Below are 72,089 nucleotides of genomic sequence, written 5' to 3' on the forward strand. Positions count from 1 at the left end.
GATGCCATCCCCCTTTTATTCGAATAATTTTGAAGCTCTTACACAACATTCTGGTGCTGACCAACACCCTACGCGAGGTGGTTCTTTGCGCCCTGGGTGGAGCAGCTGTGGTGTTCACCCAGGAGCCAAACCTTCTCACATTTCTCTGCACCTAGCCATGGGGAGGACCCTGGTCCCATTCTAGTGAGTCACTGTCTACTTCAAAGGGGGAGGGGGGGATCAGTTCCCTGCAATGCACTGTACCTGTAGGACGGCCCCGCAGCTTACCTGCAGCTGACGGGTTTGCTCGGCCAGACAGAGCAGGGTAAAGCAACAATAACAACAGAAACAACAACCTTATTATTCATAAGTCGTTATATGATTTTTTTTTTTACAAAATTTTTTTTTTTTTTTTTTTTTTTTTTTTTTTTACTATGCTGTTCCTTGAAGACAGTGATAAGGAACAGGTAAGTGAGCATGGAAGTGAAAAAGTTATTACATGACAGTATTGTGATACCAACTCTGACGTATGAAAGTGAAGCTTGGACATTGTTGGAAGGACACAAGTCAAGTGTGAGAGCAGTGGAAATGAGTTATTTGAGAGGAGCCTGTGGAGTCACATGGAGAGACAGGCTGACAAATGAGGATGTGAAGAAGCATTGTGGTGTGGATGTGGATGTGAAAGGAAGCATTAGAAGAAACGCATCGAGGTGGTTTGGCCATGTGGAGATGATGGAGAGTGAAAGACTGACGAGGAGAGTGTATGTGAGTGAGGTGGAGGGGGAGAGAGGGAGGGGTAGGCCAAGGATGAGATGGAAGGACGGATTGGAGATATATAAGAGAGAGGGGTGTGTGAATTGGGAGCAGGGCAGTGAAATGGCGGGGGACAGGGTGACATGGAGGCGATTTGTTTGTGGCCACCCCGTATAAGGGATTAAGGCGTCTAGCAATAGACTGATAGATAGTTTTATATAGCCAGCAATAATCGTTTCTCTATGTTGCTTTCACTTAAATTTGGCCAAAAATTACGTATCCTTTGTCAGTCTTGAGTTGTAATGAGAGATTATCAGAGAATAGGATGCCAGTCACGAAGAAGTGCAATGAAAAGGACCAAGGACTGTAGCACTAGTTTTGCCAATTAACAACGTGATATAAGCTGCAAAAGGACGAAAATCTAGATCAACGTAAATAAAGAAGTCTGGTAGCTGCAGCAATAAAGCAACTGAGTATATAACTGTATGAGAGAGAGAGAGAGAGAGAGAGAGAGAGAGAGAGAGAGATTAAAGACGTCTGGTAGCTGCAGTAATAAAGCAATAAAGGACATAACCGTACGAAAGAGAGAGAGAGAGAGAGAGAGAGAGAGAGAGAGAGAGACTCTTCAACAGTAACCCGGGTCGAGTTACGAGGTGCTGTCTTTTTTTTTTTTTTTTTTTGGTTACTCTGACTTGGCCTAAAAATGCCATCTCTCCATCGTGACTGCAGAGTCGTAGGAGATGACGCTAGAATATTATGCTAGTCACGAATAAGTGTTATGGAAAAGCTTCAGAGCCATTGTGTTTGAGCTGGGAGAAACAAGCTGCTACAGAACAAAATTTGGGTCAAGTCGATGTGAAGGAACTATAGTAATGATAATGGTAATGAGGGCTTATATTTTTTTTCTGTTAAGTTGTTCAGTATTTACTCCATGTATCGTCGTAATTAGTCTCTCTCTCTCTCTCTCTCTCTCTCTCTCTCTCTCTCTCTCTCTCTCTCTCTCTCTCTCTCTCTCTCGTTCTACTGGCACTAAATTAGGTTTCTCTCAAAAGAACAGTACTATTATGTATTTTTCTCTCATCCAATAAAGGTGAATTGAAGTTTGATGGGTCGGACGTGATGAATGATATAATACCGGTAAGTTTCCCTCCTTTTCTGATAGTACAAGGCCGTCCCCACACTAGGCCACTCCCACACTAGGCCACTCCCACACTAGGACGCTCCAACCCTAGGCCACTCCCACACTAGGCCACTCCCCCACTACGACACTCCCTCACTAGGCCACTCCCTTACTAGGCTTCTCCCCCACTAGGCTCCTCCCACCCTAGGCCACTCCCACACTACGACACTCCCTCACTAGGCCACTCCCTTACTAGGCTACTTCCCCACTAGGCTACTCCCCCACTAGCCTACTCCCCCACTAGGCCACTCCCCCACTAGCCCACTCCCCCACTAGACCACTCCCTTACTAGGCTATTCACACACTAGGCTACTCTTACACTAGGCCACTTCCACACTATGCAGCCCCCACATTAGGCCGCTCCCACACTAGGCCACTCCCACCCTAGGCCACTCCCACACTAGGCCGCTCCCACACTAAGCCGCTCCCACATTAGGCCACTCCCCCACTAGGCCACTCCCCCACTAGGCCACTCTTAAACTAATATTAAATAGAAGGAACACATCTTCAGTACCGAGCTATGGCAAGAGATGAACACTAGAGTATGGTACCAGCCACGGCGAAGTGCTAGGAAGGGATGTAGATGCGAAGTATTGCCGTATTTTGACACTGAGTTAGGTGAAATAGGCTGTAAAAGGACGATAATCTGTGCCAACTTTAGGTGAAAATAGTATCGTCATGAAGGAGTGCTATGGAAAGGGGTGTAGAGCCTTAGTATTGTCTTTTCCTGACCCTGAACTACGTGAAATATGCTGAAAAGGGACGAAAATCTGGGCCAATTTAACGTGAAAGGAGTAGAGCAACAGGTAAAGAGATTTTTTTTTCCCCCCTAACCACCTCGTATACTGTTGTTAAGTACCAGTGGTCGGAGAGGAGGACATCAAGTACCCTATTTTACCTTCTCTCTCTCTCTCTCTCTCTCTCTCTCTCTCTCTCTCTCTCTCGTCACTAAGAGGCTCGGCTCAAGAGAAGTGGCCAAGGACGCTTTTTCCTTCACTCTGTTACCCCATCTGTCGCTATCTTTCCTCTCTCTCTCTCTCTCTCTCTCTCTCTCTCTCTCTCTCTCTGTAACTGTCTGTCTTTCTGTCTCCATCTATATTGTGTGTCTGTCTGTCTGTTTGTCTTTTTCTCTCTTACCAAATACTGTCACTTAAGGGCAGAGGAGAAAGCTTGGATCTCTGCTTTCATTCACTCTGTGTTTTTATCTCAGTATCCATTTTCTGTCTCCCTGTCTATCTATCTATGTGCTTATATCTATTTATGCTAATCTGCGTCTGTGTGTGTCCATGCTTGTCTGCCTCTTTCCATCTTTATATCAGTTAATCAGTCAGTTTGTTAATCTATCTAGCTAACTATCTATTTGTCTGTCTATCTGTTTACTGTTTCTGATTGTCTCTGTCTATATATCTATCTGACTGTCTCCCCGTCTCTCTGTATCGGTCTGTCTATCTGTCTCAGTCCGTCTGCCAGTCTGTCTCTGTCTGTCTGCCTATATAACTCTGTCTGTCAGCTTATCTGTCTCTGTCTGTCTGCCTATATATTTCTGTTTGTCTGCCAGTCTGTTTCTCTTGTGTCTGTCTATTTCTTTATCTGTCCGTCTGTCTGTCTGCTTGTCTTTCTTATCTCACGTGGTCAAAAAATAGCTGAGGAGGAGAGACCAGGTACAGGACTGGGCAATCGGAGGACCTAGGAAGAGATGTGTGTGTGTGTGTGTGTGTGTGTGTGTGTGTGTGTGTGTGTGTGTGTGTGGTTTATTGCTCAGTGAGTTAAGAGAGAGAGAGAGAGAGAGAGAGAGAGAGAGAGACAGAGACAGACAGACAGACAGACAGAGACAGAGACAGACAGAGACAGACAGACAGACAGAGACAGAGACAGACAGAGACAGACAGAGACAGAGACAGACAGAGACGGACAGACAGACAGACAGACAGACAGAGAGGGGTAAATAGATAGTTTTTATATGCAGATATAGATATAGATATTAAGATATATAAACACATGGATAAATTGACAGATAAATAGATAGACAGACTAATAGAGAGAGAGAGAGAGAGAGAGAGAGAGAGTGGGAGGGAGAACAAGAGAGAGGTGACCGAGGGAGGAGAATGAGAGAAGGGGGGTGAGGGTACTTGATGTCTCTGATCACCAGTGACCCAGTCTGAGTTACGAGGAATTGGCAATAAAAGAAGCCTAAACCTCTTCCTATAGAATCCTGTGTTGATCATTTATGAGTTTTGGCCTACAAGGAAGTTAGAAATATCGATTATGATAATATTCGTGGCATTAACACAAATCATGGGTAGTTGAGAAAATTACTGTGTGAAAATAGTTTTGACATTGCATCCCTCTTTGTCTGTCTGTGTGTCTGCCTCTCAAAGTATCTGCCTGTCTGTGTGTGTGTATGTCTGTGTGTGTGTGGTATGTGTGTTTGTGTGTGTGTGTGTGTGTGTGTGTGTGTGTGTGTGTGTGTGTGTGTCTCCCATGGTGGTCACTAAATGGCCAAGGACAAGACACTAGTACTCTCTTTTCCTCTCCCTCTATTACCTCGCCTCCTCGTGAAAGAAAGGCGGAACCGACAGGGGCCCTAGGAAAAGACGTGTGTGTGTGTGTGTGTGTGTGTGTGTGTGTGTGTGTGTGTGTGTGTGTGTGTGTGTGTGTGTGTGTGTGTGTGTGTGTCCGACTCTGGGTATGGGTTTCACAGGACGTTCCCTGAGGCCCAGCATTCCTCCCACGCACCATACTCTTCCACAGGGTCACCACTTCGGCTCTAACACCCACCGTCCATATTGAATACATGCTAAGGTTCTCTCATACAGGACTGATGCACTGGTATTACTACGAAACGAACTACCGGGTATTTCATTATAAGTGAATGTTATAAACACTCACTTCACGAAAAATTAGTCACAATCTTTTACGAATTATTCCCGTCAATACTTTTTACGAACTCCTCCCGTCAATATCATTTACGAACTCCTCCCATCAATGTATTTTCCGTACTCTTCCCGACACCTCCCCACCCACACAGTGGAAGAGATATGCAGCCGCAAACCTTGACAGAATGGAAGGCTGCGAATAGGAGTGTTTCATGACAGAATGGTGCAAATAAAGACTAGCGTTTGAATCTTCAATTCTTTGGCGTTTATTTTTATGTTTTCAGACGGCGTTATTCAGCTTAGGAGAGGCTTTGCACTGGAGGATTTAGATATATCCTTGAATGATTCCTTCATAAACACAGATCTTTCCTAAATTTAGCAAAAATCACCAAGTTGTTGTTGCTGTTCTTGTTACTTAACCCAGGTCTGACTGGCCGAACACAGTCGTCAACCACAGACATGCATCTGCTTCTTCGGGACCATTCTGCAGGTGCGGTACAGTACATACACCGTGCAAGGAAACGGGGCTCCTTTGTGGCAGACAGCTCCTCACCAATGTCTGACCAGGATCCTTCTCATGGCAAGATGCAGAGAAATGCTCCAGCCAGGGAACGCAGCTCTGACACGTGTGGGCTCCTTGTCAATGCCTTGTCTCGTGGTACCAATTATAAACTTAGAAATGCGTCACCGGGTGGAAGGGGTTAGGTCATTGCACCCCGCCAGGGATCTGTTTTCGCGTCTATTTTGCCGGAGTTTGGCGATACCCCTTGGGGCCATCCTGCGTCATTGCATCCCCACTGACTCAAGGACAGAGGCGAAGTTAACACGACACAACACCTGCTGGCACTTCAAACGACTCCCAATAATAACACCAAGAGACAGGCAGGCAAGGACGTAAACAGACAGGCAGAAAAGAAGGGAAACAGATCAGCAGGTGTACGCAGGCAGAGGGATAGACAAGCAGGCAGACAGGAAGGTAGGGAGACAAATTAAGTAGACATACAACTCAGGCAGGGAGGCAGGCAGGCAAGCAGACAGGCAGATAGATAAGCAAACAACAAGGCATTCAAACAGGTAGGTAGGCAAGCAAGGCGGCAGACAGGCAGGCAGACAAGTAAGCAGACATATAGGAAGGTAAATCAGGTAGGCACGCAAAGCAGGTAAGCAAATCGGATAGGCAGGCAGGCAATCAGGCAGGTAGGCAGAAGGGTCCAGGTGTAAAGCTATACCCGTGTGCTTGCTTGGACTTTAATCGACACCCAACAACAACAGCAACAGGCAGAAAGGCCGGCAGGCAGGCAGGAAGTTGTAGAAGAGGACACTAAAGTATATCCAATCTTACACACAAGTTAGATTAGAAGAGTTTTCAAATACTGGCCCAGAGGTGCGGGAGAAGCACATCATACCTGCTTAGACTATAGATGACCACCAAGAGGCAGAAGAAGGAGGAGGAGGAGGAGGACGAGGAGGAGACAACAACAATAGGCAGGCAAGCACAGTCGTCGAGGCAAACACCATCAAAGCAATGCGAGTGACACTTGAAGCAAAGCCTGAAGCAAGCACAGACGAGGTTTTGAAGTGTGAAGTGCAGACCTGTTAAGTTGTTGGCTGTTGGTAGTGACGGTGCTAAATATCGATGATCTGCAGATGAGTGACGTACACAGTTATACATAATAACTTACACCAATCTTTCGGTATTTACTAGAATAGTAGCATACATACTAAAACACAGTAGATACACAAATAACATATACTTATTTAGTGAAGGGGGGAACTTAATGATGTATCTAGAGCTGCAGAGTTACATAGACTGCACGGTCCTTCCGATATTAAATAGTAGGGTAGCCTACTGAAGCCAACATAGACGAGAGTTTGGAATCTACATTGCCGCCCTGTTAAGTTGGAACCTTGACTGGTGATAGTGGCAAAGATAATATTATTAACATAGAGTGTGTATGGGGCTGCACAGTTAAACAGACTACACAGACTTACGGTCGTTCTTCTTCCTGTAGTCCCAAACTCATATGGAGATTAACCCAGTGGACTGCAGACTGAAGATTTCTCCTGCAGTCCACCATCATTTTTTTTTTTTTTTCGGGGAATAGAGGGAGCTGAAAGACGTTTGTACAACCAGATACGTTCGCCGCTTAGTTTTATCAGTGCAACTGCTAGAAGGTGTCCCTCTTCAGCACCCTGTATGGGATACTCGAATATACTGAGGCTCGATTCCCTGTCGTAACTTATAAATGTTTCTGCAGGGTGAACTAGGGACAAGGGGATATTACGTACTCTCCTTTCCTAATTCTTTCAGCACAATACATATATAACCTACTATAATTTTTCGAGTCCAACCTCAGGCTTACTGTCTTAGGTTCCCTGTAGTTCTTTTCCCTAACTTAGCAAAGATTTTTGTCTTTTGGGAGCTTATTACTCATAGCTCTAAACCAAACTGAGACAGTACTATGGTTCTACGTGTTTCATAGCACTTCTTCGTGACTTGAATCATATTCTAATGTTAATCTATGGTTGCAATTTACTATTCAAGGCGAAGAGATAGCGATTTCAGGCCATGTTCCAGTAAAAATGATACAGGTATTCCGACTCTACTGTACCTGATGTTTGGAAACATGCAGAGCCACACCCAGGTATATTTTTATGATCGGCAGCTGGTTGGTACACAGAGCCGCATGCGATTAAACAGACTTTTCGAATTTAACATACAGATAAATGTTAAATTCTGTCCCTCCCTCCTGCCTCTCTTCCAGTGTTGGATTCATAGACCCTTGAGTATGTCGTACTGGACAGAGGTACTTAAAATCGTACATCTGTTGATGATAATACGCACTTTTGTCCAGGTCGCTACATTCATGGATCAATCAGTCCACCAAGAAGGATATGCAAGGGGAAATGATTTCTGCATTTGACTGTACTTAGTTGTCCGGCGATACCGTGGGTAAGGTTTTATATATATATATATATATATATATATATATATATATATATATATATATATATATATATATATATATATATATATATATACTGTATATATAGATAGATAGATATATATATATATGGGTCTGGTTAGTACTTGGATGGGTGACTGCCTGGGAACACCAGATGCTGTTGGCATCCCTACGTGTCAAGTGGGGTTGGTGGAGGATTAGTGCCCCTCCCTGTAAAACAATTAACTCTAAGCCCTTGGCCACCCCGTCTGGGATACATGGCGTCTGGCAATGAATGAATGAATGAATGAATATATATAGATAGATAGATAGATAGATATACACGAGTATTATCTTTCCCTAGAACGGTCAGTGCCCCATCAGCATTTTTCATCCCATCACCACACCCTCCCTGGAACAATGTAATACATAAAACTCGCTGAACTCTGAAAATAATACTCTTTCTTCTACTCTATCCCCCCATTCCATTCTTCTATCTCTAAAACTGTTAGTCTACCTCATTAAGCTATTGCAGTCTATTCGATGCCTCATTTTGTTGAAGTTCAGTCATATTTTTTCTCCATCCCCAATTCCCAAAATTCTCTGCTTGAAATTTACCAGCTCTGCCAAGTTTATTCTCTCTGATAGTTCCCTCCTGCCGGTATACTAAAATCATACCACTTTCATTTTATATTTCCATCCCCCAAATTCGTTTAGTCTGTTTCGTCCCTTCCATCCTGAAAATGCGACATTCTGTTCCATCAGCTTATACCATCCCATCCCCACACACTCCCCGTTATAACATAATACACCAACTCAATTAAGCGCCACTTTTAGTCAAATATTTTGGGCTCCGACAGAAGGTCACCTCCCCTACCCGATTCTGTCAACTCTGTCAATTTATCTATTCAGCTCTTTCTATCTCGTCATTTCTATCAGTCTGTCTCATAAACTTTCTTATAACTCTCTCTTTATGTCTCTTTAATTTTGTCAGTCAGTTCTGTTAACGTTTTTTTTTTTAAGTATTATTTTCTGTCTCGTCAGGCCTGTCATTCTGTCTCCTCAACTGTTTCATTCTATCCTATCATCCCATCCCATCCTCACACACTCCCATCACACACCAAACTCACCTCTGAATTTCTCTATCCCTTCATTTCTGTCCACCTATTCCATCTTTCCTTTCGATAATACTCATTTTATCCTTCACATTCTTCAACCCGTGTCATTCTATCCCATCATCCCATCCCATCCCCACACACTTTCTCCATTACGACATAATTCACCCAACTCACTTAACCGCGACTTTTAATCTAACATTTTGGCCCCCGCAGAGAAGGTCACATGCCCGGCCCGGGGATATAAGATGAGTCCATTTTCCGCTCCAAGATTGGATGACGCTTGGTCTGAGTCTGGGAGGTGAGGTGAGGTTATTGGTAGTGTTATTACCAGCCACGATAGCCAAGCTGGTATTGTTTTCAATTTGTCTGTGTGTCTGTTAGCATGATAACTTCGCAACGACTCAAGACATTATCACAAAATTTTACTATGTGTAGTAGGGGAAAAAATCGATCACGAGTTCGTAATAGGTGTAAGTAGGGCAAGGTCTGTGTGTCTGTTATCACGGTAACTTTGCAACCTCTCAAGATATCATTACAAAATTTTACGGGTTTGTATTAGGGATGAAAATCTACGAGTTCGAAATTGGTGAAAGTAGGTCAGGGTCATAATCCGAGCCACGCTAGATATGTATCGGCTCGAGGCTGGTGTGATTGCTCCCCTTGGGGGGTCTCAAACTATTATTATTATTATTATTATTATTATCATTATTATTGTTAGTGCTGACTTAAACATATGGATGTGAGCATGGAAATGAAAAGTAAAGAGTAAGAGCAATGGAGATGGGACTGCTGGGGAATGTATGTAGGGTACAGAGGGTGGATAGGATACGAAATAATGTGATTCGTGAAAGATGTGGAGTGGGGAAATCGGTGGACACCAGAATCGAAGAGAGTGTACTGAGATGGTATGGTCATATGAAGAGAATGTATAACAATTAAGTGATGAAAAAGATATATCTGAGCGAATTTGAAAGAGGGAGGAGGCGAGGTAGGCCAAGGAGAAGGTGGAGAGATATGGTGGATGAGTGTATGAGGAAGAGAGGTTTGAAAGTAGGTAAGGCTAGGAAACTGACAAAAGAACGAGCTGGCTGGATGAATGTTGTGAGGAGAAGTGCATGATCAGGGATTTCGCACCCCTTTTTAACGTGGCAGCGTCCGGACTGACTCCATTGGATACGTTTAGGTGAAGCTACAGAACGTGGCGAATGTTTTTGGCGTATCCGATGGAGCCAGGATTCCGGGAGCTTGAATGATGAGTGAATGGAGGCGTGGCCCATTGGACTGGGCAAATCTGGGCTGTCTGGACATTGCTACTCCTCACCCTGCCCTAGCGTGGGAAAGGAGGTCCGGATGATGATGATGATGATGATGATTGCTATTGTTGTTGTTGTTATTGTTGATGATGTAGTTGTTGTTGTTGATGATGTAGTTGTTTGTTGTTGATGATGTAGTTGTTGTTGTTGATGATGTAGTTGTTGTTGTTGATGATGTAGTTGTCGTAGTTGTAGTTGTTGTAGTTGTAGTTGTAGTTGTTGTAGTTGTAGTTGTTGTAGTTGTAGTTGTTGTTGTAGTTGTTGTTGTTTTTGTTGTACTAGGAAAGACTGTTATTATAATTATTATCAACGTCATTATTGTTATTATTATTATTATTATTGTTGTTGTTGTTGTTGTTGTTGTTATTATTATTGTTATTACTATTATTACTATAATAATAATAATAATAATAATAATAATTATTATGATTATTATTATTATTATTATTATTAATATTTCTGTTGCTGTTGTTGATACCATTAATCTTTGCTGCTGCTACTACTACTACTAATACTACTACTACTGCAGCTGTTACTGCTGCTGCTACTGCTGCCGCTACTTCTGCTTTTATTGTTATGGTGATAATGATAATGTCAGTGGTTAACAATAATAATTATACTACTACTACTACTACTACTACTTAAGGATTTATTTATTGTAAATATTTTATTAAATTCAGTTGTAAAGGAGTATCTATAGTATTTATGATGATGAAATGTATTATATTTTATGTATCGCGAGCTACGAAATAAACGATTGATTGATTGATTGATTGACTACTACTACTACTCCCGCTACTACTACTACTACTACTACTACGACTTATGCTACTACTACTACTACTACGACTTATACTACTACTACTACTACTACGACTTATACTACTACTACTACTACTACGACTTATACTACTACTACTACTACTACTACGACTTATACTACTACTACTACTACTACTACGACTTATACTACTACTACTACTACTACTACGACGACTTATACTACTACTACTACTACTACTACTACTACGACTTATACTACTACTACTACTACTACGACTTATACTACTACTACTACTACTACGACTTATACTACTACTACTACTACTACTACTACTACTACGACTTATACTACTACTACTACTACTACTACGACTTATACTACTACTACTACTACTACTACGACGACTTATACTACTACTACTACTACTACTACTACTACTACTACGACTTATACTACTACTACTACTACGACTTATACTACTACTACTACTACTACTACGACTTATACTACTACTACTACTACTACTACTACTACTACTACTACTACTACTACGACTTATACTACTACTACTACTACTACTACGACTTATACTACTACTACTACTACGACTTATACTACTACTACTACTACGACTTATACTACTACTACTACTACGACTTATACTACTACTACTACTACTACTACGACTTATACTACTACTACTACTACTACTACTACTACTCCTGCTACTACTACTACTACTACGACTTATACTACTACTACTACTACGACTTATACTACTACTACTACTACTCCTGCTACTACTACTACTACTACGACTTATACTACTACTACTACTACGACTTATACTACCACTACTACTACTACTACTACTACTACGACTTATACTACTACTACTACTACTACTACTACGACTTATACTACTACTACTACTACTACTACGACTTATACTACTACTACTACTACTACGACTTATACTACTACTACTACTACGACTTATACTACTACTACTACTATTAGTCTCCATCTACTTCTTAGTACATCTACTACTTAGGTGGAGACTACTGTTTTCACTGGTATTATTAGTCTCCACCGACGTAGTCGGTGGAGATTGTTGTTTTCGCTGGTATTATCATTATTGTCGCCTCAGAGCCTCGCACGACTTCAGAAGAACAGGAGACTGGGCAAGGAATCTGCAGGACCTAAGTTATGTGTCCTGGTATGGGCCCTTGCTGATTCAGAAATCCAAATCTCCTCAACGGGACCAGGGTCATTGTAAGAAACAGCAGCAGACACATGCGTTCCTCAACATATTTGTCAGATTCCTTGTTGATGTTACACTAGATGTTACCTTAGGGTCCTTTGATCCTGTTTATAATAAACATAACTTACCACATCACGGAGCTTCCTTATTGTGGCTACACAATAAAACTGCATAGCTGATTACACTGTGTAACAGACTTAATCCAGTTTTTTGTTTATGTTGATTTTTACGCTATTTCTAATCAATGTCAATGCGTAGTTTCCGAATATGCTATTTGTTTTTGTGTAAATCTAGAGTTAAAGGAACTATGTAAGAACATAGTATCGTACAAGGACAGGAACACTAACTTGTTACTATTTCGAGAATGTCAAAGAATTTATATATTTCCGGATGTATTTAATGAATATAACTAGAAATAAACAGTAATATCACAAGGAATGCAGGGCACATAGTATCTAGAAATGCACTTTTGATCATGAATTTCTTCTGTGGCTGTGATGACAATCGTGCAACAATCCCCAAACGTAATCGCCCATCATCGCCTTGTTCCACCTGCCCTAATATCTGGTTTCCATCAGTAGAGTGTCCTGGTGGCACCGTTTGCCATGCTTCCCACTGACTGCACCCAAGTTGCCTTTGAAGAAATCAAGGTGGGAATGCAGATAGTGCAATTTGACTGACATTCTGCATCCATGCTGGTTGAATGTGCCGATCAGGTCATTGACGAGCTGTACATATCTGATCTCTGGTTTCCAAGAAAACCTTCCTTAACCCCTTTGAAAGCATTCCAAGTGCACTCTATATCATTGGTTATTTTACCCTGGAGTTCACGACTTGCAAGCATTCTTCGAACTTGAGGCCCGGTGAATATGCCAGCCGTCACCTTTGCCACGCTCAGTTTGGGACACATTGATCGGATATGCAGAAACGCATCGCCATCCTTGTCAATGGCTTTCACGAATTGTTTCACAAGACAAAGTTTTATGTGTAGCGGCGGTAACAATACCTTCTCTTTGGAGATCAGTGGAGCTCTCAGAAAGTTGCACGAGCCTGGTGTGAGACTCTCTCTGAGAGGCCAGTCGTTCTTCACGAAATGTTCTTCATAGCTCCCGCTGTCCCACAAGCTTAAAAAACATGAGTACTTCGTATAACTGCCTTGCATTCCAAGTAGGAAAGAAATCATTCTGAAATCCCCACAAACCTCCCATTTGTAATCTGAGTACTTGATCTTTGTCAGACAAATCTTCACATTCTCATAGCCTTCTTTCATTTCCACAGAATGTGCTACTGGAATTGATGGAAGTTCTTTGCTGTTATGCAGAAGTACAGCTTTTAGGCTCTTAATGGAACTGTCTATGAATAGTCGCCATTCTGAGGCCTTGTAATCCACTCCCATGGCTTGGAACAACACAATGAGGTTTCTTCAAAAAATTTGAAGAAGGATGCAAACTTGCTGTGGCGATTCCTATAACTCAACTTGCAAATGGGATCCAATAAGTTCCATTCACTTATAGATGACATCAGCAGCTCAGCACTGGACTAGGTGAGTCCTAAATCTCAGACAAAATCATCCAGTTTTTGCTGTTTGGGAAAGTTTGGAGTGTTCTGGAACATTCTTCAACATACGATTCATCACCACTTTCCACTCCATCATCGACGGTGTCCTCATGGTCAGAGACAATTTCCGTGTCCGCAAGAAGGACAGGAATCGCCATCTCATTGTTGTGAGGCACCGAAGAGGTCGAAGAAGGCCAATTTGGATATACAGTGTTCTTGCTGCCCGTAATGCTCTTCACACCACTTGTATCAAGCATGCAAAATAACGATCGTCGTGGTGACTCGAAGGCTCTCGCCGCACTCTCGGAACTGTGAAAACCATCTTCTCTCTCGCTCCTGTTAGCTAAGCTTCATGCGCAGGGTGACAGCTACCACAAGTGTAGTGCGCAGCCTAATCCTTATTTTGATCGCCCATTGCCACACCAAAATATGCTTTGTATCCACGAGCAAATTTGGTATCAACGTGGAAGTTGTGTTTGATCATCTTCGGTCCAATATATTCTCCATATACATAACAAAATGTATCGGCTGACAGCATGCAAGAACATCTACTGGTCATTCTCATCAATAGTAACATCTTTAGGAACAGCTCAAAAACATGTAGACCAGCCAAACTATCAACGTGAAAGTAGTTCATCGAATGAACTGACTCGATCTGCATTGTATGATGCAATAATGGTCATATCAGCGACATCTGCATGGTCACAGATGGTGTGTGTGTGTGTGTGTGTGTGTGTGTGTGTGTGTGTGTGTGTGTGTGTGTGTGTGTGTGTGTGTGGTAAGCAATGAGTCAGCTAATACATTGACGCGTGCTAACAAGACTGGAAATAAACAATTGCCAATTTTTGACCTAGTGATAGACAAACAAAACATACACCATTGGAATCAGCATGGAAACTGCGTCTAACAAGACCAAAAAATATATATATATATAGTGAAAAACAAATTCTTTGTTACAGTGTTATTATTATTTCGGTTTCAGTGTCTCCTGATGATTCCAGGAGAACCAGAGACTGCACAAGAAATCTGAAGAGCCCAGGTTATATGTCCTGCCATGAACCATGCTGATAGAAAAAAAATCCAAATCTCACCAATGGGATCAAGGTCACTAAAAAACAGTAATGGAGGCTAGTGACTGTCCATAGGACAGTTACATATTTCTAGTTATTATTATTCTCGCCTCAGAGTCTCGCAACGATTCCATAAGAACTGAAGCCTGCACAAGAAATCTGAAAGGTTCAGGTTATGTGTCCTGGAATGGGCCATTGATGACCTCCCTAATGGAGCCAAGGTCATTATAAGAAGCAGTAGCAGACACATGCATGCATCAACATCTTTTGTCTCTCTTGTTTATGTTATACAAGAAGTTACCTTAGGGTCTCCAGATCTTGTTTACATTACACATACCTTACCCCATGGAAAAGCATCGTTATTGTAGCTGCACAGTAAGAATTCGTAACTAATTAATATTATTCCGGCTTGAGTCTCATGACAATTCCAGGAGAACCGGAGACTACACAAGGAGTCTGAAGGGCCCAGGTTGTGTGTCCTGGCTTGGACCGTTGCTGATAAAAAAAAAATCCAAATCTCCCCAGTTAGATCAAGGTTAATATGAAACAGTAGATGGAGATTGGTGACTGACTGTAGGACAGTTGCAGAGTTCTAGTTATTATTATTATTATCATCATTATCATTATTATTATTATTATTATTATTATTATTATTATTATTATCATTATTGATGTTGTTATTATTCTTATGATTATTGTGGTTAGTACTTATCATCATTATTGTTTCCTGTTGTTACTACTATTTCCGGTTTTATAATTATTTATTATTTATTCGTATTTTTCCTGAAAATACGTTCAGTGTGTCTTATTTTCAAATTGCACCCATTAACCTTCTAACAGTAATGATTGATTTTCTTATTCTGTTTATACTAGATAGGAAAAATAAAGAAAAAATATGTAATAGTAATATTATTATTATTATTATTATTATTATTGTTGTTGTTGTTGTTCTTGTTATTATTATTCTTTTTCTTCTTATTATTATTATTATTATTATTATCAATGATAATAATAATAATAATAATAATAATAATAATAATAACAATAGTAATACAATAATAATAAATAATAATAATAATAATAATAATAATAATAATAATATTATTATTATTATTATTATTATTATTATTATTATTGCCTCCGCCAACGAAGTTGGAGGAAGTAATATATATTCTCCTTGAGTATGTTTGTCTATTTATTTGTCCACACAGTATCTCCAAAAGTTCTCAATTAATTTCAATGAAATTATGTCAAACGGTGCGCCATGAAGAAAGAAAGAATTGATTAAATTTGGGGGCGGATTCGAATCCGGATCATATGTATACCGTTTCCAAAAGTTCTCGACAAAATTCAATGAAATTTTGTGGAAGGATGGGCCATGGGCGCGAATCCTATGTAGTCCTCACAAAATCTCAGAAAGTTCCCAATGAATAAAAAAAAAAAAAATGTGGAAGAGTGGGCCTTTGGACAAAGAACAAATGATTAAATTTTCGGGCGGATCTGGATCCTAGGTAGGTTACTCCACACAATATCTCCGCGGCTCCGGATCCGGATCCATTCTTATATCAAAGGCATTGGCTGATGTACGCGCTCTCTGAGTTCTTTTTAGTTATTGTTAGTCTCCACCTAATACATAGGGGGAGACTATTATTTTTGCTGGAATTATTATTATTTTGGTCTCACAGTCTCGCAACGATTCCAAGAGAACCTGAGACTGCAGAAGGAATCTGAAGGGCCCAGGTTATGTGACCTGGCACGGGCCATCGCTAAATGAAAAAAAAAAAAAAAAAAATCTTTAAGCACAGTGGAAGGGCATGTCAGAAAGTCAAATCAGTAATATGAAACAACGAGATAAGTTGGTCATGTCCACTGGAGGTTTCAGTGTGACCTGCATAAGGAATATGAAGAGTGAACTTGGACCAATTTCCACTAAATTATTACAGAATGTACCCTACCATGACCTATGAACACCACTGAGTGTCCTGTTCATGTCTTAGTGACCGTTAGTCAAGGACTTCCATCCGGAACAGTAGGTGGAGGTTAGTGACTGTCCACAGGACAGTTACAGAGTTCTAGGTATCATTATTACTACCTTCGGCAACGACGTTCAAGAAGGTTATGTATTCACCTATGATAGTCTGTTTGTTTATCTACACGATATCTCCAAAAGTTCTCAATGAATTTCAATGAAATTTTCTGGAAAGGTGGGCCATGGACCAAGAAAGAATTAATGAAATTTTCGGGCGGATCCAGATCCAGATCCGAAGTATCCCACACATCTCCTAAAGTCCTCAATGAACTTCAATTAAAAGCTGTTCGCTGTTCGCTGTTCGCAAAGCTGTTCGCAAAGCTGTTCGCTGTTCGCTGTTCGCAAAGCTGTTCGCAAAGCTGTTTGCTGTTCGCTGTTCGCTGTTAGCAAAGCTGTTCATTGTGAAAGAATGGGCAACCCGTCAAGGAACAATTGATTAGATTTGGGGGCGGATCCGGATCCTATATATTCCACACACTATTCCCACGGATCCGGATCCGGATCCTTTTTAATGGCAATGACATTGGCGGAGGTATGCGCTCTTTGAGTGCTTTTCAGTTGCTATTGTTGTTATTATTATTATTATTATTATTATTAGTAGTAGTAGTAGTAGTAGTAGTAGTAGTAGTAAAAGCAGTAGTAGTATTGTTATTATTATTATAGTTGTTGTGCTGGGTGGGACTACCAGACATATATCCGATCAATCCCTTGTCTTGTCCATGATTTGTGTTTGCAGGAATAACTAGAGACAGGGATAATTTCTCCTCTTTTCTTGCTTTGTCCTTCCATCCAGAACAGACAACGGCTATGACAGTATTCCCTGTGGTAACCAGGAATTGTTTTTGAGGAAAGAAAGCAACACAAGGAAGGTTTCTAGTGTCGTTGACCATCCTGGAAAAAGTACTTTGGGATACGATAGGAAATCCAGTGCATATGCCTTGGATAATCCCACCCTGAATTGGTCACGTAATTTCAACATTAATTCTTCAGTGTTAGGTAAATGTCCACCATCCCTATCACTTTCATTAATACCTCTTATTTTTCTCCATGCTTTTTCATCATTATTAACATCACTATCATGACCATTACTTACATCACCACAGCTACTTCTATTCACTGTTACTCTCCATACTTATTATCATCACCACTATCACAGTCATAACTAATATCACCATCGTTAATACCATCTTCACTATCATCACTACTATGCACTTCACTACCTTTACCTGTCTCCATTACCAGTCATCATGCTTCTCACCTGCAGCATTACCACAGTCATAACTAATATCATCATCACTGTCACATTCATTCTTACCATTTATCAGGGCCAGAACACATTCATACTTTACAACTTACTGGAATGACAATGCATATTCCTCCTTCACCCTTGACTTTTCTTAAGTTCATTCATTTTAAGTAAGCATGGATTGTATTTTTGTAGAATAAACCAGAATAAACCAATGCCATGGCTTACAGTTCTTTCCATAACACTTCTTCGTGACTCGCACCATATTCTAGTGTTAATCTCTTTTTGTAGCTCAGGGTTGAAGATGGAAAGGTGGTATTTTCACGTCCAATTAAAAGTCAACAGAGTTTAGTGCCTGAGTACAAGTCATCTATGAGCTAGATAATTTCTTTGGGAACATCAGCAGGTCAAAATAATATCTTTCGTGCCTCACAGTTTGCTGAATCAAACGCCTTTTTGAGACCAACACAGGCTGCTATTAGACCCTAGCAAAACTCACACAAGCATTCCACAAGAACATGAAGTGCTAATTAGGGTCGCGTGTGGACTACATGAACGTGAATCACTATTGCAACTGGTCCTAGAGTCGAATCAAAAGCACCTACGAATCTTCTCTGGTATACTAAACTATGGAACAACATGGTAGTAACTGCAGTCATGTTGGTCACCTTTCCTTTTCCATCCGTCTAGCAGTACATTCACCCATTTTTCTGTCCACCTCTCTAATGCACGAGTTCACTGACACTCAGTCATTTATGTATGCAAAAGTCAACTCTGGATCTGTCTTCCTCAGTCAGTACATTCTTCTACCAATGACTCAGTATTTTCAACTCAACGTGTCCTGACATCTCGAAATGAATGGATCTTTGATTTGGTTTTCCTTTGTTTTATTTTTCTTGGAAAGAGCAACAATACTGGGTTTTAGCCTTTGCGTTTTCTCTTTTACATAAAAAAGACGGAGATGACCAAACCCCAAGACCAGTTGGGTGGAATGATACCGGACAGTCAAGCAGTTTCTACCATTTCAGGTAACCCCTGGATCATGGCTTTGTTTCCACCTTTATCAGGTTCCACAGGGATGTTACAAACACAAGCCTCCTTATACCACTTTTAACTTACTGTAGTCCTAATTTTGAGTACGGAACGTGTTGTCGATTAGTGGGTTAGGAATTTCTTGCTGATATAGAAAGTAAGGAGTCAGTTATGCACACCTGAGAAGGGGATTTTGCACTAGAGGTAACGTAATCTTTTCCTGATATACTGAAATGTTCCGTGAGGAAAAAAAAAAAATCTAGTGATCTTGACAGTAGGACTGAGGTATGTTACTGAAGATTAAGGAACATATATGCGGTAGTCAGTGGAGAAAAACTTATAAACCAAGAGCAAAATGATGCAACGGAACTTCAGCTCATAGTACAAATATGCCCTCGCGAGGCCTTTCTCTCCGGCACTGGCTCAAGATGCATCCTGATTTAACGTCAGGCATTAGATCCCAGTTTTAAACCAACATAAGTGAGTAGTGCTACGTTTATGTGACTCTACACTGAGTAACAAGACAAATGGGTTCCTGTAATACAGACCGGTACAGCCAGCCTTCCAGTACGTTCGGGAGCAACAATATATCCAACTAATGGACCCCTGGTGGCCTGGTGGGTTAAGACACTCCAACCAAACGAAGCCTATTACAGTTAAAACCCCTGGGATGGTTCAGGCTATTGATCATATTATGCCACTCAAAGACGAGCGACCGACGACTCATTCCAGAAATATCTGTACTGAATAACCTAGCCTCGGGCCCCTGTGATACTGACAGGGCTGTGAGAGATGAGGTAACAGAACTGAGAGACTTCCTAAAACTTAGATCTGAAACCCTTTGTATTAGTAAAACCATTAACAAAGGTACGTGTGTGTACATACATAAATACACACACACACACACACACACACACACACACACACACACACACACACACACACACACACACATTTATAGGTGGTCTTTTTGTCTCTGTCTCTGTCTGTCTCTCTGTCTGTCCATCTCTGTCTGTGTCTGTCTGTCTCTCTGTTCGTCTCTGTCTGTGTCTATCTGTCTGTCTGTCTGTGTCTGACTGTCTGTCTGTCTGTCACACACACACACACACACACACACACACACACCTTGGGATGAGCCTTCGCAGCCCGACAGCGGAAAATATTCAGACAAAGATAAAGTTTTCCGAGAAATATTGTCACCAAAATATTTTTAGAGTCAAGAGGAAAAGTTGGGGAAAATGGAGGAAAGTGAGGGACGCTGGTAATCCTGAATATTTGGCGAGAGAGAGAGAGAGAGAGAGAGAGAGAGAAGTTGACTGACAGACAGATACATAGACAGACAGACTGATAGATGTCATAATTAGCATCGTCTTACACTGGATCAGTAACATGCAAAAATTAAGCTGAAATTTGCAGAGTAAGTCACATAGGAAGTGGTGTTAATGGAGAGAGAGAGAGAGAGAGAGAGAGAGAGAGAGAGAGAGAGAGAGAGAGAGAGAGAGATTTAGGAATAACGTATTGTAAGCAACAAGGAAGACTTCGCAACACCTCTTCCTTTGTGACTTATTCTGCAGATTAGAACTTACTATTTTTTTTTTATGTTATTGATCCCGTGTAAGATGATAATAATTAACAGACCGATCTGTCTATCAGTCAGTCTATCTGTCTATCAGTCAGTCAGCTCGTCTGTCTGTCTACAGTATCTATTTGTCTATCTATCTACCTATGTGTTTATCCATATAGCAGAAGAGAATGATGAGATGGATTGTGTGTTTTAAAATGCTTTCGTTAATTTGTAATGCCTTTGTCTTTTTATCCTACACACTAGTAATTCCTAGTAACTACCAATGCAAACTTCTCTTCCTCTTCCTTCTCCTTCTCCCCCTCCCCCTCCTCCTCCTCCTCTTTCTCTTCCTCTTCCTTCTCAGTCCTATCACATGTCATATATTTTTCTTGCTCACAACAGATCATTACGAGTATTTGTAACCCTGAATAGACCCCTAGCACTGAAGAGGTAATAGTGACCCCGGTGGACTGCAAGCCTATGTTGCCCTTCCCCCTCAGTCCACCATCTTCCTTACGGGGAATAAGGAAGTGGCTGAGGAACGTGTGTATAACCCGGCCTTTGAGTCAGCCAGGTGTATCAGTGCCACCACGTGAAGGCAACCCACTTCATCACGAATAAATAGGACATTTTAAACTGTAAAGCCTTCATCCACTCAGCCATCAGCCAGTCCTTTTTGCCCCATCAAGAGTGTAAGGGCTGGGGGCTATGTCAGTCAGTCCCGACATTTAAGACAACAATGACCAGCCTCATTCTTCCCTGAGCGGCATTAAGTGCACAGTCCCTCGGATGTAACCGTTACAAGTTCAGTCTGGTTGGAGCGCCTTAAATGTCATTTACTAAATGGGTATCACCCAGCTTAGTAATGGTTCCTGATTTACTGGAGACTGTTTGGCTTGTTATTCAGCGCTCGGTAACTTGAAGGCAGCTTTACGTCGAATGGGGGAATGATGGGCACCCCCAACCCTCTCCTAGATATAATAGAAACTGAAATATGTTAATGTACTCATACAGAAAGGTAACTTTATCCCTCCAGTCCGGTGGCGCCTTTCATTAATTTATTCTTGGTACATCCACACGATTTGATTCAGCGCTGGAAGACATCTTGTAGTGAAGGACTACGGGAATGGTAAATCTTACCCTTACAGTTTGAGTAATGCCTGGTTCTTGTTGCTGTTGTTGCTAAACCTCGGCCAATCTGGTCAAGCAGACCCGTCGACCTCAGGTAAGAAACTGCTTCTGTGAGGTCGTCCTACAGGTACTATGGGTCACAAAAGTATCGGTGTACAATATGCGTAAAACATTTGGGACCACAGAACGAAGGTCTCAGAAATATTAGGGTCCGACCTACCACACGCTGGTTGCCCCGATGTCGGGAGGTGTCATATATCGCCAACTAGCAATATCCTCTTGCAAACATAGAGCAAATGTTATGTTTATATCAACGTTGTTCATACACAATGAGGCGTTGGTAATCATCAGCAGTTGTTCGAAAGTTTTCGGTAGGCATCGGACCCGCTGTGCACCGATACTTCTGTGACCCACAGTACAGTCCTGTACATACACGCAGCAGGGAACCAGCATCCCATGTGGTAGACAGTACCTCACCAGTGTCGAACCAGGGTCATTTTCACGGCGAGATGCTGGGAAATAAAAAGGAGGTTTGGCTCCCGAGTGAACGCCGCAGCTGTTTAGCTCCATGCATGGTACGCAGCAGCACCACGAATTGGCTTCTCGTCAGCGCCTGGTGAGCTCATTGAAATCGTCTGAATGTACAGAAAATAGACCAAGGAAAATCGCTAGGAACTGAAGGGGTTAATCCTACTCGTCCCCCAAAGTGTAGCTTGGCATTAGAAAAAAAAAATAATTATTGGGAAAAGGAAGAGGTGCGTAGATGCATTAATAACCTTGGAGAATGAGGGCAAAGATTCTCTCTCTCTCTCTCTCTCTCTCTCTCACACACACACACACACATTTTCACGCCTCACTCCCGCACCCCATCTCCCCGCAGGGTATTCTCCAAGCACAGATTAGGAGTTCAATTCCAGAAAGTGCGGCTCATATACCACGTCAGTGCCAACTGTGGGTGGAGAGGGGGAGAGGAGGAGAGGGGAAGGGGGAGGGGAGGGGAGGGGGAGAGAGAGGGGAGGGGGAGGGGAGGGAAGGATTAGGGGGAAAGATGGGAAAAGGGAGGGGAGGGGAAGGTGTGAGAGATGGGGGAGGGTAGGAAAGGGGAGCGTAAGAGAGGGGAGGGGGAGGGGAAGAGAGGGGGAAGGGAGGGGAGGGGGAGAGAGAGAGGAAGGGGAGTGCAGGGAAGGTGGTGGGTTGAGAAAGAGAGGAAAGGAAGGGGGACGAGAGGGAGGGGTGGGGGGAAGGATGTGAGGGGGGAGAGGGGAGGGAGGGGAAGGGGAGGAGAGGTGGGGGAGGGGGAGGGATAGGAGGAGGGGGGCGATAGAATAGAACACAATACAGCAGAATGAAACAGAACAGAGTAGACTAAAATACAATAAAAATGTATTAAAAAGCAATAAAGGAAAAAAAAAACAATAAAATAAAACATACTAAAATAAAAAAAATATGTAATAGAAAAATAGACTAAAGGAGAATAGAAAAAAAAATAGAATAGTAAAACGGAGTAAAAGAGAACAGAATAGGGTAAGTAAAGGAGCTGGGAAAATAGAATAGTATAAAGTAGACTAAAACAGAACACCCTGACCTGTGACTAGGCCATAATAGATCGAGTAAGGTTAGGTCAGGTGAAGTTGGGTTGTGGGAAAATAGAGGAAAATAGAATAGCATACGATAGAATAGAATATAACAGTATTGGACAGAATAGGATAGAATAGGATAGGATAGGATGGAATAGAATTGGACAGAATAGAAGACAACAGGATAGGAGAGAATAGAAGAGAAGAGAATAGGATAGAACTGAATAGAACTGGATAGAAAAGAGAGGATAGGATAGGATAGGATAGAATTAAACAGAATGGGATAGAATAGGATAAAATAGAAAAGGATAGAAGAGAATGGGACAGACTAGAACTAAATGGAATAGAATAATATAGAATATGACAGAATAGGAGAGAATAGAATAACATAGGATAAGAGAGAATAGAATGGAATAGAATAGGACAGAACAGGATAGAACAGAACAGAATAGGAAAGAATGGAATAGAATAGGATAGAATAGAAGAGGATAGGATAGAGCAGGATAGAATAGAATGGAATGGAAGAGAATAAGATGGAATAGGATAGAATAGAGTAGGATAGTATATAATATGATAGAACAGAACAGAATATGACAGGAGGTGTATGGAGGGAAGGGAAGAGAAGGGAGGTGTATAGAAGGAGGGAAAGGGAAGGGAAGGAAGGTATATGGAGGGAAGGGAAGAGAAGGGGAGGTGTTTGGAGGGGGGGGGAGTGAAGGGAGATTTATGGAGAAAAAGGAAGGGAAAGAAAGGGAAGGGAAGGGAAAGGAAGGGAAGTGCATTGAGGGAGGGAAAGGAAGTGTATGGAGAGAAGGGAAAGGAAGGGAATGGAAGGGAAGTGTATGGAGAGAAGGGAAGGGAAGGGAAAGGAAGGAAAGTGTATGGAGGGAAGGGAAGGGAAGTGAAGGGAAGGGAGAGATGGTCGTGACATTAAAATAAAATAGAACATGTGGTGTCAGGCACAAGAAACCTCTTCCAACAGCAGTTATTTTATTGCTTTAAATACTGACTCGTTTCTGCCATTTTATGTCAGTGCACAATTAAACCATTTGGTCCCAGCGTCCTCAATATAGGACGGAACTACTCCTTTTCAAAAGTTAATAAAGGATGGAACCCCAGGGTTGGGGCCTATGAGTTCTGAGACTATGAACTGATAGGCGGAGGGTAGTACGCTTAGTACACTTCCAGCAAAGTCTATCACACAGGAACCCTGGGAGTTAATGGGTTGAAGTCTAAGGTACTCGTAATGACGCAAATGTTTTCGAGTTATTCCCTCTAAAAATTCATGATCGTGCGTTTGACCTTTCAAGGTCACTCAAGGTCAAAGCTCATGCTGCCAAATGAAAGCCCGTATGAGACTTCATATGTCTTAGTAATAGTATATATGCCTATCTTCAATGAGTTTCGAGTTGTAAGCCCCTGAATATCCGTGACCTTGGGTTTGACCCTTCAAGGTCAAAGGTCATGGTACCAATTAAAAACCAACATGGGATTCCTCTATATCGATAACAGTAAATATCTCTCTCTCTTCAACCAGTTTCGAGTTTTAGCCCCCTGAATAACCGTGACCTTGAGTTTGACCTTTCTAGGTCATTTGAGGACAAAGTCCTCGGTGCCAAATAAAAGATGACATTACCAGTTCCTGTATGTTCCTAATAGTAAATACATCTTCAACCGGTTTCAAGTAATAGCCTTCTGAAAGTCCGTGACCTTGATTTTAACCTTTCAGATTCACTTGATTACCTCCAAATTTTAATCACTTTCTTTTGGGACCATTGCTTACATATTCTGAAAATTTCATGTAATTGCAATTAGCCGTCCTTTCGTAATGTTGCTAACAAACAAACATATACTCAAACTCTACCAAAAACAATACCTCGTCGGACTCCGTCCGGGCGAGGTAATGATAAAAAACACAAAAAGACAAAATGGAAAAATGGAGTGGAGAGATATATAAGACAGTGGTGTGTAAGCTGGAGGAAGGATGGACGAATGGCAGAGGATAGGGAGGCCTGGAGGAGATTTTTCAGTGACCACTCCTTACGGGATTAAGGCGTGTGGCAATAGATAGAGATTTGGTGAAATATATGGATAGATCGATGGATAGATAGATGGATAGATAATTCGATCGACAAATAATTAGATGGATAGATAGTTAGATGGATACATAGACAGATGAATAAACAGATAAATAAACAAAAATGGATAAAACAGAAGAGAATACAGCATCACTTTTGCTCAGGCTATAACAGCAGCATGGAGCACTTAAGCCTTACATGATTTTAAAAAATGTGAAAAGGATATAAGGGAGAAGGTGTTTGAGGAGAAGGGAGATGAAAGGAGAAGTGAAAGGGGAAGGGAAGGGTGGAAGGAAAGGCAAGGTGGTGGAAGGGGGGGAGGTGTGGGAAGGTGAAGTGGGGAGAGACGAAGTGGGGAGGAGGGAGAAGGAGAGGAGTGAAGGAAGGAAGGTGGTTTGTGGAGGTGAAGGGGGAAGCGAGGTGGAAGGCAAAAAGTGGTGATTGGAAGGGAATATGAAGATGGGAGGTGATGGGCAGGGGATGTGAGGAGAGGAGGGCTGGGGAGGAAGGAGAAGTGGGAGGTGAGGAGGATAGAAGGTGGAAGAAAGGAGGTGGAGGGCGAGAAGGCTGGGAGGAGGGGAGAGTGAAGCAATATTCCCGGCCTTCATGATGGAACACAGCATTGCACGGATGGCGCTGATGATGGTGCCTTTCCTCCGGTTTAAGCTGCAGAGGGAAGGTCGCTATCTTTACATCACTTTTATATTAACGAAAGATTTTCCTAGCTGGAGAGGTTAGCTATAGACTTTTTCACTGCTGGATGTTAAAGACGAACGCCTTCCCATAGCGGCACTGATTAATCCAGGCGGCTCCACTGTCCAGTTATATAATTGTCCTGCATCTCCCTCCCTATGTTCTGAAAGGAGGATGGTGAACTGCAGGAGAAAAGACACATCAATCAGTTGTCTAAACTTTCATCCCTTTTCAGTTTATATTGCATAGCTTTGTTGCAGAATCAGATAATGCTACGGCTCTGCATTCATCCCATAGCAATTTTCATAACTAGCGTCATATCCTAGTGCTAATTCATTGTTACTTCATTATTCAAGACGGAGCGATGTCGGTTTTAGGCCAAGTTAAAACAAAAAGAGCAGAGTAATGCATGATCCTCTAGCTAACCGGCTGAGAACAGCTAACTTCCTTATGACCATTGTCGCATGAAGTTAACCGGAGTTAAATACTGCTGACCAGAACGTACAGAGTTAACAGGTACCTTTTCTGGACCGTGCGTCACTTTGCTTGAAACCAACAATTTATACGTCGATGCAGGAACCTCCACGGATATTCCCTGACACATTCCGTGTAATGGAAAGCGAATGGGAACACTTAGAAGTCAAAACACTCTTTTAAAAATTTCAATGGACATGAATCTGAAACTGGTCGATCCGTGACCCAATTGCAACCATCCTGCCAAGATTTTCGCGGTTCTTTTCCCACTTTCGGTTACACACACACACACACACACACACGCACACACACACACAGAATTATGGTCTATTAAACAGTGATGGTATAAACACTCTCAGGCTCTTAAGATTCCCTCTCAAATAAATGAAATAATCCTCCATTAGCTAAGAGGGGAAACAATAGAGCTGTTCCACTTATGAGAAGTTAAATGGTACCAGTATTTACACCCTGTCCTAGCTTATCTTTGTTTCTGCAGGGTGAACTAGGGACGTGGGGATATTATGCACTCTCCTTCCCTTATACATCCTGGACAATACAGCCATAGCCTACGATAATTTATCTCTCGTAGCTATGAACTGGTTTTTGTATGAAGAACAGGAGACATGGGAAGAGTTGACCCTCTCTTTTCCCTGTTGCTCCTGCAAAAACAAGTCCAAACCAGAGGGACACTCAGTGGTGCGCATCTCTGCGACAAGGGCAACATAATTTCCAAAACACTCTTCATAATGGGTTAGGTTTTCATATCAATGATTAAGGTTTCGCAAAAATTGTTCTCCGGATCCCGAATCTGTAATACGATCCGGATCGGTCCCAAAAGTTAATCGTTAGTTCCCTGGGACATGGGCTATCTACTCACCAAATTTGGATCAAATGTCTCTTTTAGTTTTTGTATAATCCTGCCAACAACCAAATAATGAATAAACAAACAGAGGTGAAAATATGCTCTCCTTGTCGGATAGAATTACGACAGAGAATCGATAGTAACTACGTTCAAGTATTCCACCCCTGGTTCCTAAGCTCACACTCTCACCTCAGTGTAATCAGTCGGACTACCTGGAATATAAGAGAAGTAGGGGGTTGTGTGGGGTTGATTGCTCACATAATACTCAGGGGTTGACGTCTGGTCAAACTCGCCTGAAATATCTGACAGCCTAGCCCAGGGCCCCTACGTTCTATGCTCGTGATGGTACCATAGAAAACAGGATGACAGAACAGCAATAGGAGCTTATCTATTATTATTATTATTATTATTATTATTATTGTTGTTGTTGTTATTATTAGTAGTACTATTATTATTATTATTATTATTATTATTATTATTATTATTATTATTATTGTTATTATTATTATTATTATTATTATTATTTATTATTATCATTATTATTATCATTATTATTATTATTATTATTATCATCATCATCATCATCGTCATCCGGACCTCAGTTCCCACCCTACGGTAGGGTGAGGAGTAGCAATGTCCAGACAGCACAGATTTGCCTAATCCAATGGGCCACGGCTCCATTCGCTCACCATTCAAGCCCCCGGAATCCTGGCTCTATCTGATACGCCAAAAACATTCACCATGTTCTGTAGCTTCACATAAACGTATCCGATGGAGTCAGTCCGGACGCTGTCACGTTAAAATGGGGTGTCAAAACCCTGATCATGCACTTCTCCTCACAACATTCATCCAGCCAACTCGATCTCTTGTCTGTCCCCTAACCTTATCGACTTCCAAACCTCTCTTTCTCACCATATCCCTCCACCATCTCCTTGGTCTACCTCGTCTCCTCCCTCCTTCAAATTAGCTCAGACATATCCTTTTCACCATTCAATTGTTATCCATTCTCTCCACATGACCATACCATCTCAGTAAACTCTCTTCGATTCTGGTGTCCACCGACTTCCTCGCTCCACATCTTTCATGAATTATTTCGTATCCTATATTTCGTATCCTATCCACTCTGTACTCCACATACATGCCTCAGCAGTCCCATCTCCACTGCTCTCACTCTTGACTTTTCTTTTGCATGCCACACCATAGTCTCACATCCTTCATGTAAGCCTCATGCAGCTGCACCACTCAAGCCTCTGTTTCTTATCAAGGTCTTTATTGCACCAGCTACTTTTCTTCCTTGTGTCACTCTTCTTTCAACTTCTGCATATTTTCCTCTTTTTTTCTGTCACTGTAACCAGGTATTTGAACTCTCTCACCAATACCAGTCTCTCTCCTTTCACTGTAACATCACACTGGGAGTCACCTTCATTCTCAATAACCATCACTTATTTTTGCATTTTTCTCAAGGCACGACGCTCACCGACATCAGCTAAACTCTGCACTGGTCTATCAAGTTCTTGTCCGGTATTTGCAAGTTGTACTGTATCATCAGCATACAACAAATTTGAGATTTCCATCCATCACCATTCACTACCAACGCCATCCTCCTCTCCATTACTCGTGTTTACTTCTCTCATCACTCCACCCATACATATATTGAACAACCATGGGGACATCACACAATCTTGTCGCACGCCCCCACCGGTCGTGAACCATTCACTTAGATGTCCATTAACCCTTTCACATGCTTCACTATCATCGTAAAAATTCTTGACGGCACCTAGCAGCTTCCCACCTACACCGCACATGCTCAAAACCTTCTGCAATCCTTCTCTGTCTGCTTTTGTCATATGCTTTTTCCAGATCCAAGAATACCATAAACACCTTATAGTCCTTCTCACAAGCCTTCTCCACTATCTGTCTTACTGCAAATATTTGATCTACACATCCTCTGCCACTCCTAAAGCCATTATTATTATTATTATTATTATTGTTATTATTATTATTATTATTATTATTCCTGTAGGAAGACACTCTAGATTGGTACTTCACTCCTGTAATGTAATATATTGTTCTTGTTGTATTTAGATAATTTAATTTGAGCTTGGAAAACATTATACGAACTTAGAGAGTTAGATATAGCCTTCATTAGCAGTTTAGGTCCTAGGATGCTTTTCTTTGCTTAATAAAATCATGCGGTTACAACAAAAACAATATAAATTACTCTAAATTCTGTGGGATACGTTAGAACCGACATTTGTGATGTATCACTACTTCAAAAGGTGGATGTGTAACAAATTTAGGCCGAGTTTCTTATGACATTTAATCTCTCTCTCTCTCTCTCTCTCTCTCTCTCTCTCTCTCTCTCTCTCTCTCTCCCTCTCTCTTAATAGATTCAGGACGAGTTATGTAAGACAAATTAATATTTGTATTCTAGGATATTAAGAACCCCACATTCTGTGGAATTCTTAGTTAAACTGAAGATATTTCATGTGTAATCATTTATTTGTTATTATTATTATTATTATTTTTTTTTTTTTTTTGGGGGGGGAAGATCTAGAAGGCAGGCATTCCAAGACTGTTCGAGACAGAGATTTGAAATTTTCAGGAATGATGTATCTTGGTTGCAGGTTTCTTTTGGCACTTTTTTTTTTTCCCTAGCATTAGCGCGCGCTAGCGCCCTTTTTTTTTTTTTTTTTTTTTTTCGTCTCTTGCGAAGCCAAAACCATTGAATCGAACATAATTTCCCTAGTATGAATGATCCTGACTCTTAAAACTGTGTATTTTCAAAGAGTGTACACCATATCTGGTGTCAAGTGTCGATATTTTGGCATTATCATCAGGAATGTGGAGTTCTTTGAATATTGCTTCAGTAGTTTCTGAATTCTAGGTATTATTATTATTATTATTATTATTATTATTATTATTATTATTATTACTACTACTACTACTACTACTGCTGCTGCTGCTGCTGCTGCTGCTGCTACTACTACTACTACTACTACTACTACTACTATCATTATTATCATATAAGGACAACAAAGTACAGCATGGTATTAAAGTTGTACACTCTCTCTCTCTCTCTCTCTCTCTGGCACTTATTATGCTTTATTTCTTATGTGATATTAGCATTACATATTCCAACACAGAGCAACCACTTCAGAATGATTACGTTTCACATATTCTCTCTCTCTCTCTCTCTCTCTCTCTTGATAAGGCAGTCAAATGACAAGGTCATAGTGAAAGAGCAAATGCGAAGACCACAAGGCTGGGACAAAGGTTTGATTTAATTTAGGTCAAACTTAGTGGAAAGGTCAAGGGTCAGGCAAGAATGAAACAATTGTATTTTAAGAGCTAGAGGTTGAAGGCCAAGGTCACAGTGTGGGCGCGGGTATTGCACCGGGACTTCTTTTGTGTGTGTGTGTGTGTGTGTGTGTGTGTGTGTGTGTGTGTGTGTGTGACGCAACGCTATACTATACATTTTTTTTTATCGACCACTGGCCTGGATACCAAGGTCACTGAACCATTTTTAAACATTTGAATTTTTTGAATTTATTTTCCTTTAATTGAAAAAAAAAAAATTCATTATTTTTTTGCGTATTGAAACCATTGACGAGAAAGTAATATATGAGAAAGCTGATCCAAGAGCCAACCATCTACAGGTCTAAAAAAAACAAATCAATACCTACAGAGGTCACTAGCTAACCCTAATAATTTAGGGTTGTGGGATTCCACTAATGGGGAAAACACTGACCAACAAGACACCATTAACTGCAAATGAACAATACATGTTTGTCTCTGCTTTTTTTTTTTTTTGCCTATCGACCATTGTGGCCGAAGCCCCTAGTCATTAAGGCATATATATATATATATATATATATATATATATATATATATATATATATATATATATATATATATATTGTTACGAAATAGAGAAAGATAATGTACACTTTCAGTGAGAATACGAAGAGTCACTACTGTCCCGTAAAGTTCCAGGTTCAAAACAAAAGAGTTAGGTAAAATTACAAGTTAAAGTTTAATGCTTAAATTAACAACAAAACATTCAGGACTCATAAGGATAATGTAATGGCAAAAACAGGTTAAATATATGGTTAACTGCAATAGCCTCTATTAACACGAAATTAGCAAGAGTAAATTTATCTAAGTCAGCCCTGATAAAATGAGATACCAGATAATACTCAGTGAATGCCAGATAAATAATTACAGATACAAACTATTATCAAAAATGACTGACATAAAGAACCCCACACGAATTACAAAAACTTCACTAGGCCTACAAATTAAACTTATGCTATACAGTACAAGAAAAAATGCAACAACAGTTATACTCAAATTACACACAGCTGCTAGATGGTTGGAGATTTCTTGAGCACTCACAATAATAATATCTGTACAGGGGAGGACAGAGATGTGAACAAAATGAGGAGCAGATCTAAGTGGCAACGATGCAGAGACTGAGCTCATTATATAGGGGCCAGCAGAGCCTGATACAACTTGTAAGAAGGACGCGCAAATGAAGCCACGGGGACAAAGAGATGAAAATCCCGCAAAGTATAACAGAGAGAACGACTTACTCTACTATAACGGTAGAAGGGGGGGACTGAGGCAGAACACGCTCGTGATCAAACATGCAGCAACTGTGCGTTAAAATTACACAAAGGATGATGAAATCATAGGCTATGTAACACCTCCCCACAAAGAAAAAGAAATTTACAAAGGAAATTTCTTATTACTCTAAAACAATCTGTCTAAAGTCTAGATAAGCAATCTGCAATAACATTTTCTTTCCCCTTGACATGTTGTATGTCTAATGAATACTCCTGAAGAAGTAGACTCCATCTTGTCAATCTCTGATTTTTATCTTTAAACTTACTAAGGAATTTCAGTGGGTTATGATCGGTATAAATGACTATGGGGTCAAAACCAGAACAAAAATAAAATGAAAAATGCTGTAAACCCAAAATCAAGGCCAAAAGCTCTTTCTCAATAGTTGAGTGGTTCTTTTGAGGTGTTCAATACCCTGATCATCCTCTTGCAGCAAAACAGCCCCAGCTCCTGTATCACTTGCATCAACAGCCATCTTAAAAGGCTTAGCAAAATTTGGAGTAGCGAGCACTGGCTGACTTAATAGAATAGCTTTAAGTTTGTTGAAAGAGGATTCACAGTTATCGGTCCAGACAAATTCAACTCCCTTTTTCAGTAGGTCTGTAAGTGGTGATACAAGAATAGAAAAGTTAAGAACAAATCTCCTGTAATAACCTACCATTCCCAAAAATCTTTGTAGCTCTTTCCTACTTTTAGGTCTGGGAAGATCACTTATAACCTGAACCTTAGCTCCTGGTGGTGCAACATGTCCATCACCAATTACATACCCAAGGTACTGAACTTTAGCTTGACCAAACTCACACTTTGATAAATTAGCTACAAGATTAGCATGAACTAAACGGTCAAGAAATTTACTGACATGGCATAGGTGATCTTTCCAGTTGTCACTGAAGATTAATACATCATCAATATAAACAACACACCCTGCCAAACCCTCTGTTACAACATTCATGAGCTTCTGAAATGTGGCTGGTGCATTCTTCATACCATACGGCATTACAGAACATGCAAAAGCCTTTCCTAGTGTTACAAAACATGAGATCTCTAGCACGTTCAGTCATAGGTACTTGCCAGTATCCCTTTAACAAATCAAACTTACTTATGTACCTAGCCTTTCCGATCTTGTCTATGCAATCTTCCACACGAGGGAGAGGGTAAGTGTCTGTTTTGGTTATCTGATTAACACGTCTGTAGTCAATGCAAAGCCTCTGTGACCCACCTGGCTTAGGGACTAGAGTGACAGGAGAACTCCACTCGCTCTGACAGGGCTCAATCATCTTGTGGTCCAACAGGTAGCCAAGCTCCTTCTGGATGAGAGGAACTTTCACTGGGTTCACACGGTAAGGAGGCAATTTAATTGGCTTTGCGTCTCCAACATCGACATCATGCATCAACACAGTGGTTCTTCCTGGAGTATCACGGAACACTTGCGGGTACTCCTGCAGTAATGCCGAAAACTCCTGCCTTTCCTTGGGAGGTAGATGAGAAAGCTTAGTCTGGAGATCATTCATGATATCAGGATTCTTCCTCAAACTATCACTCAGGCTCATACTGCATGGGAGAGCTTCACTTGCAGACTCGGGTGGAACAGCTACAGTGCAGACTGGATTATTTTCGTCCCGCCTGTGATATAACTTTAGCATGTTGATGTGACATAGTTGCTTGCTCTTTCTACGATCTGGCGTGGCGATGACATAGTTGACATCACTGAGTTTCTTCTCCACGAAATAAGGGCCACTAAACTTGGCTTGAAGAGGTTGCCCATGAACTGGTAGCAGAATCAAAACCTGATCTCCTGGCTGAAAGTGGCGTAACCTGGACTTCCCATCATACCAAGTCTTCATCTTCTCCTGAGCAGCTCCTAAATTCTCTCTCGCCAGCTGTAAAGCAGTGGACAGCCGTTCTTTGAACTTCATCACATACTCCAGCAGGTTGACGTCATCTTCCTCCGACAGCCAGCATTCCTTGAGTAACTTAAGGGGTCCTCTTACTTCATGGCCAAACAGTAGTTCAAAGGTGAGAAGCCCAGTGATTCATTTGGAGATTCTCTTGCAGCAAACACAACGAATGGAAGACCTTTATCCCAGTCTTTCTGATGTTCCAAACAGTATTTCTTGAGCATCGATTTGAGTGTTTGATGATATCTCTCCAACGCTCCTTGGGTCTGGGGATGGTAAGCTGAAGACGTGATCTGGGTGATGCCCAACTCTTTCAGAGACTGCTTGAAAGCATTTGACATGAAATTACTTCCTCGGTCTGACTGTACCTCCTTGGGCAGACCAAACTTTGTGAAGAACCCTAGCATTTCCTTAACCACGTTCTTTGCTGAGATGTTTCTAAGTGGAATGGCTTCAGGATAACGAGTAGCCATATCAATCATGGTCAACACATAAGAAAATCCTGAAGAAGTCTTAGGAAGAGGGCCCACAATATCCACCAACACACGGGTGAAAGGCGCCTCAAAAGGAGGAATGGGAACTAGAGGTGCAACCTTTTCGGTCTGATTACACTTCCCCACAACTTGACAGGTGTGACAAGACTTACAATACCAGAAACATCCCTGAAGATACCTGGCCAGTAGAAGTGTTTCAAAATGCGTGCCACAGTCTTCCTCACTCCAAGGTGTCCTACAAACTGGTATCATGAGCCACTCGAATGATATCCTGCCTACAAACACGAGGGATGACAACTTGATGTACAGCCTCCCATTCACAGTCGGCTGATGCTGTTGGGGGTCTCCACTTCCTCATAAGTACTCCTGACTTTACATAATAACAAGTAGAAGCACCGTGACTCTTCTTCACTGTAAGCAGAGTTAGCTGAACCTTTCAACTCAGGGTCAGCAACCTGCAACTCAACCAACTCTTGACGAGACAAATTATCAACACTACGGGGTACTGCCTCATCTGGTGAGTGGTCCAAATTAGCAAGAAAAGTGTCAGCTAGGATAACATCATCATCATCATTATCCTCTAAGTCACCAGTAACTTTAGACTTAGCCCTAGTGACAGCACATGCAGGGAACACATCAGGGACATCACAATCCTGGGACGCAGCCACTGGCTCACTAGACAACTGAGGAGCTGGACACACTTGACTTCCACCAATATCATTTCCAAGTAAGAAAGTTACACCTGACATTGGGAGTGTCTCAACCAACCCAACCATAACAGAACCATTAACAAAACCAGACTCTAAATTCACTCTGCACAGAGGAACAGAGAAGTAATTATTCCCTACACCTTGTAAGATTACAGTTTCATCAGAGGAATTAAAATTAGAGCCTAGAACACTGGTCAGCATAAGGGATTGGCAAGCACCTGTATCACGATATATTTTAACTGATTTCCTGTCATTACTGTCCAGAGGACTGACAAAACCTTCAGACAGGAAATTAGCACATGAACTCTTGAGAGTGTCACCCACGTTACTGCTCAAAAGAGGAGCTCCATCATGAGAATTTAAGTTACCCCTCAAAGCAGGTTCAGTTAACTCAGTTAAAGAATTCTGGGAACTCTCAAGAGTGGATACTAGACCAATTGACTGAATATTTAAAGACTCCTTTTTGTTCACATCACGCTGTCTCCTGAAACATCTCTCCGTAGTATGACCAAGCTTACTACAATAAGTACATTTACTTTTCTGAAATCTAGAGGTGAAGCTGGTATTTACTTCCTGAGAAACATCATCCTTATTCTCTTTCCTGTTACCTGTACTCTGAGTAGAGGCAACGTACTTACTCTCAACTTTCCCTTTTTCTCTAGAATATCTCTTGTGAGTGAGAACATACTCATCAGCTAAAACTGCAGCATCAGACAAATTATCTATTCTTTTCTCATCAAGATATAGGCTTACATCTCTACTAATACACCTTTTTAAATCCTCCAGCAAAATCATCTGCTTAAATTTACCAAAATCAGAATCCACATTCTTAGAATTTAACCACTGCTCTAACAGATCTTCTTTGATTTTTGCATACTCAACATGGGATTGCTTATCTTGCTTGTAAGTTGTCCTAAATTTTACTCTATAGGCTTCAGGAACAAGCTCATAGGCCTTAAGAATCAAGCTCTTAACTACATCATAATTATCAGACTGATCCTGAGGCAAAGATGCATAAGTTACTTGAGCTTTACCGGTAAGAACAGTTTGAAGGAGTACTGGCCAATACTCCTTAGGCCAATTAAAACCTGTAGCTACCCTCTCAAACAACTGAAAATACTTTGTTAAATCAGATTCATTAAAAGGAGGGACAAGTTTAACATTTTTAGCCACATCAAAACCATCAGAGCTAGATGATCCAGTTCCACCTTGTTTCATGCGATACTCATGGTCTGCCTGAATCCTAGCAATTTCAACTTGTGCCTCAGCCTCCTTAGCTTTTGCCTGAAATTCAGCTTCCTTCACACGAGACTCCGCCTCCTTAGCCTTAGCCTCCTGCAGGGCTAGCTGTAACTTTGCTAATTCAATCTGCGTTTGCTCATTTGGAGGAGTTACATTAAACAAGCTTTTATTAATCATGCCAACAATTTGATCTTTAGAATGATGAGAGTGAACTGCAATTCCCAATTGTTGAGCAACAAGTTTAAGTTCATTCTTTGTTCTGTTTTCTATATCACACACTGTTTGCACATTTGACAAAAAATCTTTGGCTCCATCAAGTGTAGAAATAGTAGCCATCATGAATATATCACAGTCACAAAATATCAAACAATATCCTTATGATAATATCCTGAATATCCTGATGAGAGGTCGCCAAATTTATGTTACGAAACAGAGAAAGATAATGTACACTTTCAGTGAGAATACGAAGAGTCACTACTGTCCCGTAAAGTTCCAGGTTCAAAACAAAAGAGTTAGGTAAAATTACAAGTTAAAGTTTAATGCTTAAATTAACAACAAAACATTCAGGACTCATAAGGATAATGTAATGGCAAAAACAGGTTAAATATATGGTTAACTGCAATAGCCTCTATTAACACGAAATTAGCAAGAGTAAATTTATCTAAGTCAGCCCTGATAAAATGAGATACCAGATAATACTCAGTGAATGCCAGATAAATAATTACAGATACAAACTATTATCAAAAATGACTGACATAAAGAAACCCACGAATTACAAAAACTTCACTAGGCCTACAAATTAAACTTATGCTATACAGTACAAGAAAAAATGCAACAACAGTTATACTCAAATTACACACAGCTGCTAGATGGTTGGAGATTTCTTGAGCACTCACAATAATAATATCTGTACAGGGGAGGACAGAGATGTGAACAAAATGAGGAGCAGATCTAAGTGGCAACGATGCAGAGACTGAGCTCATTATATAGGGGCCAGCAGAGCCTGATACAACTTGTAAGAAGGACGCGCAAATGAAGCCACGGGGACAAAGAGATGAAAATCCCGCAAAGTATAACAGAGAGAACGACTTACTCTACTATAACGGTAGAAGGGGGGGACTGAGGCAGAACACGCTCGTGATCAAACATGCAGCAACTGTGCGTTAAAATTACACAAAGGATGATGAAATCATAGGCTATGTAACAATATATATATTCATAGACACACATCAATGCATATATACATACACACTTTCATACACACATACACACGTACATATATATATAATAATTTTTATTGTATTTATTTTTTTTAAATTTTATTTCCATTTTTATTTTTTGGTATTTTTTTAACCTTAAATTTTATAATAGGAAAAAGAAAAAAAAATGTCTACAACCTAAAGTCCCTAAAACTAATAACCTAACAGACAAATCGCTAACCTATACTAAATCCTAAAAACACAAATAGCTAAACGTAAGTAATGAGAAAAATAAAAAAAATAATAAAAATACCTCGACCAAGAGAACACCATCGACTGCAGATATGTAATGCCTTTCTACATTACATACCTGCACTCATCACCTGGTGACTGTCAGTCGAGGCACCTGCACTCATCACCTGGTGACTGTCAGTCGAGGCACAACCCAATACAGGGGACATCAATATATGAAAGAGAACCAGTCGAGTCAGGACCATTTCCATATACGTCAGCTGTCGGCCCTAATTATAAGAACTTAAGCAAGATGGTATAATATAGCTGTCGGCCCTAATTAAGACAGCTTAATCAAGATGATATAATGTATTTACATAATATGTACAAAAAGTGAAGAACCTCGCCCAACAGACCACCATCGACTGCAAGTGCCCGATACCTTTCTATATCGCACACTTGCACTCATCAGCTGGTGACTGTCAGGCGAGGAACGGGGTTTAATGTAGGGGACATTACTATTAGAAATAGATCAATGGGAGGAACTATTTCAAATATGTCAACTTTCAACCCTAATTAATAGTACAATATATGCATATTTACAGTCGATAAAAACCATAACCATACAGTAAAAAAGTCACATCACTCTGATCAATCCGGTCTCTCTTAAGAAAGCCATCAATTTATCAGTCATAACATTGTCCCCATCACCTAGGATGGTGGAAGTGGTGAAGGGAACGTCTGCAGCGCTGCAGTAATTTATAAGTGAAGCATGTTCACAAATAAATCGCCAACAGCGCAGGATGATATGACTGATAGATAACACCGCATCACAGATGTCATAGTGCGGTGGGAATCGTCGTTCCATATAAGGCTTCATGTGCGTTAACATGGTGGCATTAAGCCATAAGCGAGCTAACACTTTTTCTTCCAGGTGACTGGGACGGTTGGCAGTGTCCCAGTCTCCCAGGTACGGCTTACATGTTGGAATATTCAGTCTGGTCCACTGACCTTCCCACAGAAGATTTATTGATTTCTTTCCGAGAGAGAGACTCGACCGTAGATCACGAGGAACGTCCCAAGTCTCCTCAGACTCTACAGCCGACTTTGCAGGTAAGTCAGCCTGCTCATTGCCATAAATACGACAATGACCAGGCACCCAGATCAGCGTGAATGACTTGTTGCATGAATGCAACTTATTAACGATGCAGCCCTGGATCTCGTGCGAGTCCGTAGTGCAAGATGCAATTGCCTGAAGGGCTGATTTCGAGTCTGAAAATATGACAAATGAGTCATGCTGAGAATTTAGAGCATAGTTTATGGCTTTGTCAATAGCAAAAAGTTCGGAGGCAAACACAGATGTATGAGTCGGCAACCGATACCTAAGGGCACATTCACTCGACCACACACTAGCATCCACACGTTCACTTGACTTCTAGCTGACGGTGTACAATTGGTGGGACCCCAAGTGACGAATGATGATATTACGAAACAAGTGGTAGACCTCCGCCTCTGGCGCCTTGGTCTTTGGTGCTGGGAGCCATGTTACATCAACAATAAAGCCGGGTGGCTCCCAAGGCGCTATATTTTTAAACACCAACTTGTCACAGTCACTGAGGTCCACACTAAGCTCCTGGGTTAGTAAGTGGAGGCGAATGGCAAGTGACCAACGCACCCCCCACATAAGATGGTGGTGGTGACGTGGGGGGGGTACAGGCCACATTGCTGATATTACTTTTTCTCATTGTCCACACATCGTAGGACAGGACCAGATGGTCCCGGTGAATAGGGAGGGGAGGCATATTCGCCTACACTTCCATTCGAGCTACACGTGTACACTGGACGGCTCCAAGACACATTCGCAAACATTTATTCTGCAACACATCCAATCCTTTCAGCGTGGCATTGGATGCCGAGCCATACACCTGTGCACCATAGTCTAGCTTCAGTCTAATAAGAAACTTATACACCATTAATAAAGATTTTCTGTCAGTTCCACATGTAGTACCCACTAAGTACTTGAGGACATTTACTGGTTTATCACAACGAGCAAGCAAATTATTAACATGAATTTTAAAGTTCAAACGACGATCAAAATGTAGGCCCAAAAACTTTACAGAATTTTGAAAACGTACTGCCTGATTATCCAAAGTTAAGCACAAATTTGGTACGTTATAAGTTGTAAAAACTACAGTGGCACACTTACAGATGGAAAACTTAAATCCCCACTGCAAGGGCAATTTGTGGACAGAATCAAGGGCTGCTTGAATCTGCACAGTCAAAAATTGTGCATTATGGGAAGAGTGCCAAATTGCTCAATCGTCAGCATAGAGTGAGTTTTTAAGATTCCTCGGGATGGGAGCTGATGACAGAATATCTTTTGTCATAATACTAAATAAAGTGTGACTAAGAACACTTCCTTGCAGCACCCCGTTTTCCTGGATTAATATATCCGGTTACATTACGGAGCAATTTGACAGGGAAAGTCCTGTCCCTTGAGAAATTTGAAATAAAAATAGCAAAATATCCTCTTAACCCCTTAACCGCGGGGCGTCACTTTCGTGACGCTTGGGAGCAAGGGATCATACTGCGGGGTGTCACTTTTGTGATTTTGTGTTATTTTGAATTCTCCTGGGCTTTCAAGTGGTGGCTTGTATCATCTATCAGTACTGCCAATGTCCAACAATAGTCAGCACTCCTAATCTCATCTGTACTCCTATCCATTGTTGACAATTTAGCCGTTTCTCCCTGTTCTTGGCTCCCCTCCCTACCTCCCCTCCATTACCCTTTCCTCTCGCCTGTCCAGCAGCGCTGCGCTAAGTAAATCTTCCCCGGAATTTTCCACCGATTTCATCTATTGAAATAAGCCCTATGCCCTATTCTTATACAAAATAATATATACAAAAAAGAAATAAGGTAAGTGATAGTGCCATACACCTGGAATTGGCTAATTATCACCTGACAACACCTCATGTGCACTCATTTGCTAATTTTCCCTGTTTATTTCCCATTGAAATATGCTGTATAATCTATTCTTGTAATAAAATATATATATAAGAAAGGAAGGGAGAAGCCTAAGTGATATTTACGTTCACATGGAACTACCTATTTTATTATGTATTGTCGAGATTTCCTACCAAACATTTTTTAGCATGTACTGCTAATGTCCAACAATAGTCAGCACTCCTTATCTCATCTGTACCCCCATCCATTGTTGACAATTTAGCCATTTTTCCCCGTTCTTGACTCCCCTCTCTACCTCCTCTCCATTACCCTCTCTCCTCTCCCTACCTCACCTCCATTACCCTCTCCTCTCGCCTGACCGGCTGCACTGCGCTAAGTAAATCTTCCCTGGAATTTTCCACTGATTTCATCCTTTGAAATAAGCCATATGCCCTATTCTTATACGAAATAATATATACAAAAGAGAAAAAAGGTAAGTGATAATGCTATACACCTGGAATCGGCTAATTATCACCTGACAACACCTCACATGCACTCGTTCGCTAATTTCCCGCGGTAATTTCCCCTTTGAAATATGCCGTATAATCTGTTCTCGTAATAAAAATATATATAAGAAAGGAAGGGAGAAGCCTAAGTGATATTTACAATCACCTGGAACTACCTAATTTCTTATGTATTGTCTAGATTTCCTGCCAATCATTTCATAGCGTATATATTAGCAGCTGTCACCACGCTGACATTGGCAGCCTTTCACTGCCCCTAGGCCACCACAACAGTCAGTTTACTGTCGTCTTTCAAGGTGAAACCACGTCAGATTCGCGCCTGTCCAATTCCACTGCTTTTTAGCCCCATGCAAAGGGCCCTGTGACTTCAACACCTACTAAACCTCGTGTGAAAAGGGGTAAAGGGCTAAGTGATTGCTGTGGAACGTGAACTGGCTAATTTATCAATGAAAATGATGGACAGTGACTACGATCTTTCTGGTGACTAAAACAGTGCGAGTGGAAATGTAAATAATGTGTAAATAATGTGTAAACAGCAAGTGAAAGCAATGAATGTAAATATAAGTGAACAATGGAAAATAGTTTTATAAGTTACTGCAAGTGACAGTGCATAACACAGTGTAAATAAAATAGAAATGTAAATAATGTAAATAAAATTGAGAATGTAAATAATGTAAATGAGTAGTAATATAAGAATACGAGTATATATACTAGGAGTAATGAAAGTGAAAGTTTCACTCTAGCATGTATGAATACTATGAGTTATGAAAATGAAAGTGAAAGTGACAGATTCGCTCTCAACGCTAGTATACAGGACGAGAAAGTGAATGCTACGTATTTTACTGAAAGAGAAATTGAATGCCTACAGTGACAATAAACTACTGTTACTGAAGGAAACATATGGATAAAAACAGCAGATATATATGTGTTATATAGTAATAGAAATATAAAGTGTGAGTGTTTTTATGAATAATAAATAACAGAATACCAGCGGCAAACGAGCGCAAGTGGGAAGCTGGTATGCGCTCATAATTTTCATTGCTTTCACAGTGTTTTTTTTTTTTAGTATGGATTCCAAACTATTTGATAATCATAGAACAGTGTTTCTAGTGATAACATCAGGCTGTGGTAATCATATTAGGGGGTGTCGGGAAGTGTAAAATGAAGACTTCGTTACCCAACTTCAGAAGTCTCCACAAGTCCTACGGTACTCGACGAAGGCTCAACAAACATACCAGGAGAAAGCTAAAGATATGTGCCATATGCATAAATAATTATAATATTCTAGGACTAATAACTAATTTTTGGCAAATATTTTTACAAAGTCTGTTGGAGCGTGAATATCCACGCGGGACACGCAAGGAGCGCCAAAACAACCCCGCGGTTTAGGGGTTAAACCATAAACATAGAGCTTCATTAGTATACCGTGTCACCATGTCATGTCATAGGCTACATGGATGTCCAAGAACACCCTTATCATGAATTCTTTACTGGCAAATGCCTCTGCAATACAATGCCCCAAATTCATTAAATGATCTAGTGAAGTTCTGTATTTACGTAAGCCACACTGTCGATCATGTAACAAATTCTTCGACTCTAAAACAAAAAGAAGCCTATTATTAACCATACGTTCCATGACCTTACATAGACAAGAAGTCAACACAGTAGGACGAAATGAAGTGGGATTCATAAGACGACCAGCATCTTCAGGTACCGGTATGACGTGTGCAAAGTGCCATGGGTTTGGGAACGTTTGAGACCCCAAATCTCATTGTACAATGCTAACATCTTAATCAGGCTGTCCTGATTAAGATGCTGGATCATACCGTACTTGATGGTGTCAGGTCCAAGGCTGGTGTCTTTACAGGATTTAAGGGCAAGGAGCAGTTCATCTAGCATTAACTCTTGGTTGTACGGGGAGTCTACGTCTTTCTGTGGCAAAGTCTATTATCTGCAGCTCAGCCGTGCGTTTATGGTGTTGAAAACGCGGGTCGTAACTGGCTGAGCTACTTACATGAGAAAAACTCCTAGCAAGGATGTTAGCAACGTCCACGGGATCGTCACAGATGTTGTTATTAACCTGCAGGGTGTTGACAGGGATGTATGGGCCTTTATTATTTAATATTTTAATATTAAATAATTTAATTTAATATTATTTAATTTATTAATTTAATATTTTTCAGCAGAATAAGAAAATGTTTTGGAAGGTGAAAAGGGTGCGAAAGGGAGAGTCTGGGAAGGAAGAACGAGTAAAATCAGAGGATGGAAGGATGTTAATTGAGATGGATGCAGTAAGGAAGAGATGGGCAGAGTATTTTAAAAGATTGTTAAATGTAGAGGAGGAAAGGGTGGCTGAGATTGTGGCGGATGGAAGGGTGCAAGGAATAAATGTGTTGGGAGAGTTGAATGATTCTTTGATCACGAAGGAGGAAGTGGAGAAGGCAGTAAAGGAGATGAAAACAGGGAAAGCTGCAGGTATGGATGGGTGTGCTGTGGAATGCCTGAAGGGTGGTGGAGTGACTATTGTTGACTGGTTAGTAAGATTGTTGAATGTGTGTTTTGAGAAAGGTATGGTGCCAATTGACTGGGCAAGTGCTTGTGTGGTCCCGTTGTATAAAGGCAAGGGTGATAAGTATGAATGTACTAGCTTTAGGGGTATAAGTCTGTTGAGTGTTGTAGGTAAGGTGTATGGTAGAGTGTTAATTATGAGAGTTAGAGAGGGTACAGAGGGAGTGATTAGTGATGAGCAGTGTGGCTTTAGGAGAGGGAGGGGATGCGTTGATCAGGTGTTTGCTGTGAGACAAGTGTGTGAAAAGTATTTAGCGAAAGGCAAGGATGTGTTTTGGGCATTTATGGATTTGGAGAAAGCGTATGATAGAACTGATGGGGAGGCTTTGTGGACTGTTTTAAGATTGTATGGACTTGATGGTAGGTTACTAAAAGGGGTGAAAAGTTTTTATGTAAATAGTAGAGCGTGTGTAAGAGTGGGAAATGCTGTGAGTGAGTGGTTTCCCGTGAGAGTGGGGCTGCGACAGGGATGTGTGATGTCGCCTTGGTTGTTTAATATTTACATGGATGGTGTTGTAAGGGAGGTGAATGCAAGAGTTTTAGGTGGTCTGAGTCTGGTAAATGTTGATGGAGGAGAGTGGAATCTGAAGCAGCTGCTGTTTGCAGATGATACTGCACTGGTGACTGATTCAGAGGAGAGATTGAGACAGTTGGTAGAGGAGTTTGGAAGGGTGTGTGAAAGGAGGAAATTGAAAGTAAATGAGAATAAGAGTAAAGTGATGAAGTGTATGAGGTTGATAGATGGTAGGGGGATGAATATAGTTTTGAATGGTGAGTTGCTTGAGGAGGTAGATTGTTTTAAATATCTAGGGTCACATGTTGCTGTGGATGGAAGAATAGATGCAGAAGTGAAGTTTAGAATAAATGAAGTAGGAAAGGTGCTGGGAGGAATGAAAAAGTGTTTAAATGTCGTTCGCTTAGAATGGATGTAAAGAGAAGGCTGTATGAGGGTGTTGTGGTACCGATTGCATTATATGGGGCTGAAACATGGAATATGGGTGTAGCAGAGAGGAAAAGTTTGAATGTAATGGAGATGAGATGTCTGAGGAGTATGTGTGGAGTGACGCGTATGGATCGGGTGCGAAATGATGAAGTGCGAAGGAGAACTGGAGTTGTTCGGGAGATGGCTGGCAGAGTTGAGCAGAGGGTGTTGCAATGGTTTGGGCATATGGAGAGAATGGATAATGAGCGATTGGTGAAAAAGATAACTAGATCTGATGTGAGAGGTGTAAGGCTGAGAGGAAGACCACGAATAGGATGGATGGACAGTGTGAAGAGAGCGCTGGATGCGAGAGGGATGTCTGTTGAGCAAGGAAGAGTGGCTGTGCGTGACAGAAATAAATGGAGAGAAATTGTGAATGAATAAGTGATGACGCAGCCCTGAGGGGATATTCTCCCGCATTTGGTCTGATCAGCTAGTCAGGTCAGGTGCGGGTAAGGGGATGGGTCTGTTATGATGTGGCAGGGGTAAACCAGTTCTGCTGTCGGGCCCTGCTGCGGATGTCACTGATTGCATTGCCCAGTTGACCCTTGTGCAGTGTGGTGCGGTGAGGATCTGTCCGTTCTCCCCTTTGGGGCTAAGATGCGAATGAATGTGTTTGAATGGATGAGTAAATGGAGAGTGAGTCGTCCTGTCTCGGCTACCTCCCTTTCCTTGGGGGAAGCAGCCTAGGTATATAGATAGATAGATAGATTTTAATAGTGGACCAGACCTTGCTGAGTGGGGTCGATCGATTCACTGTGGACACAAAGGACCGCCAGGAGTCACGTTTGGCCCTTATTATTCTCCTTGCCTCAGCCTGTGCCTATTTGTGTGCAATAAAATTTTCCTCAGTGGGCTATCGAAAATCCTGCATCTCCTATTGCATTTCCTTAACCCGCCCCGTTCCGTCGACGTATGGGTACATTGCAACATTTTGCATTTGCCAGTCCCGACGATGTACTACTACATCGTGCAATTGCAAGGTCCCTAATTTGCACAACTTTCAATTTTCGCGTGTGATTTTTCGTACGTATACACGGGACACCTTCCTTATATTCCTCTACAAGATGCCAGGCAGGTACAATGCCTTACACCGCATAACCTCCCCCCCCCATTATCTAGGCAATTCTCCTGTTACCAGTGACCTGGCCAATAAAGACATTCAGGGCCAGAGTGATTCCCTAATCGATGACAATGTGGAGGACAAAGTTTACATAGCATTAGAGGAAGAAACAGTCAGAAATGATGATCAGGTAATGTGGCAAAAGAAGGTCAGGAATGGTGATGAGTTAGTGAGTGAAACAATGCTTATAATGCCTATATTACTGTTTGAAAACCAATATACTCTCATACTACATATATTTTCGTACCAAATAAATAAATAAATACCGTTTATGAGTGGTGTGGAATAGTTATCCTCCCATAGAACTCGTTTTCTTTGCAGTCAGCCTGATAGAAAACCCTGTAAGGTAAGGAGGTACTCCTATCTGTATCGAGTATTTTAAACCTCAGGTGAGCGATTTCTCTATGAATTTTCGATGTTTCTCACCAAAAGCGGAGGTTTTAGCCAAAAAAAAAAAATCCAAAAATGCTCGGGACTGGGGGGTGTCAGAGGTGCGAAAGTGCTCAGGACGTGACGGGTTAATCCTTGTCGGCAATCCGGCGTCCACCAATATGCTCTATGCTTTGCAGGAACTGTAGAAGTCTTGGAAATAGCAGCCTCAGCTGCATGTAATATGGATTTGGTTAAATTTTCGACCTTAACATCTATAGTCTCCCCAGATATATCTAAATTGGCGATCCTTGAGAAGGATCCCCAATCTGCTTTCTTATAGTTAAATTTTGGAGGTGGAGGGTCCGAGACAATGTCGCATGGATAAGAAGGACAGTTGGGTAAATGATCACTTCCCAAGGAGTCGTCATATGGGTCCCACGAGAAATCTTGATGTATACCAGGGGAGGCCAAAGATATGTCAATGGCCGAAAAGTTACCAGTACGATCATCTACATGAGTCGCTCTACCATCGTTCAGAAGACAAAGGTTGGATTGTAGTATTAGCTCAGCTACTTGCTCCCCATGACCATCAATCCTCAAGCTACCCCATTGATGGTGATGGGCGTTAAAGTCGCCCAACACTAACTTATTCCCAGGAAGATGTTCAAATAGTAAATTTAAAGCATCAGTGTCAATGAGGCCATGTGGAGGACAGTACAGAGAGCAAATAGACAGATACGTGTTATTAAATTTTACTCTGCATGCGACAGCTTCCAGAGTAGAATTTAGGACCACTTTTGTTTGTGGGTGTGACTTGTGGGTGTATATGGCAACTCCGTGATCTTCATATCTTCTATACGAGTGATAGTATTTGAACTGTGGAGGATCAGGATGATCCTCTGTCCCTGCTGTCTACTGGCCAGCCATTATAATATGATACTGGGTTCTTACCTTTGAGCAGTACATTTGTGTATCATCTGGGCTGGAGTGATATCCATATGATGAATAGTAATGTAAACGGGTGAGACGGAGAACAAAAGCATTAATTATCGAAGATGCTTGCCATCAAGTCACAAGGAAGGAGGACAGATAAGAGTTACACGACAACGAAGAGACTTTCATCTGAGTAGGAACCCATCCGAGTACTAACCAGACCCAAAGTTGTTTAACTTCGCTGACCGTACGAGAAGCAGTGCACTCAACGTGGTATGGCTGTTGGCTTGAGCTGGAAGGAGTCACTGTTGTCATTTATAATACTGTTCTGAACACATGATGAGTATTTTTGAAGTGGTTGTGCATTAATTCCTTCGATATGGCGACATTTTTCCCTATTTATCTTTTCCTTCAGTTAAGAAATTTTTATCACCATTTAAGAAAGCTTCAAACTGCAGGATTCAAATTATAGTCTTCACAGATCCATTCCTTAATAGAGGTCATTCTTACCTGGCTACAAATAGTTTGATGACAGGTGGAGTAATATAAAAAATTTGTTAACATACTGAAGGAACAAATGCTTCTTTAATTCTGTATATATTCACTTCAACGTAATAATGCTTGATTTTTTAACACTCTTCTTGTCTTTGGAGGCTTCGTCGTACCTCCTCCTTATTTTTGGCCAACTCCATGCTGCCCTTACTGTTAGTCGCATTTTCTTTCTTTCTTGCATTCCTGTATTCTTTTGGCCAGCTCCTTGCTGCTCTTATTGTTAGTCGTGTTTTCTTTCTTTCTCTCTTGTTTAATTGTGGCAGGCACTTCTACCCTAAAGAATTAATCAATTCCAACCAAATCTAGACCTTGTTGTGACCGCAAGGTTGGTTGCCCAGCAACGACTGGAAACCCGCTGTTTTTGTACCCTTCACGTTTTGAGCTGTAGAAGCATTACCTATGGGCACAGAAAGCTCTGACTTATTTAGGGGTAATCTTGAGGTTATTTCCTATCGGAGGCGTGCCATTCATTTGCACCCCTCTCTCCTCTAATTTCCGAGTAGCAACCCTGTGAAGATTGGCCTCAGCGTCCCTAGCTACCAGTAACGGTTTTATAAATGCCCCCCTAGTTCCCCAGTGGCTCAATAGAATTGAACAGATATTTGCATGCTTATAGACATTGACTAGTACTACAGCTTTCTATTATACACCTATGTGATACATTAGCCAAGGCAGAGGTCAAAGGTCATCAAATGCAAAAATCTATGAAAATAGCTAAAATCACGAAAATGCTCGCGCTAAATGCTAAGGTTCCGAATATTATTAAATCAGGGTCATGATTTTTGGATGGAATGTTGCACTGGAGTACCACCGTACAAAAATGACATTTAGTTTTAAATCACTTCCAGTCCCTGGCAGCGCCACCAAGAAGATGTACAGTACCTCTGGTTGGCCACTCAAGGAATTTCAAGCTCCCTAGCTCCGCAGTAGGTGGATGGAATCGAATGAAACACTGCATGCTTATAGACGTTAATGAGTACTACAAGTGTGCTTTGTACATGAATGACCTGTATCCACCAGATCAGGGAAAAGGTCATCAAGTGAAGAAAATATGAAAAGTGATAAAATAATGACCTTGTTTACGTGAAATGCAAAGGCTCTGACGATTATTAAGCCAGGGCCATTATTCTTGGGTAGAAGGTTACAGTGGAGTACCTCCATATAGAAATGACTTTTAGTGTTGAAGCTCACTTCCAGCCGCAGAAAACTTGGACTGCTTAGGGTTGGCCATCCCCGCCTATCGGCTTATTATTATTATTATTATTATTCCACAGTAGCATTCCATTCGGTACATTATTCATATTGTTTTAACATCAACGTAACTAACATCAATAACACACAAGAGGAGGCTGAGATTCAATTTGCTGAACAAATCGCTAAAGAAAAGGTACTACGAAATAACCAAAACCAAAGAGAACACGATCCTCTATGTAATATATTGCACTACTCAAGTCTATCTAATCACAGTCTCCCTGAATTTTCCTTCTCAGTCCTCATCTACATGCTTCGAAACTGCATTGGTTAGGAGTATATTAAGGAATACACTGTGCATGCATGTTTTTATTTTTATTACTATTATGACGTATAGTACTAATGAAATATAACATACAGGATACTAAACCCCCCATATATTAATTCATTTTCATATATAAACACAGCTGTTCAGAAATTTATTGGGTACTTCATTTGCTTCACGAGCACTGAATGTTTTAGATCAATTTTCATTTTATAACAGGGGAGGATACTTAGGTGGACTACAAAAACTCATTCACACACTCATGACGTAAGTCATTGTTCGGTGAATATTATAGTTATTCACATATTTTCATAAACAATGGGATTCAGTCAGCTGTCCCATTTGTTATCGATTTCATGATCACAGATTCTTATAGACCCATTTTCTTTTGTAACAGGATGGGAAACTTAAACAGGAAACAATATTCCATTCCCATGCACAATAAGCATTTATATCACGCACATATTGAAACCGTAAATGAGATGGAGGGGATGGGCTGAGAGGTATGCGAGAGAGAGGGGTAAGGTGGAGACAGAGCAGCCTGATGGTGGAGGACAGGATGACATGGATGCGATTCTTACGAGGCCACTGATGTTAAAATGTATATGACATGGATTAACCTTCATCAGAATGGAAATCATTTATGACACCAAGATTTTGCAGAAATGACAAATATGACCCTGAACCAAGATTAGAAACCACGAATGTTGCCAACACATCTGCGTTTTGTTCCATTAGGCTTTGGTTATACAGTAAGCAGAATTAAACAGGTTCTGTAATGAGTATCTTCAAAATTATGCATTTCCACAGCTTTAAAGACTAATGCTTGGAAAATTAGTTTATATGTTATGCAGGTAAGTGTGCAATATTGCATGACTGAAGGGGCACATCCAGGCTTCCTACCATTCTACAGTATTTTCATTTTTAGCCTTGCGAAGTGTACCCTTTCCATTTTAATATTATATAACAGTTTTTTTACGTGATGTAATTTATGTTGCTTTCCTTAATGAGCTGTTATAATTTCAGGTGCTTGACTTTTCTGTTTTCATGTCATTAAAATCCAAACAGTTTCAGCTCTGTGACGCATCTCTCTCTCTCTCTCTCTCTCTCTCTCTCTCTCTCTCTCTCTCTCTCTCTCTCTCTCTCTCTCTCTCTCTCTCATACTTCGTACACACACAATTTTTTTCTCTCTCCATAAGCCATTCTAATTTTCGCCGTGTGGCCTTGCGTTTTGACTTCATTATGCCAGTCACCACCGAATTTACAATTATGTGAAGTGTAGGCTCTCCGTTTTTAATTATTTCATACAATCTTGTGCGTGTGTGTGTGTGTGTGTGTGTGTGTGTGTGACTTCAATTTCATTTTGTTCACGTGTCATTTTAATCAATAATCATGCAAATATATAGTCTTCAGTCCCTTTTCTGCTTTTTTATATTGTATCATATTTTTAGCTCTAATTTTCTCCTCTCATTTTTTTCATTTCCTAAATCATTCTAAATTCAACAGTGTGGCTACGGTTTTCTTCTTTTTTCTTTCTTTTTTTTTTTTATAACATACGACTTCTAAATTACAAACCTGTCACACATGGTCTTCCTATTTTCATTTCGCCATATAGAGTCCTAATGAGAGCTACATGACTCCGTTGTCAATATGTCTGTCAGTCTATTTGTCTTGCTATTTGTCTATCTGTTTTTGTCTGTCTATTTATCTATCCATCTACCTGTCTGTCCATCGATCTATCCAGCCATCTGTCTAGCAACTACTTACTCACGCGATCACTGTATCTGTTTATCTATCTATCTATCTGTCTATCGATCATCTATATATCTATTCATCTATTAACCCTCTTTCATTAGGCTTTATATTTCAGATCTGACTACCCTTCAGTTTCACGTTGTCATATACCACTTCAGTTTCAACTTTATGCCACACACCGTTTCAGTGTTATTGTTCATAGTGTCACTTTCTCGGCTCTATTTTTTATATGTTGTTTTGTTCATGAATTATTCGACTGTTATTTCTCTCCCATTAATTTATTATTATTATTATTATTATTATTATTATTATCACCATCATCATCATCATCATCATTATTATTTTTTTTATTCACCATCCCACCAAATTCAACTCTCTGACATCCAGGCCCGTATCATCGTCGGGTAAGGAGGCTATCTGGCACCTCTTCCTTAGCGATTTATTTTTGCATATGGCTGGTTAATATCCTTTGGTAAGTTATTTATGCAGAGTATGACTACAGTGGAAGGATATACATAACAAAGAATTGGACAGCAAGGGATAAGACCAAAATAAATCGCTTAGGAAATGGTGATAGGGAGCTTCCTACGAGATTACTGGTCTTAATGTTTGTTTGTTTGTTTGTTTGTTTGTTTTTGTATTTATTTTCCTCTGTGGCACTTGGATATCAACTATTGTATGTTCTGCATTTTAAATATTTTTCCTTCCTAAAACGAGGATGAGGTGGAGGGATGGGGTGGGGAGGTAGATGAGAGAAGGTGGTCTGTTTTAGAGTGAGGGCAGCCTGATGGCAGAGGACAGGGTGATGTGGTGACGTTTTGTAGGTAGTCCTTCCGGAATTAAGGCGTCTGACTATAAATATACAGACGATAAACAGACACATATATGGACAGACACATACATGGACAGACACATATACAGACAGACAGATTGATAGAGAGATAGATAGACAGACAGACAGATAGATAGATAGATAGGTAGCTAGATAGATAGATAAATAAACAGATAGACAGATGGACAGATAGATAGACAGATAGATAGGTAGACAGAGGGAAAGATAGACAGATAGATGGTAGACAGAGGGAAAGATAGACGAATAGATAGACAGATAGATAGATAGACCATTTCCATTTGCCAGACATGATACCATTAATATTCAAGGTGAAGAGTTGGCAATTTCAGGCCAAGTTAGGGTAGAAAGAATGTAGTTTCTTTACTTCCCCACCCCACTGGAAAGGGAGGTGGAGTGCATGGTTGGAGAAAGGCAAGGAATTTGCATTTTATCAGGTACACTTGGCCACACATGAAGCTGGGAGAGTGTTTCCGTAAAGTGGAGGCGTAGCTACAATTTCCGACGTTCATTCATCACAGTTCCTTGGTCATTTTAATTACTACTTTACGCTTCCGTTCATTTATGTCAGTGCCACCAATAAGCATGCCATTTTGCCTGAGTTGTCCTTCTATCCATCTATCTATTGCAAGACGCCTTCATCCTGTAAGGGCTGGCCACAGACAAATCGCCTCCATGTCGCCCTATACCCTGCCGTTTCACTGCCCTCTCCCCAGCGCACCTTCCCCCCTCTCTCATATATCTCCCCACTCCATCCCTCCATCTCATCCTTGGCCTCCTCCTTCCTCTCCCTCCCCCTCCACTTCTCTCACATACACTCTCCTCGTTAGGCTCTCACTCTCTATCCTCTCCACATGTCAATTATGCCTCTGCTACACACTGATGCTGTCCCAGGCTCATACGTGGCCAACTGTACACACACACACACACACACACACACACACACACACACACACATACACACCTCTGAACCACCTATATGGCCCATATTCTCGTCGCTTAAAGAAACTCCCGAGCACCTCTTCCGTAGCGATTTATTTGCGTATATGTTGTTAATAAAGGAATGAACGTTACTTAAGCAGAGCGTAGATATATTTCAATGACGTATGTAATCAGAGGAGCTTAAGGAGTTTCCCTAGCACCTCTAGCTTTGCGATTTATTTTTGGATATGGCTGGGTTATGATTTTTTACGTTATTTATGCATACGACAAAGTGGACAGAAAATGATTGTGGAAAGTTTTGCACATGTACGGTGTAGATGGTAAGCTGCAAGGTGCTGTCAGGAGTTTCTATGATGGTAGCGAAGCATGTGTAAGGGTTAATGGGCATCTAAATGGTTCACGATCGGTGTGGGCGTGCGACAAGGTTGTGTGATGTCCCCATGGTTGTTCAATATATATATATATATATATATATATATATATATATATATATATATATATATATATATATATATATATATATATATATATATTTATTTATATATATATATGGATGGGGTGATGAGAGAAGTAAAAACACGAGTAACGGTGAGAGGGGTGGCTTTGGCAATGAATGGTGATGGATGGAATATCTCAAATTTGTTGTATGCTGATGACGAAGTACTGCTTGCAAGCACCGGACAAGAACTTGGTAGGCTAGTGCTGAGTTTGGCTGATGTCTGTGAGCGTCGTGTCTTGAAAGTAAATGTAGAAAAGAGTAAAGTCATGGTTATTGAGAGAGAAGGTGACTCCCAGTGCGATGTTACACTGAATGGAAAGAGACTGGAATTGGTGAGAGAATTTAAACATCTGGGTACAGTGATAGAAAAGAGAGGAAAATGTGCAAAAGAAGTGGAAAGTAGAGTGACACAAGGAAGAAAAGTAGCTGGTGCAATGAAGGCCTTGATAAGAAACAGAGGCTTGAGTGTTGCAGCTGCACGAGGCTTACATGAGGGAGTGTTAGTGCCAACTTTAACATATGGATGTGAGGCTGTGGTGTGACATGAAAATGAAAAGTCAGGAGTAAGAGCAGTGGAGATGGATCTGCTGAGGAATGCATGTGGAGTACTGAGGGTGGATAGGATACAAAATAATATGATTCGTGAAAGGTGTGGAGTGAGGAAGTCGGTGGACACCAGAATCGAAGAGAGTGTACTGAGATGGTATGGTCATGTGGAGAGAATGGATAACAATTGTGATGAAAAAGGTATATCTGAAGGAATTTGAAGGAGGGAGGAAACGAGGTAGGCCAAGGAGAAGATGGAGAGATATGGTGGATGAATGTGTGAGGAAGAGAGGCTTGGAAGTCGGTGAGGCTAGGGAGCTGACAAGAGGTCGAGCTGGCTGGACGAATGTTGTGAGGAGAGGTTCATGATCAGGGATTTTGGCACCCCTTTTTAACGTGGCAGCGTCTGGATTGACTGAGTCGGATATGTTTTGTGAAGCTACAGAACGTGGTGAATGTTTTTGGTGTATCCGATGAAACCAGGATTCCGGGGGCTTGAATGATGAATGAATGGAAGCATGGTACATTGGATTGGTCAAACTGGGGCTGTCTGGACATTGCTACTGCTCACCCTGTCCTTGGGTGGGAAAGGAGATCCAGATGATGATGATGATATTTATGCAAAGTATGGCGATATCAAACTGGTATATATAACCCACAGGAGGACAATTGTTACAATGAAAATAAATCACTTAGGAAGAGGTATCAGGGAGCTACCTTACCGGACAAGAATCTGGGCACTTGTCTTTCACCTCCCTCTCACCAGCGGGAGAGGGTAAAGAAACTACTGATCGCTACTATACCTTCCTATGTGTTACTAAGGTACTGTATTCTGAGTTATATAACCTTCCATGGTATTGTTTTGTTCACAACTCATTCGCATTCCTGATGTGTGACTACGTTTTCCACCTTTATTGGCTGCTCGTGACCCGAATTTATATAGTTTGATGTGTACCCTTGCCATGTCAATTTGTTCTAGATCCCACATTCCGAAAAAGGTGTGTGGGGGGGGGGAGGTGATTCCTAGCAGAATTACTTAATGCAGTAAACAATTATACAAATTACTTTTTTTTTTTTACCTGCCTTTATCACAAACGTATAGTACAATAGGGAACTGTACCTACAGCAAGATATTTATCACATGTGCTTTCGCCAATAGCGTTGCTCTTCATTATATATATTCATGAGTGTGCCAAATTGGGGAGGGGGCGTTCGCTCCCCACTTCCCCCTTCTTCTTACGTCCAACCCTGCATACTGGATTTTAATTGTAGCTCTGTGATATCCATCATCAATCTTATGTCGTCCCATGAGGAGTGTAGGAGCCCGGAGCAAGGCAAGTTGGTCCTGACATTTAAGATGAGAGTGACCAGCCTCACTCATCCCCGAGTGGCATTACGTCAGCAACAAACCCCAACCAACCTTTGGATACAAACCTACTTCGGCTCAATCCTAATGGAGCGCCTTAATTACCCACTAAACCACCAGGCGCCATAATTTGGTTTATATATATTGTTACATAGCCTATGATTTCATCATCCTTTGTGTAATTTTAACGCACAGTATGCTGCATGTTTGATCACGAGCGCGTTCTGCCTCAGTCCCCCCCTTCTACCGTTATAGTAGAGTAGGTCGTCCTTTCTGTTGTTTCAGTGCGGGATTTTCATCTCTTTGTCCCCATGGCTTCATTTGCGCGTCCTTCTTACAAGTTGTATCAAGCTCTGCTGGCCCCTATATAATGAGCTCAGTCTCTGCATCATTGCCACTTAGATCTGCTCCTCATTTTGTTCACATCTCTGTCCTCCCCTGTACCGTTATTGTTGAGTGCTCAGGAAGTCTCCAACCATCCAGCAGCTGTGTGATTTGAGTGTGAGTGTTGTTGCATTTTTCTTGTACTGTGTAGCATAAGTTTAATTTGTAGGCCTAGTGAAGTTTTTGTAATTCATGTAGGGATCTTTATGTCCATCAGTTTTAATATTATTTTGTATCTGTAATAATTTATCTGGCATTCACTGAGTATTATCTGGTATCTCATTTTATCAGGGCTGACTTAGATAAATTTACTCTTGCTAATTTCGTGTTAATAGAGGCTATTGCAGTTAACCATATATTTAACCTGTTTATTTGCCATTACATTATCCTTATGAGTCCTGAATGTTTTGTTGTTAGTTTGAGCATTAAACTTTAACTTGTAATTTTACCTAACTCTTTTGTTTTGAACCTGGAACTTTACGGGACAGTAGTGATTTTCAGTATTCTGACTTAAAGTGTACATTATCTTTCTCTGTTCCGTAACATAAATTTGGCGACCTCATATCAGGATATTCAGGATATTATCATAAGGATATTGCTTGATATTTTGTGACTGTTACTTATTCATGATGTCTACTATTACTACACTTGATGAAGACAAAGATTTTTTGTCAAATGTGCAAACAGTGTGTGATATAGAAAACAGAACAAAGAATGAACTTAAGCTCGTTGCTCAACAATTGGGAATTGCTGTTCGCTCTCATCATTCTAAAGATCAAATTGTTGACATGATTAATGAAAGCTTGTTTAATGTAACTCCTCCAAATGAGCAAACGCAGATTGAATTAGCTAAGTTACAGCTAGCCCTGCAGGAGGCTAAGGCTAAGGAGGCGGAGTCTCGTGTTAAGGAGGCTGAATTTCAGGCAAATGCTCGTATTCAAGAGGCACAGGTACAGGCTCAGGCACAAATTGAACTTGCCAGGATTCAGGCAGACCATGAGTATCGCATGAAACAAGGTGGAACTGGATCATCTAGCTCTGATGATTTTGATGTGGCTAAAAATGTTAAACTTGTCCCTCCTTTTAATGAATCTGATTTAACAAAGTATTTTCAGTTGTTTGAGAGGGTAGCTACAGGTTTTAATTGGCCTAAGGAGTATTGGCCAGTACTCCTTCAAACTGTTCTCACCGGTAAAGCTCAAGTAACTTATGCATCTTTGCCTCAGGATCAGTCTGATAATTATGATGTAGTTAAGAGCTTGATTCTTAAGGCCTATGAGCTTGTTCCTGAAGCCTATTGAGTAAAATTTAGGACAACTTACAAGCAAGATAAGCAATCCCATGTTGAGTATGCAAAAATCAAAGAAGATTTGTTAGAGCAGTGGTTAAATTCTAAGAGTGTGGATTCTAATTTTGGTAAATTTAAGCAGATGATTTTGCTGGAGGACTTCAAAAGGTGTATTTATAAAGATGTAAGCCTATATCTTGATGAGAGAAGAATAGATAATTTGTCTGATGCTGCAGTTTTAGCTGATGAGTATGTTCTCACTCACAAGAGATATTCTAAAGAAAAAGGGAAAGCTGAGAGTAAGTACGTTGCCTCTACTCAGAGTACAGGTAACAGGAAAGAGAATAAGGATGATGTTTCTCAGGAAGTAAATACCAGCTTCACCTCTAGATTTCAGAAAAGTAAATGTACTTATTGTAGTAAGCTTTGTCATACTACGGAGAGATGTTTCAGGAGACAGCGTGATGTGAACAAAAAGGAGTCTTTAAATATTCAATCAATTGGTCTAGTGTCCACTCTTGAGAGTTCCCAGAATTCTTTAACTGAGTTAACTGAACCTGCTTTGAGGGGTAACTTAAATTCTCATGATGGAGCTCCTCTTTTGAGCAGTAACGTGGGTGACACTCTCAAGAGTTCATGTGCTAATTTCCTGTCTGATGGTTTTGTCAGTCCTCTGGACAGTAATGACAGGAAATCAGTTAAAATATATCGTGATACAGGTGCTTGCCAATCCCTTATGCTGACCAGTGTTCTAGGCTCTAATTTTAATTCCTCTGATGAAACTGTAATCTTACAAGGTGTAGGGAATAATTACTTCTCTGTCCCTCTGTGCAGAGTGAATTTAGAGTCTAGTTTTGTTAATGGTTCCGTTATGGTTGGGTTGGTTGAGACACTCCCAATGTCAGGTGTAACTTTCTTACTTGGAAATGATATTGGTGGAAGTCAAGTGTGTCCAGCTCCTCAGTTGTCTAGTGAGCCAGTGGCTGCGTCCCAGGATTGTGATGTCCCTGATGTGTTCCCTGCATGTGCTGTCACTAGGGCTAAGTCTAAAGTTACTGGTGATTTAGAGGATAATGATGATGATGATGTTATCCTAGCTGACACTTTTCTTGCTAATTTGGACCACTCACCAGATGAGGCAGTACCCCGTAGTGTTGATAATTTGTCTCGTCAAGAGTTGGTTGAGTTGCAGGTTGCTGACCCTGAGTTGAAAGGTCTAGCTAACTCTGCTTACAGTGAAGAAGAGTCAGCCGGTGCTTCTACTTGTTATTATGTAAAGTCAGGAGTACTTATGAGGAAGTGGAGACCCCCAACAGCATCAGCCGACTGTGAATGGGAGGTTGTACATCAAGTTGTCATCCCTCGTGTTTGTAGGCAGGATATCATTCGAGTGGCTCATGATTCCAGTTTGGCAGGACACCTTGGAGTGAGGAAGACTGTGGCACGCATTTTGAAACACTTCTACTGGCCAGGTATCTTCAGGGATGTTTCCTGGTATTGTAAGTCTTGTCACACCTGTCAAATTGTGGGGAAGTGTAATCAGACCGAAAAGGTTGCACCTCTAGTTCCCATTCCTCCTTTTGAGGCGCCTTTCACCCGTGTGTTGGTGGATATTGTGGGCCCTCTTCCTAAGACTTCTTCAGGATTTTCTTATGTGTTGACCCTGATTGATATGGCTACTCGTTATCCTGAAGCCATTCCACTTAGAAACATCTCAGCAAAGAACGTGGTTAAGGAAATGCTAGGGTTCTTCACAAAGTTTGGTCTGCCCAAGGAGGTACAGTCAGACCGGGGAAGTAATTTCATGTCAAACGTTTTCAAGCAGTCTCTGAAAGAGTTGGGCATCACCCAGATCACGTCTTCAGCTTACCATCCCCAGACCCAAGGAGCGTTGGAGAGATATCATCAAACACTCAAATCGATGCTCAAGAAATACTGTTTGGAACATCTGAAAGACTGGGATAAAGGTCTTCCATTCGTTGTGTTTGCTGCAAGAGAATCTCCAAATGAATCACTGGGCTTCTCACCTTTTGAACTACTGTTTGGCCATGAAGTAAGAGGACCCCTTAAGTTACTCAAGGAATGCTGGCTGTCGGAGGAAGATGACGTCAACCTGCTGGAGTATGTGATGAAGTTCAAAGAACGGCTGTCCACTGCTTTACAGCTGGCGAGAGAGAATTTAGGAGCTGCTCAGGAGAAGATGAAGACTTGGTATGACAAGAAGTCCAGGTTACGCCACTTTCAGCCAGGAGATCAGGTTTTGATTCTGCTACCAGTTCATGGGCAACCTCTTCAAGCCAAGTTTAGTGGCCCTTATTTCGTGGAGAAGAAACTCAGTGATGTCAGCTATGTCATCGCCACACCAGATCGTAGAAAGAGCAAGCAACTATGTCACATCAACATGCTAAAGTTATATCACAGGCGGGACGAAAATAATCCAGTCTGCACTGTAGCTGTTCCACCCGAGTCTGCAAGTGAAGCTCTCCCATGCAGTATGAGCCTGAGTGATAGTTTGGGGAAGAATCCTGATATCATGAATGATCTCCAGACTAAGCTTTCTCATTTACCTCCCGAGGAAAGGCAGGAGTTTTCGGCGTTACTGCAGGAGTACCCGCAAGTGTTCCATGCCACTCCAGGAAGAACCACTGTGTTGATGCATGATGTCGATGTTGGAGACGCAAAGCCAATTAAATTGCCTCCTTACCGTGTGAACCCAGTGAAAGTTCCTCTCATCCAGAAGGAGCTTGGCTACCTGTTGGACCACAAGATGATTGAGCCCTGTCAGAGCGAGTGGAGTTCTCCTGTCACTCTAGTCCCTAAGCCAGGTGGGTCACAGCGGCTTTGCATCGACTACAGACGTGTTAATCAGATAACCAAAACAGACACTTACCCTCTCCCTCGCGTGGAAGATTGCATAGACAAGATCGGAAAGGCTAGGTACATAAGTAAGTTTGATTTGTTAAAGGGATACTGGCAAGTACCTATGACTGAATGTGCTAGGGATATCTCATGTTTTGTAACACTAGGAAAGACTTTTGCATGTTTTGTAATGCCATATACAGATTGTTTTAGAGTAATAAGAAATTTCCTTTGTAAATTTCTTTTTTCTTTGTGGGGAGGTGTTACATAGCCTATGATTTCATCATCCTTTGTGTAATTTTAACGCACAGTATGCTGCATGTTTGATCACGAGCGCGTTCTGCCTCAGTCCCCCCCTTCTACCGTTATAGTAGAGTAAGTCGTCCTTTCTGTTGTTTCAGTGCGGGATTTTCATCTCTTTGTCCCCATGGCTTCATTTGCGCGTCCTTCTTACAAGTTGTATCAAGCTCTGCTGGCCCCTATATAATGAGCTCAGTCTCTGCATCATTGCCACTTAGATCTGCTCCTCATTTTGTTCACATGTCTGTCCTCCCCTGTACCGTTATTGTTGAGTGCTCAGGAAGTCTCCAACCATCCAGCAGCTGTGTGATTTGAGTGTGAGTGTTGTTGCATTTTTCTTGTACTGTGTAGCATAAGTTTAATTTGTAGGCCTAGAGAAGTTTTTGTAATTCATGTAGGGATCTTTATGTCCATCAGTTTTAATATTATTTTGTATCTGTAATAATTTATCTGGCATTCACTGAGTATTATCTGGTATCTCATTTTATCAGGGCTGACTTAGATAAATTTACTCTTGCTAATTTCGTGTTAATAGAGGCTATTGCAGTTAACCATATATTTAACCTGTTTATTTGCCATTACATTATCCTTATGAGTCCTGAATGTTTTGTTGTTAGTTTGAGCATTAAACTTTAACTTGTAATTTTACCTAACTCTTTTGTTTTGAACCTGGAACTTTACGGGACAGTAGTGATTTTCAGTATTCTGACTTAAAGTGTACATTATCTTTCTCTGTTCCGTAACAATATATATATATATATATATATATATATATATATATATATATATATATATATATATATATATATATATATATATATATATTTATATTTATATATATATATATATATATATATATATATATATATATATATATATATATATATATATATATATAACCAAATTATGGCGCCTGGTGGTTTAGTGGGTAATTAAGGCGCTCCATTAGGATTGAGCCGATGTAGGTTTGTATCCAAAGGTTGGTTGGGGTTTGTTGCTGACGTAATGCCACTCGGGGATGAGTGAGGCTGGTCACTCTCATCTTAAATGTCAGGACCAACTTGCCTTGCTCCGGGCTCCTACACTCCTCATGGGACGACAGAGGATTGATGATGGATATATATATATATATATATATATATAATCATCTTCATCATCATCAGCCGTTTGAGTATCCACTGCAGGACCGACCTATCCCGACCGAAGTGGGGACGATACAGCCAATGTATCTCTGCCTGGTAGAGATTGTATGTAGGGTGAGAAGTGCTTGTAAGTGTAATTGTAGTGTTGGAGTGGCTTTGGATGTGTGTGTAGTCTGTGAACCAAGTGTAGTCGGCTCGCGCAAACCGACTGGGTGCAAGCATACGTTATAGTATGCGACACTGGTTCAACCACAGCACCCCTTGTGTCCACCAGTGCAGTACGTGGCCGGGTGAACACTCCCAAAGTTTATTGCCCTGGCGGGGCGCGAACCTTGGTTCACCCGTGTACGAAACGCACACTCTACCACTGTACCACAGAGGCTTCATAAATATCTATCTATCTATCTAGAGATGTATATTATTATATAATATATATTAATATATTGTATTTATAGATATATAAGCATCAAATATATATTCTGTGTTTAGTGTATACATGATACACCAACCGTTCGACTGAATAACTTCAGATTTTTTTCCCGCCAGCGACCAAATTTCATTCGTGGCACGCGTATTTTTCAGTATATAAATGTTTCTTTCATGTAACTTTCTGTGGCATTGCTTTGTCCATATCATTCAAATTTAGGCTGTGTGGCTACTGTGTCCACTTCTATTACATTGCCCATGACTAGAATTTCAACTGTGTCACTTAACCTTCCTACTTTTATTTATTCATGCAGTAGCCTATCCTATTTTCAGGCGTGCGTCCACCTCTCCTGACGTGCATATAAATCTAAATTATCTAATCATTTCCAGTTTGTTCCTCACCTATGATGAGACGATTTCCGTATGCTAGAGATAACTAGAGCACCAAAATTTATGCAGCTCTCACTATTAATGCTATGACAGAAAATAAAGAAGTTTGGCTCTTGTTTCAGCAAAAGAATGACGATATCTTTCATATATCATTCAAATCTGACTGACAGGCGATGGACATGCCTGGATCAATTTTGTGAGGAGGAGTGTATGGCCAGGTACGACACCCCCTTTTTCCTTGGCAGTGGTTGGATGAACTGCCAGATAGGTGAGTCTGAGGCAAATGTTTTTTAGCTTATCAGGAAGGACTAAGATTCCGAATTTCAGTGTTGTGTGAATGGAGGTGTGACCTGGGAAATCTTTGGTTAGTGTTTCATTCCATCATTTTTTTTTTTTTCTGGCTCTCTGGACCTTGCCTCACCCAACCCTGCAGTGGGAAAGGAGGTCTAGATGAGGATGTTTATGCTGTTTATATCCCACTTTCATTTTTCATCCGCCATCCATATGTCAGATTCACCGTCTGTAACCATCCCATTTTTATTCTTTAGTACTGTATCCCATTTTCAGGCCCGCGTCCTCCTCCCCTGATATGCACATTAATCTAAAATATTTAGAACAGAGCTGGCAGGAAAATCCCGCCGTAAAATAAAGGCAGGCGACACGTAATCAAGGCTCTCAGTGGAGCGGGTGATGCCGGGTGGCGCTGAGTTTAATATCCTTTTGCATTTTTTAGCTGGGCTGGTGAATGAGGGTGAGGTGGTGGGGTTTTAGAATTAAGAACACGGATACACAAAGAAATATATGATTATTCACTGTCGTAACCGTAATTTGTTTTCCCAGTAAGTACTTGGAGAGCGTAGAAGCTTCCCTTGTCTTTCTTTCTTCCCCTATAAACACGTCTTAGTTACGAGACGAAGATTATCACGTTATATTGATTAAGCAAGGAGGACTCAGAAATTTTAATGCAGATTCTTCCCGTATCTCTTGTTCATCCCTTAAAATCAAGCCTAAGTTACGACAAGGAACTGATCATGAGTTTGTGAGTCTCGATAAGGGGTTTAGGAGGGTACAGTACTGTAGATCAAAACGTACTGGTGACTGCTATACTGTACATGAAGCAGTCTGACTCCACGGACGATGGTCATTGGTAAATAACTGATGCTTAATCTCAACGATGGTAAACGTGCCTATGTAGATGATCCGTTCTGATAAGTGGAAATGTTGGGTGGGGGTGAAAGGTTAGAGCTTGAATTCTCTATTTTCTTGATCGTTTCGGGCAATACTGAATCCATCTTCAGACTCTGAGAATGGGTTCTGTGTAGCCCAAAACTTTAGAGAAAATATAGACTTCAAACTCTAACCTGTGTCTCTCTCCCACCCAACAAAATCATCCTGAAGGAGGATTTTTTTTTTTTTTTTATGGACCCGAATGTGGGCATAGACTTAACAGTCCGTTCCCTGAGGTCCGGCAGCCCCCCTACTTGTTATACACCTCCACATGCCACCACTTCGGCGCTAACACCAACCGTCCATACTGAACATGCTGGGGCTGTCTCATGCAGGACTGGTGTCTTTGTGTTAGAGGAGGTGTTTTTATGACATGTCGATAGGTCTTTCGGAATATCAGTGAAGCCTGTTTTAACGAAATTCAGATCTTTTAACTGTTTCCTGCCTCAACCAGAATCTGAACCTGGGTTTTTTATGACTGCAGGCCACCTCTCTACTGACTAGACCACTCTCTTCCCATATGGCTCTTGCTTGAGACATTTTCTTGCCAGCATTGTTGTTTGCATGTTAAGATGGTAATAGATTAACATGCTTGGGATTTCACAAGCTTTACTGATCATTTTGGATATCATCGTATAGTACTCCTCCTTCGCAATATTTCTGAGATCAACTGTACGGTGAGGGACAAAAGATCGTCTACAATTCCTCTGTGGGAATATCCTTTTGCATTTAATAGCTGGGTTTGGTGGATGAAGCTGGGGAGATGGGGTTTAGAAATAAAGGCGTCTACGAGGTACAATCACCGGCAAAAATTCTCCCTCACTTCTCTCCCGGTTGGGGCAATGGGGGGTATTACTATTTCTATGGCCCTCTTCCTCATCGATTTAGGAAGCTCTCTAACGCTTCTTTCTAAGCGATTTATGGTGTTTACGACACTTTGCTATCCTACTCTGTGGTAGTTAAATCATTCTAATATCGTCAAACTCTTCATTAATAACTTGGTAATTTATAGTAAGCGTCTGTACCCAATAATAAGTCAAAAAGGAAAAGGTGCTAGGTAGCCTCCTTAAGGGACGAGAACACTGACCTATGTGACAGCAATATGAAGCACACACCAAATCCATTAGAAGAAAGAATATCAGCTTTCGTTTGAGCCGGAATGAGAATTATCGAGAGCAGGAGAATATGCTGAAAGAGAATTGTTTACGACATTTTGCCCATGTCTGCACAGTTAAAGACAAAAGTTAGCCTACTATGAAATGAGATTAAAATCCTTTTGTACATATTTAACTTGGCCTGATGTGTAAGAGGTGGGTTTTCTGGGGTGGGTGGGGTGTAGCTTATGTCCTTCTGGTTTAACTTGTCCCTGTGCTTTGAGAGGGACGCCTTCACGTGGTGGCACCGATATAACTGGGCTGATATGGGAAGTGATATTAGGTGAAAATATTAGCAACGTCGGAAAAGAAGGTTTTATCTTTGCGTCAGACCTATCGTTCAGTTAACATTTTTTTGCTGGGTTTGCTGTTCCCACTCATTTGCTAGTAAGAAAGTGTGTGTGTGTGTGTGTGTGTGTGTGTGTGTGTGTGTGTGTGTGTGTGTGTGTGTGTGTGTGTGTGTGTGTGTGTGTGTGTGTATGAGAGAGAGAGAGAGAGAGAGAGAGAGAGTTTATAATTATGACCGTGTGTATGTATATGTGAGTATATGTGTTTATGAATGAATGTGTATATGAGTGTTTGTGCAAGTTTGTATATGTGCGTATGTGCGGGTATGTGTGGGAATGTGCGGGTGTGGGGGTGGGGGTGCGGGGGTGAAATAGAGCGAACATCTACCCCTTCCAACACACCCTTGTAAATTCTGCTTCACATGGATTGGCTGGTCTTTGCAGGGGACGTGGTAGGAAGAGACGATGAGGTCTGTGATAATTTGATGAAGAGGACGAGATCATGAGGTTGTTGATAATTTGATGAACTACAGAGTGAGAGTTGTACAAAGGTGTGGTGCTCGCTTGTTCACAGGGAGGGAGAAAGGGATGGAGGCAGTGAGAACAGTTTCGGTCCTGAGGTAAGGTGCAGTTTTTATCTGAGTATATCCTCATTTAATGGAAGTGTTGAGGGGCAGCCCATGAAGAAAGATGAGGTTTTACAGAACAGTAGGTTAAAGAGCAACTTCACAGGGGAAGATCAATATTATTTGGGCTTGCTTGGCATCCTTCACATTTGATCTATTGTTCTGAAACCTAGTAGGATTCGTCATGAGCTACCCCACGACCCTTCCACCAAATATAGTTTAAAGACATATTCGTATCCTCACGGCCGGAACTAATCTCATGGCTGCCGTGAGATTAGTTCCAGGTGTGAGATTACGAAAAGTTTTACCTAATTTTAACGAAATTTGTTTGGAAGTGGTGAGGCTTAGGCGCAGACGAAACCTAAAATACTTCAGAACAATAGGTCAACGATCAAGGTCAGAGGGCAAGAACAACATTGAACTTACCATGCAGTCTTTGCCTTTGACATATTGTTAAAGTGTAGTAAGTTTCGTCATAATCTCTCCCTCGGCCCTTGCAACAGATTTGGTTAATAATGTCTTACGGGGCTGAAGGGGCTAACACGCAGAGAGAGAGACAAAGGCTGTGAATTATTGTAAAGACAATGGCCTGTGTAAAATATCCTACCCTTCCTTAAACTCCATGCAAGTGAAATAAGTCCATTGTAAATAGCACAGCTGCAGCGGCAGTGGCATTTACACATTGCACCCTCCCTTTCTCATACATGTTTCATCCACAATACACTACGCTCGGCTCTTTTTCATTTAAACATAGCCTAAAACTTACATCTCTCCATCATGAATATTGGCTTGTAAGAGTATGTTAACACTTGAATATGGTGCAACTACCGAGGAGATGCCGTAGAAAGAATATAGGTCTATATCCTTTGTCTATATAATATATTAGAGAGAAAGAGAGAGAGAGAGAGAGAGAGAGAGAGAGAGAGAGAGAGAGAAGACTGTAGCACCAGTCGAGCAGGGAGGTACTCCCATGGTAGATGGAAGGCTGATAACAGGTAGAGCTGGAGCTCCCGTTTGATCAGCCCTCGTGACTAGCTCCTGACCATCCCCCATTGCTGAACTTATTCAGTGTTTCAGCAACACAGAGAGTAGGGCAGCATGCTCTCCAGTACAAGTACCTCTAACTGTCAACACCAAACTACACGAACATTACACACTACACTTCCTATTCAATATTTTACTAAAAATGGTGTCATATTACCAAGCCTTGGAATCCCAAGGGGGGATGCATCAAAGCCTCCACCATCCGCCCCTCTTCCGGTGACGACCAAGCGAGATGCCTGGAACACCTGTCTGACTCACGTCTTCATTTCTACAACATTCGAGGCCTTTGCTTTAACTTTCTCTCTGCTGAGCACCACCTCTCCTTCTCTAAACCTCACCCTCTCTTCTTCACTGAGACTCATCTGTCTGTGATGACGGACAGCAAACTCTTCCGTGTATCCTCATACTTTCTCTGTACTCATTTCAAAACCAAAAGTGGCTGTTGTGTCTATGTACGCAACAACATATCATACTCTCGTGTTCCTGAAATTCAGTCTTCTGAATTCTCTAATCTCTGACTTCAGCTTTCCTGTCATTTTCTGACTAAAAACATCTGTGCTGTTTATATATCCCCTAATTATACTATGGAAAATGCTTCGCCTATCTTACTTCTAAGATGGAACACATCCTGTCAATTTCTCCAATCTCTGAAATCTACATTCTAAAAGATGTCAATGTTCACCACCAGCTTTGGCTCTCCTCTTCTTTCACTGATCCACCTGGTGAACAAACCTACATCTTGTCTGTCCTTAATGACCTAGACCAGCTTGTACAGCACCCTACCCGTATCCCTGACCACCTTGGAGAGAGTTCCAACATACTTCATCTCTTCTTTACAACTAATCCTTCTGCTTAAGTTTTTAATCTGGTCTCTCTGCTGGGCTCCTCCGATCACAGTCTTATCACCTTAACCTGTCCTATTGCTCCAGTAAGGCCTGTGAACCCTCTAAAGAAGCGTCGTTTGTGGCACTTGGGAACTGCTGATTGGGAAGCCCTCAGGCAGTACGTCATTGACTTTCCCTGCAATGATTATTGCTTCTTTGGCCGAGAGCCATCTGAATATGCCTTGCACATTGTGGAGGTTATTCTCTTGGCATGAAAGCATACATTCCTTTCTCATATCCTTTGGCTAATGAAAAAAAAAAAAAAAAAACTAGGTTTAATGACGCATGTTCTAATGGTGTTCACAACAAGAAGAAGGTCTACAAAAGGTTCCAGAGCCAACCCAATCCTGAATCTTCATCTCTTTTATGTTTCTGCCTGGAATCGTACAAACGCTGTTCTTCACTCTGTTAAAAATAATTTCATTAGAAGTAAATGTTCTGAACTATCCAACTCGAATTCTTCCCACTCCTTCTGGTATCTTGCCGAAAACCTTTCTAATAACTCTTCATCGTCCATCATCCTCTTTTCCACTCTGATTGCTCTGTAGCTTTTTCCTCTACTAATAAAGCAGAACTCTTTGCTCAGACTTTCTCCTCCAGTTCCACCATAGACTATTCCAGTGCTGTTCCTCCATCACTTCCCCTCTTTGACTTCATCATGGTTGATATTAAAATGTCTTCAGTTGATGTATTTTCTGCCATCACTTGCCCTCTTTGACTTCATTATGGTTGATATTAAAATTTCTTCAATTGATGTATTTTCTGCCATCTCTGGCCTTAATACCAATTAGGGCGTGGGTCAGATGGAGTCCCTTCTGGTGTCCTCTAGAACTGTGCATTTGTGTTTACATTCTGCCTAGGTAAACTCTTTAGTCTTTGTCTGTCAACTTGTATGTTTCCTTCTTGATGGATGTTTGCTCTCAGACAGCCTGTCCTTAAGAAGGGTGACCATTCCCATCCCTCTATCGCCCAACTTCCGTAACATCTTGTGACTCAAGAGTTTTCGAGTCTGTTCTTAACAAAAATAAACAAATAAATGAATAAAGCATACTTCCTATCACAATCTTCTTTCTGATCTTCAGTATGGATTCCGCAAGGGACTCTCCACCGTCTATCTTCTCACCTGCCTTTCAGACTCCTTTTCGGGACTTTGGCGAAAGCTTTGCCATTACACTTGCCATAATCAAAGGCTTTCTATCAAGTCTGGTTTAAATCTTTCATTTCCAAACTGCCCTCTTACGGTTTGTATCCTACTATCTGTGCCTTCATCTCTAGCTTACTTTCTGGTCGTTCTATAGTTGTTGTTGTACACAACCACTGTACTTCTCCTAGAGCTATCAATAATGGTGTTCCTCAGGCCTCTGCCCTATCACCAACTCTCTTCCTTTTATTCATCAATGACCTTCTAAGCTGTACATCTAATCCTATCCACTCAAACGCTGATGACTCCACCCTTCACCTTTTCATTCGCCTAGAGCTATCAATAATGGTGTTCCTCAGGCCTCTGCCCTATCACCAACTCTCTTCCTTTTATTCATCAATGACCTTCTAAGCTGTACATCTAATCCTATCCACTCAAACGCTGATGACTCCACCCTTCACCTTTTCATTCACTTCCTGTAATATCCATCTCGGCAGTTACTTCAACAAACAAGGGATGAGGCTATGGCACACCTAATGTCTGACTTGGCTCATATCTCTGACTGGGGTAAAAGTAATAACGTTGTTTTTAATGCATCAAAAACTCAGTTCTTACATCTATCAAACCGACAAAATCATCCGCAGGAGTACCTTCTAATTTTTAACAATATCCGGCTCAATCCTGCATGGTTTTTAACCATATTTTGGGTTTCATCCTAGGATTTATCTTGGAAAGAATATATTACCTCTCTTGTAAAATCTGCTTCCAAAAGATTAGGTATGCTAAGCCTACTGCATAACTTCTTTACCACTGCACAGTTGTTGACTCTATGCACTGGTTTTATCCGCCCCTGAATGGAGTACAATTCTCATGTGTGGGGAGGCTCCCCACATACAGCTCTTCTCAATAGGGTGGAGTCAAAGGCTTTTCGTCTCATTAACTCTCCTCCTCTTACTGGCTCGCTTCAACCTCTGTCTCTTCGCCGCACTGTTGCATCTTTATTTCTTTTCTATCACTGCTTCAATGGTCACTGCCCCTGTGAACTGTCTGCTTGCATCCCTCCAGCACTACGGCGGTCGCGTAGCACCTGTCGAGCAACAAACTCTCATCCCTTTTTTCTCCAGCTCTCTAATGCAAGAGTTATCCGTTTCTTCCAGTCCTTCATGTACGCAACAGATCAACTCTGGAACTGTCTTCTTTTGTATGTATTTCCTATTGTCTATGATCTCCAGTCTCTCAAACAGTGTGTCTAGGCATCTCGAAAGGAACGGAACTTGAATCAGGCTCTCGCTTATCTTGGAGGGAACAATTTGCGGGTTCTTGGCGTTTGGTTCCATCTTCCTTGCATAAAATAGCATTGTTTTATCTGCCAATGAACTACATGGAATTAACTGCAAAAGGACGAAAGTCTAGGCCAAGTTAGGTGAATGTTGTATCCTTACATCATCGCCGGTACTGGAGAGGGACGCCTTCACGTGGTGGTACCAATACAACCGAGCAATTCGCTTGTCCAGTTATACAAATGTCATTCAACTCCATCTCAGTTTCCACGGAAGGAGGATAGTGGGCTGCAACGGAAGGATAACTTTGACCTTCGGTTCCCTGTGTTCACGGTCAGATAAGGCAAGGGTTCCAACAACAGCAACAATAATAACTATTACTGATACTATTGCTACTGCTACTATTACAGCTGCTGCTGCTGCTGCTGCTACTACTACTACCACTGCTACTACTACTTCTGCTACTACTACCTTCCCCTTCGCATGCATACCGTATACTCGTATTATCATCCCCACTACTTAAACAATTGCACGTACTGTATTCTCAGCAGGCTGTGAGTTGTGTATCACGTCTTTCTTTTCGATTTACCTTCAAAAGGATGAAAGCAGAGACTGAATAGGAGAGTATATGTGAGGGAGATGGATGAAGGAAGGGAAGGGGTGAGTCCGAAGATAACACGGAGAAATGGAGTGGAGAGGTATATGGATGAGGGTAGGGGTGAGTTGGAGAGACGGCCGCCTGATGTCGATGGGCAGAATCAAATGGAAGGTTATTATGTTAAGGTAAGTATGACAACTTGACGAAGTAGAAGAACGATGAGCTGGAGAAAATTTTTATCAATCAATCGAATGAGGCCGCCTAGGGTGGCCTACACTCGTTTCGTCAGTCATTCTTTTGTTTATTTTTTCGTACCTGTGAAATAATTAAATAAATAGACATTATCGAGGGTATAAAACAACAGAAATGGTGGTGGTCAGGTCATGTGGATAGAACAGAGGATAACCGATGAAGCAAGGGGCTGACTGACTGGACTCCAAGAGATTGTAAGCATAGCAGAAAAAGGTCAGGCAGGAGGTGGAGAGATGAGATAGAGAAGTTTGCAGGTAAAACGTGGCAGAGATTAGCTCAGTCTAGGAATTAGTGGGAAAGGGTGGTGGGTCTTTAGTTCAGATGTGGACCTGCAATGGTTGATGATGATGGTGATGATGATGATTTTTATTTATTTATTTAGGTTCTTTATTTACCATTCAGTATTGATGTTCGAATAGTTTGTGGTAAGGCTCGAAGAAAATGGACCTAGGTTCACTGACTTCGTAACAGAAAACAAACTATTGAGGGGTATATATAATAACTGAGCTAATTTCTCTCTCTCTCTCTCTCTCTCTCTCTCTCTCTCACACACACACACACACACACACACACACACACACACACACACACACACACACACACACACACACACACACATCCATAAGTGCACACAATCAACATATGAAAGTGAAAACCAACTCGTGCCTCGTGTCACTTTTATAGTGCTTTAAATTGATTTTCAGCTGAAGCCCTCGGGACATTCCCTTGGAAAGTTCGGATTCTAAGGGGTTTCTTTGGTCTCCTGAGTAAATATGCAGCTAAAAACAAAATTTATTGAATGTATTTACTACCTGATAATAGAATCCCTTCTCTGTCTCATATAGCAGCCTCTGAAAACCATTGCGGTCAGGTCTTGTCTTGTCAGGCCGCACATTTCTCAGATGAACGTAAAAATCGCTCCGCTACTCTTGCTCACTTCGCGATGCTTGCCCACTTCACTCGCTGCGCTCGCTCGCTCGTAATAGACTTGTGTAGATAAATATTTGGGCTAATAACGATGCGCAAAATTATTGTGCTATATTCTTCTGATAGATGGTAGGCATAAGAAATCAATGAACAAATATAGAGTTTCGAGTAGTGGAAGAACGAAGATTCATGAAACCAGTAATTAGAGTTCTTCCTGAATGAAGTGACTGAATGGAAAACCTATCCCATCACAGAACTATAAAGAATGAAGGATGGCCGATAAGAGTAATATTAACATGGAAAGGGGAACTTCAAGAACTATGAGCAGGTGGAGAAGCTGTAGTTGTCAGTGCAAATATGGTTGTAAACTCGTGTAATTAATGATGAGAACAATGAAAAACCTTGCCACATTACGATGCTGTAACGAACGGTAGATGGAAAACAGGAATGATAGTTCTCTCCGACAAAGCATGTTTTCACCCTT

Source organism: Coenobita brevimanus, chromosome 2, assembly GCF_032717465.1.
Source record: "Coenobita brevimanus isolate Jiangsu-jjx chromosome 2, ASM3271746v2, whole genome shotgun sequence".
Lineage (NCBI taxonomy): Eukaryota > Metazoa > Arthropoda > Malacostraca > Decapoda > Coenobitidae > Coenobita > Coenobita brevimanus.